At 38.8% G+C, this 72,089-nt stretch overlaps 1 protein-coding gene across 2 annotated transcripts; it reads left to right on the top strand.

Annotated features, from left to right (window-relative positions):
• Positions 1 to 30,060: 30,060 nt before the first annotated feature.
• On the top strand, positions 30,061 to 54,172 carry LOC127670576 (zinc finger protein 431-like). 2 transcript variants are annotated; one of them, XM_052165079.1, is made up of 4 exons: positions 30,061 to 30,191; positions 50,069 to 50,195; positions 50,347 to 50,407; positions 51,524 to 54,172. In XM_052165079.1, the coding sequence occupies exons 1-4, from the start codon at positions 30,189 to 30,191 to the stop codon at positions 52,737 to 52,739; spliced, it is 1,407 nt and encodes a 468-aa protein (XP_052021039.1). In that variant the 5' UTR covers positions 30,061 to 30,188; the 3' UTR covers positions 52,740 to 54,172. The 2 variants fall into 2 exon arrangements, with proteins under 2 accessions (XP_052021039.1, XP_052021043.1); XM_052165083.1 differs by lacking the exon at positions 50,347 to 50,407.
• Positions 54,173 to 72,089: the final 17,917 nt, after the last annotated feature.

Raw genomic sequence — 72,089 nt, 5'->3', positions numbered from 1 at the left:
TCTCCCTTGCTCTTTGGACAACAACTGAATTGTATTTAACTCAATCCCAGTACTAAAACATACATTTATCAGTTTTAGTTAGATAAATACACACACAAATATACAGATGCATATATATGTATATATATAAACACACGTATATGAAAGAGTAGAAATTGCAGTAGACGTTTTCATATACAAGATTTGTATCAGATTTCCATACCACCTTAAATTTAGCCCTTAAATTTAGCTATCACTCCACTTATTTTCTCTCTTGTCTCTCTTTTCTCTCTCCTTCCTGATTTGATATTCTTATTCCAATCCGACATTCATCTCTGCCTATTTACTTCCCTTTTTATTAGATATTTTCTTTATTTACATTTCAAATGTTGTCCCCTTTCCTTGCCCCCCCCCCCCCGGAAAACCCCCTAACCCATCTCTCCTCCCCCTACTCATCAATCCACCTACTCCTGCTTCCCTGTCCTCGCATTCCCTTACACTGGGGCATAGAGCCTTCTCAGGATCAAGGGCCTCTCCTCCCTTTGATGTCCAACAAGGGCATCCTCTGCTACATGTGCAGCTGGAGCCATGGGTCTCTCCATGTGTATACTCTTTCTCAAGTCCTTTGAATGTGAAGTTGCAAGATTCTGAGACTGAACTACAGGATCTGGTGTCTGTGCTGCTGAAGTTCTGTCTTGCTTTGGTTCAATCTTTTCTCACTATGTACCCATTCCTTTCTATTGGGTTGGAAGTAGGTATTCTGTGCCACTGTATGTTGGAAAGATATAAATTGTTTTCTGATTTTACAAGATGTGTCAGTCAAGAGATTGATTTGAGTGTCAGAAGAACCTTTGGACATTTGAACAGGGCAAAAGTTATTGCAGAATATGGGAATCACTGAAGTTAAGACTACAAGAATGTTCATCATGGAATGACTATGAATTTATTGTGACCAGAGTCAGAATGCAGTCATTTGAATGAAGAATCTCCCTATCTGTGATGATGTCTTTGGACACTCATTTGTCTTTCATAACTTTCTGTGGGGAGCTTATTGACGCTCCTGTAAGAAGAGCCCTTCTGTATGAAATTCCTCATTGACAAGAGGATTGGAGCGTGCATAGGTCCATTTCTTGTTCTTTGGTCTACTGTTTCGTGGTTGAAATTGATTAGTCAGCTTCTTTCTCATGCTGTCACCATTATAGACTTTATTCCTAAATCAAATACAATAGTGTAGAGGCAATTCCTATTTAGTTCTACCTGATGTTACTATTGTAATGTTTTTAAAGTTCTAATTCTGTTTTTGTTTTTGAAGACAGGGTTTTTCTGTGAAACCCTGGATGTCCTATAAGTAGGTATGTAGGCTAGAATGAACCTAAATTGAGAGATCCACCTATCTGGCTCTTTTGGGCTTGGATAATATATGGGTCAATATGCCTGACTTTATTGTTTTGTGGGCCTGGAATGTATGTTTTTGTACATGACAAGCATGTGTTGTTGTTTTGTGCTTCACCCACATCTCAGAAAATGAAATTTACTAGAGCATAATATTCTAATAGCCAGGATATCATGTATTTATGATATTAATACTGCCTGACCCTTCTGATTAATTTGATTAATTTAATTAATTGACCCTTCCTACATGTACTCTTTGTTTTGAAATTTTTGAATGACTATGAATGCATAGGGCCTGTGCCTGGTCCTCACAATAGTCAAAAGATGGTCTCAGAACTCATGAACTGTGAGTAATGAATAGTTCTGGGCTTCCATGGTAAGTACTGGCACGTGAGTCCTATCTAAGATTGGCAAGGGCTATTAAGCATTGAGCCATCTCTCCTGCACGACGTTGTTCATTTATGATCAACATTTACATTGCTAATGTTTTCATTTGTTCATTATAACTTTAAACATCTATTGCATTTAAGTAAGATCTTATTAATGTTACAGTTTAAACTTGTGGGAAGCCTTTAGAGATCCTCACTTCGGCCTGGAGGGCTGACCAGGCAAAGGTCCTGAGTAAAACAAAGAAGAGCCTCTCCCTGTGATTGCCAGTAGAAGGAAGTCCTGAGATAACTGCGGGATGCTCCAGACTATGCAAACGTCAGATGTCTCCACTGGAGGACCCTTATCTCTCCCTGCTGAAACTGCCAAGATTGCCCCTCTCTCCTTTGTTCTTGCCTTGAGAAGAGCTCTTCCTCTGAGAGCTTAAAACCCATGTACCCCGGAACATTAAATGAAGCCTCGACAATTGAACCCCCCTTTGCCTGGCTTCCTTCTTTCTCTCCTCCCCCCCTTTTGACCCTCATGTAGCACCTCTTCGGGACCCTGGAATAACTGGACCTGCTGGACAGGTCATAAACTGGAGAATTTCAGGATCCTGAAATATGAAGACAGAACTACAGTGAATGTTTAATTCTTTTTGTTGTTGTTGTTGCTTTTTGAGACAGGGTTTCTCTGTGTAGCTCTGGAACTCACTCTGTAGATGAGGCTGGCCTGGAACTCAGAAATCTACCTGCCTCTGCCTCCCAAGTGCTGGGATAAAAGATGTGTGCCACCACTGCCGAGCTCGAATGTTTAATTCTTTTTAGGAATTTCAAAGAAACCTCCTCCTTCTTTTTTTTTTTTTATGTTGTTGTGCACTTTTTTTATTTGAGGAATTTTTTTTTGTATTTTTGATTGATTTGATTGATTTTTGCAGCAGAAAGCGGGTCATGATAGGTAGCCCTGGCCTTCCTCAAACTTGTTTAATAGAGCAGGTTGGTCTACTAAGCATCAACATCAATTAAATACACCTGCCTCTATACCTCTACTTGGTGAGTATTGTGGTTAAAGGCATGAGCAAATACAGCTAGCTTACTCATAGATTTTTGTAGTTCATAATTGATTGTACTGATTTCTCACCGTGTTAATCAGTTTGCCACCCCCTTCCCTCTCTGTCTGTCTCTGTCTCTGTCTATCTGTCTCTTAATTGGCATTTCTTTTGCTAGGCAATAAGCTATTCAAAGGCCACAGCAAAGGCAGGTGAACTCATAGTTTGGATTTCTTCTAAAATGATTTCATGATTATAGTAGGATGTCTCTGTCATGGGCTAAGTGTGGGAAGCACCAGAATTATATGAATATATTGTCAATGAAGTATTCATTACAGTGCTATCACTATCATACTTTCAATTGGACACATGTATGGGATATTTTAGGATGCTTTGACCTATGACAATGTGCATGTACACTTCACTTGGGAGGAGTGGTCCTTGCTGGATCCATCTCAGACAAGACTTTACAAAGATGTGATGCTGGACACACACAGGAACCTCATTGGTATAGTTAAAACTGAATTTTCCTTTGAGTTGTAAAATAAGGGATTGGGGAAGAGCTGTTTCTCTGTTAATGATGATGCTCTGTAATCTTGAATGAGAATGAGGAAGAATAAGATGAACAAAACAGGCATGGTTCTAAGGTTCACTGTAGATACTGGCTAACTGACTAATTTCCAATGTATCATACATTTTCTGGTACTACATTTTAGGACACAACTGGGGAGACCATAATATTGAAGAATATTGTCAAAGTGATAGAAGACATATAAGGTAATTTTTTGTGAAACCTGATTCAAATGTACTTCTGAAGAAAATGTGATGTGTTCTCAAAGTTTTAAAGATCAACAACAGTTTATGTTGACTATTAAATTCTCACAATCCACATACCTCGATGCCAGGCAGCTGCTATGTTCTTGTAAGGCATTCCTCTATGACAGTATATCTTAACAGATATAACTATTTGAATCATGTCACCATTAGAGCTACACTGTAGAACTGCCATTTCATGTACTTTCATGGCACTCAAGATATTGCAAAGTGTCTACACACTGAATAGGTGCTATGTGTGTGTCCAAAATATACAAAGAACTCAAGATGTTAGATCCCAGAAAACCAAATAACCCTATTAAAAATGGGGGTACAGAGTTAAACAAATAATTCTCACTTGAAGAACTTCGGATGGTGGAGAAACATCTTAAAAATTGCTCAACTTCACTAGTCATCAGGGAAATGCGAATCAAAACAGCCTTGAGATTTCACCTTACACCAGTCAGAATGGCTAAGATTAAAAACTCAGGAGACAACAGGTGTTGGGGAGGATGTGGAGAAAGGAACACTCCTCCACTGCTGGTGGGGTTGCAAATTAGTACAACCACTCTGGAAATCAGTCTGGCTGTTCCTCAGAAAACTGGGAATGATACTTCTAACGGACCCCACTATACCACTCCTGGGCATATACCCAGAGGATTCCCCAGCATGTAATAAGGATACATGCTCCACTATGTTCATAGCAGCCTTATTTATAATAGCCAGAAGCTGGAAAGAACCCAGGTATCCCTCAACAGAAGAATGGATGCAAAAAATGTGGTATATCTACACAATGGAGTACTATTCAGCCATTAGAAACAACGAATTCATGAAATTCTTAGGCAAATGGATGGAGCTAGAGAACATCATACTAAGTGAGGTAACCCAGACTCAAAAGGTGAATCATGGTATGCACTCACTAATAAGTGGTTATTAACCTAGAAAACTGGAATACCGAAAACATAATCCACACATCAAATGAGGTACAAGAAGAAAGGAGGAGTGGCCCCTGGTTCTGGAAAGACTCAGTGAAACAGTATTCGGCAAAACCAGAATGGGGAAGTGGGAAGGGGTGGGTGGGAGGACAGGGGAAGAGAAGGGGACTTATGGGACTTTCGGGGAGTCGGGGGCTAGAAAAGGGGAAATCATTTGAAATGTAAATAAATTATATCGAATAAAAAAAAAGATAATTGCCTACAGCCATGACCTTGTAATTTTAGATTCTGTCAAGTTGACAGTGAATACTAATCATCAAATATATTTGAACTGACTTTTACACAGGGTAAGAGACATGGAGCTAATATTGTCATGTGTCAATGTTTCTGTCTAGCCTGGGATTTGTCCTTTACTTCATATCAGTGTCTTACCTGCTCTTGCTGATGTAGTACTTAGCCACTGTGACTTTTCCTTTGTTTACAGGATACAGGATATAGGGTACATAACTCACATTGTACGATGCCTCTCTTTAGACATGAGCACATCTTTGAAGCTTTTATTTACTTTCAACTATCATTAAATTACTGTCTTTTAAAATAAAAAAAAGAATAAATAAATCTTTATTTATTAAATAAATAAATAAATAAATAAATAAATAAAATGTTGAGTGTCCCAGTAAACCTAGAAAGATATTTAAAGAGAAATACACATGAACAGACATCAGTAAGATATAAACTTATTAAAAAACATAATAAATGCTTTTTATTTAAATTTAAATATAATTAAATTTAAATTTAGGCACCAGATGAACTAATATATTTGAATGAGTCTAATTTGATAGTGGCTGTTGGTTTGCTGTAAATTGTATTTATTATGTTCAGGTATGTCTGTTGTATCCCTGTCTTCTCTAAGACTTTAATGAATGGCTTTTGTTTTTGTCAAAGGATTTTCAGCATCTAATGAGATGATCATGCTTCTTTTCCTCCTTCTTCTTCTTCTTCTTCTTCTTCTTCTTCTTCTTCTTCTTCTTCTTCTTCTTCTTCTTCTTCTTCTTCTTCTTCTTCTTCTTCTTCTTTTACCAGCAACACTTTTTTAAATTCGATATATTCTTTATTTACCTTTCAAGTGATTTTCCTTTTCCTGGATCCTCCCTCCCTGAAAGTCCCATAAGCCCTCTTCCCTATCCCTGTTCCCCAATCCACCCCTTCCCACTTCCCTGTCCTGGTATTCCCCTACACTGCTGCACTGAGCCTTTCCAGGACCAGGGGCCACTCCTTCCTTCTTCCTGGGCATCATTTGATATGGGAATTGTGTCCTAGGTGTTCCAAGCTTCTAGGCTAATATCTATTTATCAGTGAGTACATACCATGAGTGTTCTTTTGAGACTGGGTTACCTCACTTAGGATGATGTTCTTCAGTTCCATCCATTTGTCTAAGAATTTCATGAATTCATTGTTTCTAATGGCTAAATAGTACCCCATTGTGTATATAAACCACATTTTCTGTATCCATTCCTCTGTTGAGTGACATCTGGATTCTTTCCAGTTTCTGGCTATTATAAATAGGGCTGCTGTGAACATAGTAGAGCATGTGTCCTTATTACATGCTGGGGAATCCTCTGGGTATATGCCTAGGAGTGGTATAGTGGGGTCCTTTGGAAGTATCATTCCCAGTTTTCTGAGGAACAGCTAAACTGATTTCCAGAGCAGTAATGCCAGCTTGCAACCCCAGCAGCAGTGGAGGAGTGTTCCTCTTTCTCCACATCCTCTCCAGTACCTGTTTTCTCCTGAATTTTTGATCTTAGCCATTCTGACTGGTGTGAGGTGAAATCTCAGGAATGTTTTGATTTGCATTTCCCTGATGACTAAGGATGTTGAACATTTTTTTAGGTGCTTCTTAGCCATTTGATATTCCTCAGGTGAAAATTCTTTGTTTAACTTTGTAGCCCATTTTTTAAGGGATATATTTGGCTCTCTGGAGTCTACCTTCTTGAGTTCTTTGTATATCTTGGATATAAGCCCTCTGTCAGATGTAATGTTGGTAAAGATCTTTCCCCAATTTGTTGGTTGCCATTTTGTCCTTTTGACAATGTCCTTTGCCTTACAGAAACTTTGTAGTTTTATGAGATCCCATTTGTCAATTCTTGATCTTAGACCATAAGCTATTGGTGTTCTGTTGAGGAAATTTTCCCTTGTGCCCAGGTTCTCAAGGGTATTCCCCAGTTTCTTTTCTATTAGTTTCAGTGTGTCTGGTTTTATGTAGAGGTTCTTGATCCACTTGGACTTGAGCTAAGTACAAGGAGATAAGAATGGATCAATTTGCATTGTTTTGCATGCTGACCTCCAGTTGAACCAGCACCATTTGTTGAAAAGGCTACCTTTTTTCCCACTGGATGGTTGTAGCTCATTTGTCACAGATCAAGTGACCATGGTTCTGTGAGTTCATTTCCAGGTCTTCAATTCTATTCCATTGATCTACTTGCGTGTCACTGTACCAATACCATGCAGTTTTTAACACAATTGCTCTGTATTACTGCTTGAGGTTGGGGATACTGATTCCCCCAGAAGTTCTATTACTGTTGAGGATAGTTTTAGCTACTCTGGGTTTTTTTGTTATTCCAGATGAATTTGAGAATTGCTCTTTCTAAGTCTATGAGGAATTGAATTGGGATTTTGATAGGGATTGCATTGAATCCACAGATTGCTTTTGGCAAGATGGCTATTTTTACTATATTAATCCTGCCAATCCAAGAGTATGGAAGATTTTTTCATCTTCTGAGGTCTTCTTTGATTTCTTTCTTCAAAGACTTGAAGTTCCTGTCATACAGATCTTTCACTTGTTTGGTTAGAGTCACACCAAGATACTTTATATTGTTTGTGCCTATTGTAAAGGGTGTCATTTCCCTAATTTCTTTCTCAGCCTGCTTATCCTTTGAGTATAGGAAGGATACTGGTTTTCTTGTGTTAATTTTATATCCAGCCACTTTGCTGAAGTTGTTTATCAGCTGTAGGAGTTCTCTGGTGGAGTTTTTTTGGGTTGCTTATGTATACTATTATATCATCTGCAAATAGTAATAGTTGACTTCTTCCTTTCCAATTTGTATCCCTTTGACCTTCTTTTGTTGTCTAATTGCTCTGGCTAGAACTTTAAATACTATATTGAATAAATAAGGAGAGAGAGGGCAGCCTTGTCTAGTCCCTGATTTTAGTAGGATTGCTTCAAGTTTCTCTGCATTTAGTTTTATGTTGGCTACTGGTTTGCTGTATATTGCTTTTATTATGTTTAGGTATGGGCCTTGAATTCCTGTTCTTTCCAAGACCTTTAACATGAAAGGATGCTGAATTTCATCAAATGCTTTTACAGCATCTAATGAAGTGACCATGTGGTTTTTTTCTTTGAGTTTGTTTATGTAATGGATTACATTGATTGATTTCCATATATTGAACCATCCCTGCATCCCTGGGATGAAGCCTACTTGATCATAGTGAGTGATTGTTTTGATGTTTTCTTGGATTCAGTTGGCAAGAATTTTATTGAGTATTTTTGCATTGATATTCATAAGGGAAATTGGTCTAAGGTTCTCTTTTTGTTGGATCTTTGTTTTGGTATCAGTGAAATTGTGGCTTCATAGAACAAGTTGGGTAATGTTCCTTCTGTTTCTATTTTGTGGAATAGTTTGAAGAGTATTGGCATTAGGTCTCCTTTGAATGTCTGATACAATTCAGCACTAAAACCACCTGGTCCTGTGCTTTTTTTGGTTGGGAGACTGGGAATGACCACTGCTATTTCTTTAGGGGTTATGGGACCATTTAGATGGTCTATCTGATCTTGATTAAATTTTGATAGTTGGTATCTCTCCAGGAAATTGTCCATTTCATCCAGACTTTCCAGTTTTGTTGAGTATATGCTTTTGTAGTAGGATATGATAACTTTTTGGATTTCCTCACTTTCTGTTGTTATTTCACACTTTTCATTTCTGATTTTGTTTATTTGTGTACTGTCTCTGTGCCCTCTGGTTAGTCTGACTTAAGGTTTATCTGTCTTGTTGATTTTCTCAAAGAACCAGATCCTGCTTTTGTTGATTCTTTGTATAGTTCTTTTTGTTTCAACTTGGTTGATTCCAGCCCTGTGTTTGGTGATTTCCTGCCTTCTACTCCTCTTGGGTTTATTAGCTTCTTTTTGTTCTAAAGCTTTCAGGTGTTCTGTTAAACTGCTCTTGTATGCTCTCTCCAGCTTCTTTTTGTAGGCACTCAGAACTATGAGTTTTCCTCTTAGCACTGCTTTCATTTTGTCCTATAAATCTGGGTAGGTTGTACCTTCCTTTTCATTAAATTCTAAAAAGTCTTTGATTTCTTTCTTTATTTCTTCCTTGACCAAGGTATCATTGAGTAAAGAATTGTTCAGCTTCCATGTGTATGTGGGCTTTTTGTTGTTTTTGTTGCTATTGAAGATGGCCCTTATTCCATCGTGATCTGATAGGAGGTATAGAATTAGTTCAATTGTCTTATATCTGTTGAGGTCTGTTTTGTGACCAATTTTATGGTCAGTTTTGGAGACGGTACCATGAGGTGCTGAGAAGAAAATATATCCTTTGATTTAGGATGAAATGTTCTATAGATATCTATTAAATCCATTTGGTCCAAAACTTCTGTTAGTTTCACTGTGACTCCATTTAGTTTGTGTTTGCCTGATCTGTCCATTGAGGAGAGTGGGGTGTTGAAGTCCCCCACAATTATTGTGTGGGGTGTGATGTGTGCTTTATGCTTTAGTAAGGTTTCCATTGTAAATGCAGGTGCCCTTGTATTTGGGGCATAGATATTCAAAATTGAGAGTTCTTCTTGGTAGATTTTTCCTTTGATGAGTATAAAGTGGCATTCTGTATCTTTTTTGATTAGTTTTGGTTGAAAGTCTATTTTATCTGATATTAGAATGGCTACTCCAACTTATTTCCTGGGACCATTTGCTTGGAGGACTGTTTTCCAGCCTTTTACTCTTAGGCAGTGTTTGTCTTTGACACTGAGATGCATTTTCTGTATGCAGCATAATGTTGGGTCTTGTTTATGAATCCAGTCTGTTAGTCTATGTCTTTTTATTGGGGGAATTGAGGCCATTGATATTAAGAGATATTAAGGAATAGTAATTGTTGCTTCCTGCTGTTTTTGTTGTAATTTTTATGTTTGTGTGGTTATCTTCTTTTGGGTTTGTTGAAAGAAGATTACTTTCACTACTACTACTATGTGTAGTTTCCCTCCATTTGTTGGTGTTTTCCATTCATTATCCTTTGAAGGGCTGGATTTGTGGAAAGATACTGTGTACATTTGTACAGGTGGAGTCCTGGTGTGGTGTGTCCCAAGTGATTCTCTACTCTGGTGAAACCTGCCCACCAATCTGTTGCACAGCCACAGAAGCAAAGATTGTGGCCAAGACCCACTCTCTTGCAGTTGTATTTGGGTATGTACCTCTGTGGCCCAGATCAGCTCTGGATGCAGGCTGTCTCTTCCTTGCTGGCTGCTGGGTGTATAGCTGGCTTCTTACACTGCTTGGAGATGGTGCACTGTGGCCAAGGGTGTTCCTGATCTGGAGGTGGAAACCGGAAGGTTCTTGCCAGAGGCCTCAGGACTGCAGGGCCAGTCTCACCTGTGCAGGCTGCCTCCTCCTCGCTGGCTGCTGGGTGTATAGCTGGCTTCTTGTGCTGTGCAGGCTGCCTCTTCCTTCCTGGCTGCTCGGTGTATACCTGGCTTCCTGCACTGCTTGGAGATGGTGCGCTGTGGCTGAGAGTATTCCAGATCAGGATCCAGAAACCGGAAGGCTCTTGCCAGAGGTCTCTGGACTAGATCCTCCAATCTGCAGGGCTGGACTTACCTGTGCAGGCTGCCTCTTTCTTGCTGGCTGCTGGGTGTAGAGCTGGCTTCCTGCACTGCTTCCTATCTGTCAATTTTTGATCTTAGCACATAAGCTATTAGTGTTCTGTTCAGGAAATTTGCCCCTGTGTCCATGCGCTCCATGTTCTTCCCCACTTTCTCTTTTATTAGATTTAGTGTATCTGGTTTTATGTGGAGGTCCTTGATTCACTTGGACTTGAGATTTCACAGGGAGATAAGAATGGATTAATTTGCATCCTTCTACATGTTGACTGGCAGTTGACCCACCACCATTTGTTGGAAATGCTGTATTTTTCCACTGGATAGTTCTTTTAAATATATTTATTTCATAACAATTCAAATTTCAAAGCATGTATGGAGTAGCAAACTAATGTCTGGGCTATAATGGTCTTCAGTATTACTAACAAAAAATTTCTAGAGACATTTAAAAGGACCCCATTTATTAATCCAATTAGAGACAAAAAATAAAGAAAAATCTTTGCTAGGATTTGTGCAGCAATGAAAAAGGATAATTCATGTAAATCTGGTTAATAGTTAATTTTTCATCAAGTAAGGCATGAATATAAATTTATAAAGTGTTTTTGTGACCATCTTTGCCTAGGGAACAATATGATCAGCAGTAACATATGCACTCAAAAGAAACAGCATAATAAGGACCAGCAACTCAGCAGTCACATCCTAGCTCTGAGATTTATCAATGCTTTTCCCTCAGTCACTGGTTTCTACAGCTGATTCACTGTTGGTAGAGAGTCTCTGTTTTTCATAGCTTCATGACTCAATCAACTCATTCAATTTTTATTCTTTAGGTTTAGCATTGTATCCACAGTGGATATTCTCGGTCCATCTTCCACAGATCAAGTCACTCTTTCAGGTTTCGACAATGGGATTTCAGTACCCCGAGGAAAAACACAAACATAATCTTAGATCCAGTGAATTCCTGAATCTGGACAGTTTCCATGATCTGCCATAACATCTCTCTCCAATGTACTGTGATTTTGGATTTGTTTAAGATGGACAAAAAATGTTTTTGTAGCAATAGGCTATCTTTGGCCTGGCTTTAAAAAATGTATAAAAACTAGAAGATTGAATATTATGAGAAGTCATACTACTCTTCTCCCTCTGCTGTATTTTTAGATAATTTTTAAGTCATCCATTAGATCTTTCCCCAAACAACTGATGCTGAGAGTTACATAAAACTGGCATGTGGCTCAATTAGAACATATTGTTAGTAACATTCTTGACAAAACTTGGTAGTATACTAAAGAGAATTGCCAGTTTTAATATTTTACTGAGAACTAAAATAGAAAAGTTTCTGTGTAAAAAGCTGATCATGTCCTTACCTGCTTCTCTTGATATGAGAACAGCAAAAATGAGCAAATATTAAGTAGGCACAATCTCCTGAATATATTTTAAACTCACCAAACAGGGGATGTGAGTAACATCACCTGGGAATATGATTTCCAGCAGCCCTCCAGGAGTCACATCATAAGTGAGTAAAGGCTGGATATTAACAAGTACACATGACTGGTATCTTTAGCTGTAAGGTAACCCTGCTATTTAGTTAGTGAAAAATGTCATTTCAATACTGAAGCATCTTGATGTAAGCATTTTTTGTGCTTCCTTTAGTTTATTAATTCCCAGGAAGCTGGCAGTGGTAAGGGCAATCTTCCTTTGTTATTTCTCTCAGAAAAAAATCTCCTGGAAGATTAGAGTGTAACCTTAGATAACCAAAATAAAGTATATTTTTCTGTGTCTGCAATTCCTGTTAAATCAATTGTATAAATTATGAATTGAGATTTCTGAAGAAGTAATCCATATAGATTCTAGTTGCTTCTCTGCTAGCACTGTGCATTGTGTACCAGAATACAAGTTTAGAAATTGAGGTTAACATTTTAGGGCAAAGTTAATCAAGAGTAATTCCATTTGTTGTACCAAAGTATCTGAGTGAGTAAAAATCAATAAGTTATATCTAGAAACCAGGTCAGTGTTACCATATTTCTTGACATTTACAAAGAATCCAGTTACTTGAATCACGCATGTGGTGTCACAGCATTTATTTGTCCATAAGCCCCAGGAGGCTTTGTAATATGTCACTGAACAAAGCTCTATATGTTTCATTTCTACTGCTAATACTGTAAAAGTTATAGGCATATTATTTTGCTGATTTCTGTCAGCTTAGTCTTGACGTATAGCTGAATAATTAGACCTCTCCAGTAAACATTCGTCCCCTCCCAATAACCCAAGATTTGCTCTGATCTTTCAATCAGAGGAAACAAAAGCATCTCAAGACATCCAGTCAAAGACATACAATCTAAAAGGAACATTCTAACCATATTGAGTATAAGTTTTCTTAAGATCCTTTAGACTCTTAAATGAAGATGTTATATTATTTCAACTTGTTGCCCCAGTTTACCACGATCACTAACCTTCCTAGAAAAGAAAAAAAAATCCCTTCATGTCTTCTCTCATCTTCTGAATTTGCTAGAGATCCTCTTGAATAGCAGACTTGTAGTGTAAGGAGTTGATTGTTTTATCTGGAGCTTACAAGTGTCCTTAATAACTTCAGTGAGAGATATAGTGAAGCAGCAAACGTGTCAGGAACTACACTTGATGGATAGTGGTTAGGAGTGCAGGAAATTGGAGGTGAAGGTGGAGGGTTATTATCAGTGAAAGTGGGAAGAAAACTATCAACTTAGACACATGTCACACACACACACACACACACACACACACACACATTCAAGTTTCAATTTTTCTTCTATTCCAAGTGTCAGTTGTGCTTTGTCCTGCTACGTTCACTGTTAATTTTAATTGTGCCATTATTATATATGCTTTTTCCTTGTAAAGGTGAAAAGAATCAATTGGATTTTTTATCTGTTCCCATTGCATCAAATTCTCCCTTAATTGTTTCCCCCCTTTTTTATAAAGACTTTTTATTATATGTAAGTACACTGTAGCTGTCTTCAGACACTCCAGGAGAGGGAATCAGATCTTGTTACTGATGGTTGTGCGCCACCATGTGGTTGCTAGGACTTGAATTCGGGACCTTCAGAAGAGCACTATGTGCTCTCAACCACTGAGCCATCTCTCCAGCCCCTTAATTGTTCTTCTTAAGGTCGGACAATGGGCATAATGGCAAGCAGGAGCTGAGTGGAAGTTATATATTGAAGGTGTATTGGACCATTTTGAACCCATCCTTTGAGCTACATGTGTGTGATCCTTCTGAGGTCTCCCAAATGGTGCTTTGGTAGGTTAGCTCACTGACAGATTTAGAAGGTGTAAATAAAGTGAAAGCAGGAGTTAAATTCATCGACCTGGGACTTACACTATTCCTGCTATTCCCTGACTCCCCCACACCCAGTCTCCACTGGGGTGCTGCACAGAGGATTCAGGAATGAAGGATTAGATCAGGGATCCACTGACCTGTGAAGAGGCAGGGGCCATTTTGGATTGACCAAACCATCCTGAGGGCAGGTATGGCTACCCCAGACTTTCAGGTTTTAATGAATCAGTTGATGGTGTTATGTATAAATTTCTGGAAAGTTTGATTTGGTTCCTATAAATAGGGAAGGGAACATTTGGAGTTTATAAGCATTACCTTGGAAAATGAACAGTTAAATGTAGCTTCAGGGGCTAAATGGCAGTCTCTATTTTCAGGACAGTTTTTCCAGAAAGGTCATTTGATCATTAAATAAATAGCCTTGCCCTGGCTATCAGCATACATGCAAAAATGGGTGACTGAGTTAGGGTGACGAAGCAGTGCATTATTAGGAGGCTATAGTTTAAACATGGGATAGAGATTTTCAGCATGCCTTAGGGAAATGGAAAGTTCTAGCATCTAATTTTTCTCTGTATCTCTCTCTGCCTTTTCATCTTCTGTCTTGTTCCATCTCCTTCCATGATTGCTACTCTCAAATGCAGAAAACCCTAGCCACGTTTAACCCTACATTGCTATTTGAATTGCCAGACTCTAAATGGATTAAATTAATACACACATACACTCTGTGGGACATTGAACCATGCCAGGAAGCTTGGTGAGCTTGGTAAGCTTGGAAGCTTGGTAAGGTAGAGAGGGTCTGAGACCCTGAACTTGTGTACGCACATGAGATGGGAGGCACCTCCCTATTCTCTGCCAGATTCCTGGCCTGGAACATGTGCCACGTGCTCAATATCAGTCACAAGGTCCAGAACAGAGTTCTTCATGCTAATGAGGTATCTAGAGTCCCTGAGGGTTTAGCCCATAAGTTCCCCTTTCCAGACATTCTTTCCTGCAAAAGGTATTTAATCTCTGGTCTACTCTGAGGAATTGAGATACATTCATTTTCCATGAAGAACAGTCAATAAACATTTGAATAAACATGGACTGTGTCTTCTAGTGAAACCACCATGGGGTGGATGGTGCAGCTTAAGTATCTCATAGAAGGCCTCTTGTTGCTTCCAGATAACTGCCCACTAAGTTAAGGACAATCCCTGATGAGCTAAGCCAGTGTTCTCCATTTTCCTGGACCAGGTTCATAGTAGTAATCCTCAGGCTACAGGCCCCCAACGGTCCCTGCCTCTTCACAGTTTAGTGGACCACTGATCCAATCCTCCATTCCTGAATCCTATGTGCAGCACCCCAGTGGACACTGGGTGCCCGGGAGTCAGGGGAGAGCAGATTCACCCCTGAGTCCCAATCACAGACTTCGTTTCCCCACCATCTGATGGGTGTCTCAGCACTTGCCTAAAGCCTAGCATCTGATAACAATTGTACAAGGAGATGTAAGAAGTGCTTGACTTCATCTCCTTGTACAACCATGTCCCACACCCTAGCAGCAGGGTGAAATGTGGACCCACAACACATTATTCATGTACATTCGTGCAAGTATTTATTTATTCCAGCAAAACTTACAATCATATCAGTACATGGCTGCAAGGAGTGAATTGCCATGGAAAGAAGATTTCTGTGTCTGCCTTTTTTTTTTTTACACCTTTCTTTTCTGTGAGAAAAGTGATGAAAGAACTAAAGTACTCTGTCCATGTGTGAAGCCCCACCCTCACATACCTTATACTACAGTGCATGATACTTTGATCTGGGTTGGCCTTTACTACACAGATAGGACTTTCCTCAACCTAATACACCCCAAATATCATATCCTCTCACGGCATTCCTTCATGGAATCTATGTCTACCATGTGCTTCCTGGCCTGTTTGGCTTGCTGATGTCTTGGCTCAAGCTTCCTTGTAACCATCAGTTTATGTCTTTCATGTTTTCAAACAGTATCTCTTTGAAAATGTTGCCATATTTTTACTGCCAGGTCATGCTGTAAAATGGCTTCTTGGGCCACAGTTTCCTCTTTATTGCCCCAGGGAAGTATGTCCTCATATTTCTGTAACAGGGATCTCTGTCATTTCTTGTGCAATAGGAATTGGTCTTTTGTTTATAAATCATACTCTCACAATTTCTAAAGACAAGGAAAATACAGTCGGAGTTTTATAGCAATGCAATAGATGTAACAGCTAGATAATTAATTAGTGTTCTTATTGTGCCAGCCTGATAACATAGATTTGATTCTCAGAACTCACAGAAAGGTAAAGGATATGAATGGTCAAAGCTTCAAATAACTTTATAGGCATGTTTCAATAGCTTAGCCTTCAACCAATGATCTTTGCTGGCCCTGAACATTCCTAGCCCCTTTCCCCTTCAAGCTATATAACTCTTGTACAGGGAGGTGGGTGGGGGGGTGGTTAGCACATATTAGCGACAGTGATATTATGGGAACATTTAGGTTGAAGTGAGGTTTCCCCAAGAGAAAGGGGGGGGTGCTAGGCTGAGGAAAAGAATATTTTGCAATTTCCTCATAGGTAAAGACACATGCGTTTTGAGAAGTGAGATGTTAAAGACAGTAGCTCCCAACGATGGCCAAGAGCAAGAAATCCAGAAGAAACATTGGGAGGAGTTAGGGTGGGTAGTTAGGGAAGGAGGTTGACTGCATACTGAAGGTATTGTTACCAGAAAAGGTTCGTTTAAACCCCTGAGTTTGGTTTTCTTGTTGAACAATATATTATTGTGAGTAAAATTGGTTTGGAGGTGGGGACAAGCTGTCATAAGATGTGTAAATCGACTGTATTAGGGTTCTCTAGAGTTACAGAATTTATGGAATGTCTATGAATATTGAGAGATATAATCAAGTTGATAACCAGGAATAGCCATTACATCGGGTAATTTCAGTCCCTAGGAGTGTGATGGGAAGAACAAGCTATAGCTCATCTTCTGCTATAGTAAAGTCTCTATCTTTTAGGGCCTTCCAATGAAGTTTCTGGCCTCCACCCAATGTTTGGTTATGCATATCTGCATCTATTTCATTCAGCTGCTGGGTGTAGCCTCTCAGATTATAGTTATGCTAGGTGTCTGTCTGGTGCATATCAGAGTATCATTAATAGTGTCACAGATTGGTACTTGTTGATGGGATATGCCTCAAGTTGAGTTGGTTACTGGTTGGCCAATCCAACAGTCTTTGTTCCACCTTTAACCCTGCATTTCTTTTAGACAGGAAAGTTTTGGTTGAAAGATTTGTGGGTGGGTTGGTGTCCTTATCCCTGCACTGGGGTTCTTCCCTTGCTATAGAAGGTGGCCTCTTGAGGTTCCATGTCTCCACTGTTGGGCAACTAGCTAATGTCACTAGCACTGACTTTTGGGAGCAACCCCCATCATTTGACTCTGGAATTTCCAAGAGATTATCCCCACCTGTTGCAGTTGCAGATTTCCATTCATTCGCCTAGCTCTCTAGCCTTCCTGTCTCTCTATACACCTGACCTGATTCCTCCATTCCCCTTCCCATCCAATCTCCCACCCAGTTTCCTTCATCCCTCTGCCTATTAAGACTTCTATTTCCCTCTCTAAGTGAGACTCAAGCATTTTCACGTGGGCATTCATTTTTGTGTAACTTCGTTGGGTATGTGAGATGTATCCTGGCTATCCTGTACTTTATGGCTTATATTCATTTATCAGTGAGTACAAATCATGGATATACTTTTGCATCTGGGTTGCCTCACTCAGGATGAAATTTTCTAGCTTCATCCATTTACCTGAAAAATTTATGATATCATTGTTTTGAATAGCTGAGTAGTATTCCATTATGTAAATGAACCACATTTTCTGTATCCATTCTTTGGTTGAGAGACATCTGGGTTGTTTCCAGTTTCTGGCTATTATAAATTTTTTATTGAAAGTTCAGGGTGAGATTTTTCTAGCATATTAGCAACCCAATAGACTGGTGGATTTTCCCTTTTATTGGTAAGGCTGATGGCTCCCAACAAGGAATTTAAAGGTGGCAGGGGCTTGTCTTCTTTACTACATTTGGATTTGTAATCATTTTTACAATGAAAGAATTTTTGCAGTGAGAACAGATAGATTTAGGAGGTTTAAGGGTACTTGTGTCCCCTTTGGGACAATTTCCCTTCCAATGTCTAGTTTCTCTACATTCAAAACACCTTGAATTGGACCATGTTGTGGCTGCGAAGGCTTGCACAAGTGAGGTGGCCAGATATAAGGCAGTCTACATATCATGGGTAGCTACTATTCATTTGTCATAATGTTCCTGTAAATGTCCCTGGCAAGCCTGCCTGTGTTCTGAGCTCATTGTTTCCCAGTTAAGATTGTTTAGAAGAAATGCTTTGGCTATGTGGTCTGTTACTGTTCTTTCTGCAATGGGTTGTAAGACTTTTAGGCTTAGTATTAAGTCTGGAAGAGTCTCAGTTGTTTTTTGTTTTAGAAGGGCCAGTGGAGATATCTCTCCAGATTGTGTAGACAAGGTAATTAGATGTACATACCAGGAATGTACATGAGAAGACCTGCTCAAGGCAGCCAGCAGGGAGTAAAGCCTGCTGAATCCCTGTGGAGAAGTTATGCTGGCCAAACATCTGGTCATAACTCTAGTTTAGTAATTGTGCAGGGCAGTTCTGTCCTTGTTGTAGTCCTAGCCTATCTGTTTATTATGTTTTTTTAAAATATATATCCTGCATCTGACAGTTATCTTTCAATAGGGCCTCCCCTTGTATAAACAGAGGCCTGGAGAGAGAAGATCAACAGATATCTCACCAGGCTTGGGGAGTTAAAAGGTTATCTAGTGAAATTTTGTAAAATAGATTTGGTTCAAGGAGCATGAATTACATCCACATGGCATTGTTCTTTCCATTCTGCTGCTGGGATAGAATAGAGACCAGTAGGTATTGTCTTGTTAAATGTAAATTAACAGGGAAGGTCCCTATGGGTGAACCTGGGGCCACAGGCCATTGAGGCTAAACCAGCTGTTAATAATCTCAGCGATTACAGAGCAGTTCAATGGCCATTATGGGTGGTGCCAAGGGTGGGGCAGGGTTTATAGAGGTGTGGGGGTAATTGTTTATAACATCTCTGAGGTTCTCGAGTTGTTCAATGTCCATAGGTTGTGGTGCATGGCACTTCTTAGTTGGGGAAGTTTTGTCTGTGTGTCTTTAGAAATTTTGGTCTTAAATTACCTCCCATTTAAAAAAAATTGACAAGGCCAGGTGCTGAGAGGAATGGTGCTCTGATGGCTAATAGGGGTCAAGTATGGGGAGAAGACAAGCCAAAAAGGGTTGAGTCCTAAGGGATTGGTTTTTTAGGCAAATAACATACCCCCAGATCCCAGCAGATCTTTTTGAATATATGTGTATCTTGTTCCACTAGTCCAGATTTGTTTACACAGACACAGCTTCCAGCAGTACCCAGCCAGCAGGATGTGATAGACACTTCCTTACCTGCCTTTAAAATGAAGGAATGTGACTTTTTGTATAATAAAGAGCTGGCATCTGGAGCTACTGCAGGAAATACAGGTGGACCTTCTAGGTAAAACAAGATACATACAGAGATGAAGGGAGACAAATGGAGATACATATTGATGGAGAAGGAGAAGGAAGGGAGACAGAATGGAGTAGGGGGTTAGGTAGAGGGAACCACGTGCAGAGAAGTCAGGTTAAGTTAGTAGTTAGCTGAGAGACTACCCCAGCAGAAGGGTAAAAGTTTTAAAATATATGGATGTCTCCATGTCTTAATTTACTCGTAAATGGGATTGCAAAATTCTCACACTATTTGATGTACCAACATCAGGCCTGAAATCCAGACTTAGCCCTGAGATTTAGATTAGGCATGAGATGCTACCTTAGGCACGAGATCAAGATTCTCCACAATTTTCACACATGGGAGCTGTTTGAGAGTCTCCAGGTACAGGATCACCCTAGGTACAGGAGTATGGAGCGGAATGGCAGAAGCTGGAATTCTCAGAGTTTATAATATATGCTCATAACAGAATATTCCCCAGGGAACAGAATTTTGAAAAGCTCTTAAAACTTTAAAATTTTTAAAAAGAAATAAATATCAAGTGTAGGAGTGGTAGAGAGAAATACGTAGAAATGTTTTGTAAAAGTGCAAAGTGAAGTCTCTAAAGGAAGAAGACAGTAAGATTTCAAAAAAGATATTTTCTGTGTTTAAAATAAAAGGAAAATACTATAGCAGAGGACATTTGTACATCATATAATTATGCTTTAATTATCTCACAGAATTAATTATAATATGCTTAGTAACGATTGTTATTTTTCTATGTCTTCTTTTAGAAAAATCAGCATAAAGAAGAACATAGAGAATCTCTTTGTCTTTCTTCCTTAAATTCACATAAAAAAGATTTAGATAAGGAGACAATTGTGAGGTGGAATGCTAGATTAAAATCAGTAGTATAAAAATTACAGGATAGTTTAAATTAAAATAAGTAACTTTCTCAAGAATGTCTAGACTGAAGACATTTGATTTAAAACCTGTAGTGTTTCCTTAATATGAGTTTGCAGGATAGCAGTACAAGCCTGCTAGAAAACCTACAATGAGTTTTCCAGCTACTGTAAGAGAATTACCTCCAAATAAAGGAAATGTGCAAGGTTATGAAAAATTTGGATGGGAGCTTCTAAAGGTGCTAGATTAAAAAAAAATTGGAGACACACTTGTAACCTATGGCATATACTCAGCTCATGGGAAACAGGTATTAAATAACTGTTTAAATTAATCAGGTTAAATAATATTGTATGTCTGGCCAGTTAACTCAGTAGACTTTCAAAGGATTTGGAAGATTTACTATGAGCTATAGTAGAGGATTGCTACCAAACACAGTGGCTGACCTGGTAGATAGAAGAGGCACCATCTATGGAGCTGTATAATAGGACTAGAGGTATTAATATTGTCAAGAATCAGATGCTAGGTATAGGTCAATATCCTACTGATGAATGCAGATTATGTTTAATGATGTTACCTTATAGTGATATCAAATAGTAGTCTTAAATTTTTGGGACAAGATTGAACAGTAAGGAATATGATCTGAATAATTTACCAAGATAACCCAGTGCTGAGATGAATCTTTTCATCTCAGGCCATATATGGCATATATAGTCATGGGGAAGAAATCAATTGCAAGAGTGGGAAACATAAACTATCATTCCTTCAATTTCAAGGACCAGATGTACAATAGAAGATATTCCTGAAAATGTATTGAAATTTCATCAAAAACAGTTACAGACTGTATAGGTTGTCTAGGGATAGGACACAGAAAATGTTGGCTCTCCAAATTAATATGGAGAGCCACTGCTGATAGAGTACCAACTTTCCCACCACTAAAATGGTTAACAAACTAGCCTGTTTGGTTAGAGGAGTAGCTCTTAAATAAAATGTTTATAGGTCTCAGAGCCACCGGTCTCAGAGTAGCTGGAGGTTCAACATATGGAAGAATCTACCAGGCCTCATAATTTTCCCGTATTTGTCATTAAAATGAAATTGGGAAAATGAAGGATGCTAACATATCTGACAATAATTAATAAAGTGATTCAGCCTATGGGTTCCTAACAACCTGGAATCCCTTTTGAATTACCTGTGGTAGTTTTATAAATAAAGTTAATTTTCAATCATGTCAAATACTCAACGCTTTCCTTATGCAAAACAATTCATTTGTAATCTAAAGGAAAACACAATCTGTGGTGCTCAACACCAGAGCTGCTTTTGGCGTCTGTCCCCAGGAGGTGAAGAGGCCCAGGCCACCTGGTTCTCAGGCTCTTGCATATCCAGGCACTACTGGAAGCCACAGAAGAAATGAGGACAGAGATAGGCAAAGGCCTTCTCTGTGACTCCCCCATGGTAGATCTCAATGAAAAGAGGCAGTTCATGATTTTAAGGTATTTATTGTCATGGCAGAAAGTGGATGTGTAAAACCATACAGCACTTCTCAGGGTGGGCCTCAGATTAAATACCTTTTGCAGGGAGGATTAAAAGGGAAGGAAAGTTTATTGGCTAAGCCCTACAGGCCTTTAGGTACCTCATTACAAAGGAGATCTCTGTCTTAAGACAGATGTGACCATAGGTCATGTCCTTTTCCTCATGTTGGGGGCTTGGGGTGTTGCCCTTATGTGACTGTTGGGCACAAATATATGGGAGCTGCAGCTAATGACAGGGGCCTGGTGCCCAGGAGCAAACAAAGCTCCTATCGTCCCTTCAGGGTTTCCGGGGTTTCTAGGCTTAGCTCAACCAGGAAACAGGCTACCTTTCACAGTCCTTCATGTCATGTTTCTTTTGAATAAAGCTGCTATGAAAATAGTTGAGCAAGTGTCCTTGTGAGATGTTGGAGCATCTCTTGGGTATATGCCCAGGAGTGGTATAGCTGGGTCTTGAGGTAGAACTAGTTCCAATTTTTTGAGAAACCACAGATTGATTTCCAGAGTGGTTGTTCATGTTTGCACTCCCACCAGCAATGGAGGGGTGTTACCCATGCTCATATCCTCACCAGCATGTGTTGTCCTTTGAGTTTTTGAATCTAGCCATTCTGATGGGTGTAAGATAGAATTCCAGAGTACTTTTGACTTGAATTGCCCTGATGAATAAGGACATTGAACATTTCTTTAAATGCTTCTCTGCCATTTGAGATTCTTCTCTTGAAAATTCTGTTTGGACATATGTCTTATTTTTTAATTGGGTTTATTTGCTGTCTGTCAGATATAGGATTGATGAAGTTCTTTTCCTAATCTGTAGATTTTCATTTTGTCCTATTGATGGTGTCCTTTGCCTTACAAATAGATGCTTTTCAGTTTCATAAAGTCTCATTTATGTAATTGTTGACCTTAGTGCTGTTCTGTTCAGGAAAATGTTCTTCTACCAATGCATTCAAGGCTATTTCTCAATTCCTCTTCTATTATTTTAGTGAACCTGCTCTTTTGTTTTGTTGATCTGCTTGGATTTGAGTTTTGTGCAGGATCATATCTATAGACCTATTTGCATTCTTCTACATGTAAACATACAGTTAGATCAGCACCATTTGTTAACGATGATTTCTTTTTGTCCATTGAATAGTTTTGGCTTCTTTGCCAAAAATCTAGTGTCTGTAAGTGTGTGAAATTATTTCTGGATCTTTCACTCTATTCCATTGATCATTCTATCTGTTTTTATGCCAATACTACGTGGTTTTTATTACTATTGCTATGTAGATATTTTCTAAGATCCATGACCTCAGACTTGGAAAGCAAGTACCAGTGTGATTTCTGTTTCATTGAGTGGGCTTTGAGTCCTGTTAGACTGATGTTGATGAACATGTGAAAGCATCTTAGTTCACTTTTATGGATATCTGGCTATGTTATAAATATTGTTGTGGTCCACTGGTGTTACAGCAGGATAGGATTATTGATTGCTTTTGTCTGTTTGCAAGGCATTTAGTATTTTCTGGTGCTATGGAAACAAGACCTCAGGAACAAGTCTTTCTTTTTAGATCAATTCAAATAATCCAAGTCCTTTGTCCCGTATATGTTTTGCCTTCAGCAACAGGCTCACATCAATGGAGGTTATTTTTAAGACTAACTATATTTATCTCTGGTTTTACAATTGTTTCATGCTAGGTAAGAAGTATTTGTTTTAGAATATTAGACCATATTGTGTTCATGCCTAAAACAGTGTTTTTAATATCAGGCCGAGGTCCTGAATTAGTCTACTATAGTGGTAAATTTGGTTTTTCAAGATGGACTTTCCCTGTATAACCCTGGATGTCCTAGAACTCACTCTATAGACCAGTTTGGCCTCAAATTTATAGGGATTCATCTAACTTCAACATCCTGAGGACTGTGATTAAAGGCTTGCTCCACCAATACCGGCTTCACCCTTTTGTATGTCACTTGCTTTAGTGTTAATTAATTAATAAAGAGTACTGCCTGCCAGGCCTCTGTACCACTCCATCCAAGTATCCAGTAAAATATGATTCTTAAACTTAAATATTTAACCAAATATCTTTATATATATAAAACTCCCAATTAATTACATAATGTCAATTTACAATGATAAAGTATTATCCCAATATTTCTAACCTCTCCAAATCACCAGAAATATGTCTGAAGTCATCTGCATATCTGCGTCTCCTCCTCTGCCCCTCTTTTCCGGTCAACCCAACCTCTCTCCACCCACCACTTCTCTTAGCTCCTCCTCCTCTCTCTCCTCTAGTCACTGGCCTCTCACTGTCTCAATGTGAATGGATAGGAAACATCTTGCAACAACTTGCAATACCCACAATTACTGCATTACTTCACAATAATGCAAGAACCTCCATAACAGTGGTTCAAAACCTATGAATCACAACTCAGTTGGGAGTCAAACCAGCAAATCACAAGGGTTGCCTAAGACCATCTGCAAATAATACATTTACCTTCTGATTCATAACAGTAGCAATTTATTGTCATGAAGTAACGACAAAATGAATTTTAACATTGGGGTAATTATGACATTAGAAACTTGTATTAAAGGGTCATAACATTGGAAACGTTGAGCGCCATTGGCCTAGAACGTATTGGCTATGCATAAAGAATATCCCTACAGTGAATCCTACCCTGAAAAGTATCCAAACTATATAAAGGTAGGAATTAATTGCAATTGTAGCCACAGTGAATTCATAATAATGAAGTCCAGAAAACAGATGATTTTAAAAATAATAAATTGTTGTGTCATGGTGTGTTTAAAAGTAGACTGCACATATAGCCTGTCTCAGACTGTGTATTCTGTCCCAAGCATTTAAAAATTTTTGAAAGACTTTAATATTACTATTATTGGATTGCTTTCCTGATAATATCCTGAAATGAAAGTTAAGTAGAAATTATTTAAACTCATGATAGGTATCAAAACATAATTATTTAATTCATATGAATGAAGTTATAAATTTAGCACTAAATACGTGATCTTTTTGATTTTTTGACATAGTTTTTATTGTGGGAGGACCTTATGCTCACATATAAGCAATATGATGATCAGGAATGTTAAACACACAGATGTATTCCTCCTAGAAACTGCCAGTAGAAGTACTTAATATCCTGGTGACAGTTTGCACTATCTGTGTGGCTGTAAGTCATACCAGATCCTCCTCTAGACCATTATATTGAGTTTTCAATACACAGAAACCATCTTTGTAGAAAGTTTCACATAATTAATGTATCAAACCCATCTTTATTGAAGATATTCCAGTATTTTATAGATAGTAATTACATTGAGTTAGTTATTACTAGGAAATATTTCACAAATTATGTTGTGCACTAATCAGCCTACAATAAACAGCTTAAGGCCAGACTCTGAAAGTTTAAACACAAATGATCTACTTAGTCATAAATTTAACCAAACTACTTTCTTGACTGTTGCAAAAGACTCTTCTTGCATTTCATTTTACTAAAATGAACTACACTAAAATTTTAATAGCATATCTTATTACAGGAGGTTTGAGAAGATGAAAGTGAAGAAAATAGAAAGTTTTTTAATCATAAAATGTCCTTTCTGTTCTCATTAAGAGGAAGAACAGCACATGTAAACACACTTTTAGATTTATTATCTCTCTGGATTAAAGTTTAACCCTAAGATATGTTTAGAAGGCACAACAGACACAGGGCTACAAAACAGAAATATGGACCTACAAGTGAAAGGAGACTCAAAGAGATCACTGTGGCAAATGTAAAAACAGTTGTATTGAAAAGAACCATGTGAGGCTGATAATATGCCAAATGCACGGATACCACTGTGATCTTCCCTTTCATAGTCTATTATTACGACCATTCAAGGTCACAAATTGAGTGATTGGGAAGCTGAAAAGTCTGTCAACATATTAATAAGCCACAGAGCCAGGGCCAAGATGATGAAGATAGTTGCTTCAATGGTTCTTTAGTTTTAAAATGAATTCTAATATCTAGATACTTAAAGAAGGGATTATTTGAAAAGGCTTTGAAATCTTAAATACTTTTATATTAACTTCGAGATTACTTGAATGCAAAATTATAAACATTCACATAGATTGTGATTTTGCTAATATTAAATATTATATTAGCTTCATTTCTATAGTTAATAATGTGTTGAAATTAGTAATGTGATATATGTGGGGATTTTACATTCTTCAGGGATGTGTTCTTTAATACTATATGTTAATATAATTTTTCAGTTTTTACTGATATTTTTAATGTCAGGATAATGAAGCACAATGGGCACAGGTTAAAGCATTTATAATCAGATAATTGATACAAAGATCTTAATATAAAATATGTACTATAAAATATACATATAAAATATATAATATAAATTAAATGATTGTACTTTATCTTAATACAATAGAAACACAATAAAGAGATTTTATACTTCTTATAAAAATTTTGGAGGTTAAAAATCACTGGCTTAAAAGTATATTTAACCGGGCTGGAGAGATGGCTCAGCACTTAAAAGCACTGAGGGTTCTTCCAGAGGTCATAAGGTCAATTCTCTACAACCACATAGTGGCTCACAACCATCTGTAATTGGATCTGATGCCTTCTTCTGGTATGTCAAGGACAGTGTGATTATATACATAAAGTAAATAAATAAACCTTTTGAAAAAAGTATGTTTAACTTTATTCTTGCTGAAATTATTAAACTGTAGGTTTTTTTTAAAACTTTTTTTTTAAGATTTATTTATTTATCATATGTTAGTACACTGTAGCTGTCTTCAGACACTCCAGAAGAGGGCGTGTCAGATTTTATTATGGATGGTTGTGAGCCACCATGTGGTTGCTGGGATTTGAACTCAGGACATTTGGAAGAGCAGTCAGTGCTCTTAAAAACTGAGCCACCTCTCCATCCCAGGTTTTTTTTTTTTTTTAAATAAACTAAGTCATAAGCCTTATCACACAGTCAAGATGGTGACCTCTAATAACAATCCCAGAGGCCTTCAGCAATTAGTGACCATGAGGTGAGACTGCTATCCAAATTCCCAGCCTGCTGACCTCTTTTATCAAACTCTGCAGTGGAGACCTCCACTCTGTCCCCCTCTGTAGTTCATTTCCCAGGTGTCAACTTCATCTGTGTCACTAGAGGACTGCTGCTGTCAGGGCCCATTCAGTAAGATCTGCAAGTCCCAAACAACTTCCTTCTGGGTCTCCATCAGATCTGCCCTCTGCCCTGTTCTCTCTGTTCTCCAATCCAATTCCACAGAACTCACAGAAAGAGCTAATGTTAAACATTTTCTAAAACAAGACATCCTGAAAATTTGGGACACTGTGAAAACACAAAATCTGAGAATAATCAAAGGCCCAGAAAATAACTTCAATGAAAGCACACAAGAAATTTCTATAACCTTAAGAGATGCCTATAAATGTACAAGAAGCTTACAGAACACCAAATAGAGTAGAACAAAAAGAAAATCCTCTCATCACATAATGATCAAAACATTAAATGTATAGAATAAAGAAAGAGTATTAAAAGCCACAAGAGATAAAAACCAAGTAACCTATAAAGACAGACCTATTAGGATTACACCAGACTTCTTAACAGAGACTTTAAAAGCTAGAGGGCCTGGGCAGATGTGTTAGTCTCTAAGAGATCACAACACCAGTCAGGATACTATACTCAGCAAAACTTTGTTACTATAGATAGAGAAAACAAGGTAGTCTATGACAAGACCAAATTTAAACAATATCTTTCCACTAATCCAGCCTTAGAGGGGAAACTAGAAATATAACTTCAATATAAGGAGGAAACTCCACCCAAGAAAACACACAAAAAATCATAATTTTACATCAGCAAAACCAAAAGAAGAAACTCTCCCTCCCCTCCTTCTCTGTCTCTCTCTCTCTCTCTCTCTCTCTCTCTCTCTCTCTCTCTCTCTCTCTCTCTTACACACACACATATTACTATCACTATCATCAACATAAAAATAACAGGAATTTACAACCATTGGTCATTGATATCTCTCAGCATTGATGGTCTCAATTTCCCAATAAAAAGACACAGGCTAACAGAATGTATGAGTAAACGGGATCCATCATTCTGTTGCATAGAAGAAACACACCTCAGCCATAAAGATAAACATTCCCTCAGATGAAAGGACTAGAAAAAGGTTTTCCTAGCAAATGTACCCAAGAAACAAGCTGGAGTATCCATTTTAATATCTAATAAAATGGACTTTCAAACCAAAGTAATCAAAAGAGATGGGGAAAGGACACTTCATAATCATTAAAGGAAAAATCCACCAAAATAACACCTCAGTTGTGCACGTCTATACTTCAAATGCAAGGGCATCCACATTCATAAAAAGAAATATTACTAAAGATTAAATCAAACATCGAAACCAACACATTAATTCTGGGAGACCAACACCCCACTCTGACAAATAGGTAGATCAATCAGATAGAAATTAAACAGAGAAATAAGGAAACGAAAGAGGTAATGAATCAAATGGATCTAACAGATATCTGGAGAATATTTCACCCAAACACAAAAGATTATACCTTCTTCTCAGAACCTCACTGAACCTTCCCTAAAACTGGCAATACTTTGTAGAGGAGCCAGGTCCAGCTCTATGCAGTTGGAAATAGGCCTCTGGATATTTCAAAGCTATCCATTGAACTCCAAGTGTTATTTGTGAATTGTCTACCCTGAAACCCTCCTTACCCATACTTGGTGTTCTAAAATGTTAAGTTTTTATTGACCCAGCTTTCCTGCCAGCTAGACACAGGTAGGAGAAGGCAGAAGAAGGGACTGTGCCTACGGTAGAGTCTGTAGCTCCTAGATACAACCCCAAGTCAGAGCATCAAATTCAGAGGCTCAACTTCGCAGCCAGCTAGAAGCAGGTGGGTGCAGAACTAGGCTGACCTGGAGTTCCCCAAGCGACTAGACTATGCCTTGCCCCAAGCGGCCTTAAGTCAGAAAATACTAAGACAGATCAGATACATAAGACAACGCTATTTAAAATTGGCCTTTTCCGCTTCTAGATCCATAAGTTCTTATATTGCGTGTCACTGTAATTTAGTCGCCCCTAAATAGTAACACACAAGGAAGGATCACACAAGTGCACAAGTCACAAAACAGGAGACAACAAGACTGAATTGGCATCGCAAAGAGGTTTCATCAGTCTAGGAGACTTTAACCGATGAGGCAGTGTTTCAACGCCCTCCTTGTTTAATCCCTGGACTGCCTGGTATCTCCTGTGAATTGTTTGTTGGACAGCCTAGGTGTTGGAATCCTGCTGAAGTTGCCAAGTGCTGGGTCACTGAAGTTTCTGCCTCCCAGCGTCACTAGAGGGCGTTTCCTCCATGGCAAATAACTGATCAGAAAATAACTGATGGCCTTGGATGAACTTCCAATTACGCAGAAATTTCTCCAAAATAACTGATAGGCATCTCCCAGTTGCCCGATCGGGGTGTACAAACTCCATCAAATTCTCCCTGTTCATCAGACAGGAATCCGTTAACCAGAATCCAGGAACCAACAGCAAGCTTACTGTTTTTCTCCGAGTCTGCCATTCACCCTGGAAGTCTGCAGAGGGAATGCATTTACGGAGACTTTGGCCGGGACAGCCCACCTCTCGATTATTCGGAATAAAAAGCGAATTTGAGGCAGTTATCGCCTTATGCACCTCCATACGTTAATCCTGAGTTTTACTGGAAAACTCAACCATTTCAGTCCAAATTTAAAGCAACTGTTTATTAAATTCTAAGTACTGACCAAGAGATGGACCTGGGTCAGAAATAAACACAGAATTTCCCAGCTGGAATAGCTTCCGATCACGTGTTGCAATGGTTTATACCAAAAATCGATTTGGCCACCGCACTTTCTCACCAGGGCTTGTTACTTACAAAGAACTACAATTCCCAGCATCCCTAGAAGTTACCTGGTCCCTGGGCAGGTGACGCTTTCAGGTCAAATTTGGGAATTATGATTGCAAGTTTGATTTCCATTACATATCCACCTTCATTTCCAGAGAAAGAAGGGGAAATGCCTAATCAGTAAAGTAAAGGTAGTTCAAGCAAGCTCCAGATTCCACAACTTAGGGAGCGCAGGGTCACTGTTTACAAAGGGGAGGAGCTGGCTGCTGAGCGGCAGGAGCTGAGGTGGTGGGTTCTCCCCGGTGCTGGATGGGAAGACAGACAGGTACACGACACGCACAAGAGCTACTGAAATGCAAATCTCTGTGCATCTGGAAAAGGCCTGGTACTGTACTGGAAGACCGGGCCAGCAAACCTTATGCAATGTCCCATCCGCACACTCTAAGCCAAGGGAGGTGCTCATGTAACTCAAGACTTAAGGACCAATCAGAGCCTTGAGGCGGACCTGCCAGTCAGGAGAGGAGGCGGGATCTTCCGGGTGCGCCTTGCGGCAGCTTCAGCTCTGTAACGGAGCCGGCTTGAAAAGTTCTGTTTGTTTTTCTCTGAGCGCTGCTGCTGGATGCTGTGAGGGAAGCTCTGGCAAGTTCCTCATTCGCGACATGGTGAGTGCATAGTCACTGCCCACAGAGGGAAGGAGCAGACTGTTGTGCAGCGGGAGCTGGTATGGTGGGTCGTCCCTGGGTCTGGGTAGTAAGCTGTGGCCAAATCTGGCCACCTGTTACTTCCCTTTTTGTCATAGTTATTCCCAGAACCCAGTGGTGGGCTGTGAATAACTTCATTATGAGGGCGGCATCTGCTCAGAGCATCTGGCACAGAGACTTGTGTGTGGAAACATCCTTAGCAGGATGTCAAACTCAGAGAGGCCTAGTTTCTCTTTACTTCTAAAAGTTAACTCCCCTATCATTTAACATTTAGCTGTAAGATCCATTTGGAGTTAGTTTTGTAGAGCTTGTAAAAGGCGTCTCATGTTGGGTAGTACTCCAGTATTAACTGCGGTGTAGAAGAGAAGAACTGATATGTTCAAGGATTTACCGATGCTTAGACACCAAGTAGAGTTTAGCTGAGGGAGGAATACCTCGGAAACACCCCACAGATAAGTAGTAAGCTAACCAGACCTGTTAGGATGCTGGGATAGATACATTGTTCACCAGGATTGTCCAGAGATTTTGTTCCAGTGCACCGGAAAGGCTGCTTCTCTGATTTACAGCCAACCACTGGGGCCATCCTCATATCAAAGAACTGCCTTCTAACCAGCTGCTCAAGGGTCACAATCGACATTAAAGCCTGTTTTACCATAACGTGCTAGTTTTCTTCTTGAGTAAAAGCATAGTTCTGCCACAACGGCAGGAGAACACCGGGTGACAACTCTTTGAAAAGAAAAAAAACACTGTTGGGTCCAGGACTGACTTGATGAAGCAAGGCTTTCCATGAGGCCCTCATGTACAGAGACTGGCATAGCTCTTTCTCAAACTCAGGATCATGTATGGCAGGGCCAGGTAGGCCCTGATGTATTGAGAGTAAAATAGAACTTCTTTTTCTTTGTTTGCTCTTTATTACTACTACTACTACTACTACTACTACTACTACTACTACTACTAATTTACATTTCAGATGCCATCCGCCATCTTGGTCTCTCTTTCACAAACTCTATACCCCATTCCCCTCCCCTTTGGCTATAAGAGGGTGCTACCCCCCCCCCCCACTCCCACCTCACCCCTCTAGAATCCCCCTAGGCTGGGACAAAAAGCCTCCACAGGACCAAGCTCCACCCCTGTCATTGATGTCAAATAACGCAGTTCTCTAGTATATATGTTGCAGAAGCCATGGACCCACTCATGTATACTCTTTGGTTGGTGGCTTAGTCTCTGGGAGTTCTGAGGTATCTGGTTAGTTGATAGTTGATATTGTTGTTCTTTCTATTAAACTGCACCCGAGGATCCCAATGGAAGAGTTAGAGGAAAGTCTGAAGGAGCTGAAGAGGATTGCAAATCCATAGGAAGAGCTCCCTTTTTAGAGCAAGGAAGATGCTTGAGAGAGGTAGTAATGATCTGAGGCCAAAGCTCTGGGGAGGGGTTACTTCAGATCCTGAGGACCTACCTCTTCTCACCATGTGGGGCTGTGGTTATTAGTCTCAAGGCCTCTGTAGGCCTTGAGTAATGCCTTTGAGATACCCTGCATTCCTTTGTACAGAATTATGTTATTAGGGTCTTCCTGAGTTTGTCCCATTATATGGTAGTTTCTGCTGACTTCACAGAAGTTTCCCATTTCTTTCCATTTTCCCTCGGTAAGTAGTATGCAAGATGCTATTCTTCAGAAGAAGCTTACTTGGCATAAGACATAGCTTGCACAAGACCCCCACCCCAGCTTTTGTCTTTTTTACTTTCTACTTTTTCTATCTTTCTCATTCTCTGGGATCTTCCACTTAGGACCCAGTCATTGACTGTTTGCTGGCACTGTACTTAAGAAATAATTCTGTGTTGCAGGCTATTTGTTCTTACTGTGAACCCTGAGATTGTGTTATTCACTGGAGAAACCTATATTTACTTATACTGTGCCTCAACTTCAGCACACGCCTTTAATCCAAGAGCTCTCTGCTTGAATTTTGTAAACAGGATTTAATAAAGTCACCCATAGGTTAAGAGTCAGAGCAAGTAGCCAGATGACAGAAGTGCAAATAGGATTAATAAGAAAAAACCATAAAGAGTAAGAAGGAGTCACGGAGATGGATAGAGATGCACAGGAATTAGAAGGGAGGCACATTAGAAGGTTGGTTTTTTGTTTTTGTTTTTTGTGTGTGGTGGTGTGAGAGACAGGCATTATTGGTGGGACATCTGCTGAGGAGAAAGGTCAGTTGGGTGATTTTTCTGCCTCTCTGATTAGCAGACTTTCATCCCAGCATCTGGCTGCTGGGACTTTATTGGCAAAATAGAACAGTTGAGATATATATAAAAAAAATGATGGGACTATCTCTGCTGTGTATATCTCTAGTCTGTGCAGGGAGTGGACAGACTTGCAGTCTCTTGTCCATATTTAAATTGTTCAAAACATAACATGACGTGGGGAAAGAATCTAAAAGAGACTTAAGTTTGACAGCATATAGGAAATAGGAAATCTGTTCTTAGTGGTCTCCTATTTGAGCATCACCTACAGCTGAATGCATGCTGTCATTAAAGAGATGTTTCTTTATTTTTTTTAATGATTTATTTATTTCATGTATGTGAGTACACTGTTGCTCTCTTCAGACACACCAGAAGAAGGCATCAGATCCTCATTAGAGATGGTTGTTTGCCACTATGTCGTTGCTGAGAATTGAACTCAGGACTTCTGGAAGAACAGTCAATGCTCTTAACCACTGAGCCATCTCTCCAGCCCAACAAATGTTTATTAATTATTTTATAAATAATTGTGTGTGCAATTGATTTCTCCTTGGGAAGGCATATTCTAGAATAGCTACATCTTCTGACTCCTCCCTGTCCTCACATTGCTCCGGGTCATGTCCACTCTGGGAAACAGCTCTTGGGTGGGTTTACTGACCTTATAGAAGATCAGTGAAGTTGTCATGGAAACGGAGACAGAGGGGACAGGGAAGAAAAAGGGAAAAAGTCAGTGCACACACAAGGATGGAGAAAATGTCGAAGATGGCAGAGAAAGAAGATATTCGGGCAGGAGAAGTTCATCTTAGAGGATGGTGTGTGGCAGCCATGCCCTGTAACAGATAGAGTGAGGGATGCTGGGAGAACCTAGATGCCAGGTCCCTTTTGGTATGTTAAACAGGCACCTCAGCTGCTATCCAGGGGCTGAAACCTAATAAATCATACTGCAGGAAAAAGTAAAAGTGAGGTTAAGAAACACAGTCTTTTTTTTTTAATTTTAACAATAAAGATAAATTATAGTTTATCAAAAACGTCTTAGACAAATGACACATCTATCTCTATTCTATGATGAAATTACCTGCCTTACAGGGAAACACTTTTACTTTTGCTTTGGTAAAACATTTTTACCAAATGTTTAAACATTTTTATATCATTTATAAACATTTTTAACATATATCATATATATATGTATATCATTTATAAACATTTTAAACATTTTTTATATCATTTTGTATACATAAAATGTAATGTGTTATATACTTACTGAAGCTCTAATGTGTAACATTACATGTGTATTTGTATTATTTGAATAGTTATTCAAACATTACCTTTCCTTAAAGAGAAGGAAGGATACTCTTTTGGTAATGAATGTGCAGGAACTTCTGTAATTCCACAATCCAAACTAGTGGAAGATAATGAAAAAATACCTGGTTTTGTTTCTTGCATGATATATGTTTCACATTGCTGAGAGCAAAACTTCTGATTTCCCAGAACTGGACAGGGCCCATGAATGAATTTGTTATGAATTTCTGTGTGATGATCACCCTTTACACAAAGGGGATGAAAATTATATCTATCAAAACCATCCTTTCCCTTCTTTGACTATTTTGCTTTTCTTTGTTCATTATTGCTTCTCTTTTTTGTCTTTTTTTTTCTTTTTTTTTTTACTTGCTTGATTTTATTCTTTTTTTGATTTTTTTATTCAATATAATTTATTTACATTTCAAATGATTTCCCCTTTCTAGCCCCCCACTCCCCGAAAGTCCCGTAAGCCCCCTTCTCTTCCCCTGTCCTCCCACCCACCCCTTCCCACTTCCCCGTTCTGGTTTTGCCGAATATTGTTTCACTGAGTCTTTCCAGAACCAGGGGCCAATCCTCCTTTCTTCTTGTACCTCATTTGATGTGTGGATTATGTTTTGGGTATTCCAGTTTTCTAGGTTAATAACCACTTATTAGTGAGTGCATACCATGATTCACCTTTTGAGTCTGGGTTACCTCACTTAGTATCATGTTCTCTAGCTCCATCCATTTGCCTAAGAATTTCATGAATTCATTGTTTCTAATGGCTGAATAGTACTCCATTGTGTAGATATACCACATTTTTTGCATCCATTCTTCTGTTGAGGGATACCTGGGTTCTTTCCAGCATCTGGCAATTATAAATAGAGCTGCTATGACATAGTAGAGCATGTATCCTTATTACAAGGTGGGGAATCCTCTGGGTATATGCCCAGGAGTGGTATAGCAGGATCTTCTGGAAATGAGGTGGCCAGTTTTCGGAGGAACCGTCAGACTGATTTCCAGAGTGGTTGTACCAATTTGCAACCCTACCAGCAGTGGAGGAGTGTTCCTCTTTCTCCACATCCTCACCAACACCTGCTGTCTCCTGAATTTTTAATCTTAGCCATTCTGACTGGTGTAAGATGAAATCTTAGGGTTGTTTTGATTTGCATTTCCCTAATGATTAATGAAGTTGAGCATTTTTTAAGATGCTTCTCCGCCATCCGAATTACTTCAGGTGAGAATTCCTTGTTTAATTCTGTACCCCATTTTTTAATAGGGTTGTTCGGTTTTCTGGAGTCTAACTTCTTGAGTTCTTTATATATATTGGATATTAGCCTTCTATCTGATGTAGGATGGGTGAAAATCTTTTCCCAATTTGTTGGTTGCCTATTTGTCCTCTTGATGGTGTCCTTTGCCTTACAGAAACTTTGTAATTTTATGAGGTCCCATTTGTCAATTCTTGCTCTTAGAGCATACACTATTGGTGTTCTGTTCAGAAACTTTCTCCCTGTACCGATGTCCTCAAGGGTCTTCCCCAGTTTCTTTTCTATTAGCTTCAGAGTGTCTGGCTTTATGTGGAGGTCCTTGATCCATTTGGAATTGAGCTTAGTACAAGGAGACAAGGATGGATCAATTCGCATTCTTCTGCATGCTGACCTCCAGTTGAACCAGCACCATTTGTTGAAAAGGCTATCTTTTTTCCATTGGACGTTTTCAGCCTCTTTGTCGAGGATCAAGTGGCCATAGGTGTGTGGGTTCATTTCTGGATCTTCAATCCTGTTCCATTGATCCTCCTGCCTGTCACTGTACCAATACCATGCAGTTTTTAACACTATTGCTCTGTAGTATTGCTTGAGGTCAGGGATACTGATTCCCCCAAATTTTCTTTTGTTGCTGAGAATAGTTTTAGCTATCTTGGGTTTTTTGTTGTTCCAGACGAATTTGATAATTGCTCTTTCTAACTCTGTGAAGAATTGAGTTGGGATTTTGATGGGTATTGCATTGAATCTGTATATTGCTTTTGGCAAAATGGCCATTTTAAATGTATTGATTCTACCGATCCATGAGCATGGGAGGTTTTCCCATTTTTTGAGGTCTTCTTCCATTTTTTTCTTCAGAGTCTTGAAGTTCTTGTCATAAAGGTCTTTCACATGTTTGGTAAGAGTCACCCCAAGATACTTTATACTGTTTGTGGCTATTGTGAAGGGGGTCATTTCCCTAATTTCTTTCTCAGCCTGCTTATCCTTTGAGTATAGGAAGGCCACTGATTTGCTTGAGTTGATTTTATAACCTGCCACTTTGCTGAAGTTGTTTATCAGCTGTAGGAGCTCTCTAGTGGAGTTTTTTGGGTCACTTAGGTAGACTATAATGTCATCTGCAAATAATGATAGTTTGACTTCTTCCTTTCCAATTTGTATCCCTTTGACCTCCTTATGTTGTCGAATTGCCCGAGCTAGTACCTCAAGTACAATATTGAAAAGATAAGGAGAAAGGGGGCAGCCTTGTCTGGTCCCTGATTTCAGTGGGATTGCTTCAAGTTTCTCTCCATTTAGTTTGATGCTGGCTACCGGTTTGCTGTATATTGCTTTTACTATGTTTAGGTATGGGCCTTGAATTCCTGTTCTCTCCAAGACTTTAAGCATGAAAGGATGCTGAATTTTGTCAAATGCTTTTTCAGCATCCAATGAAATGACCATGTGGTTTTGTTCTTTGAGTTTGTTTATGTAGTGGATTGTATTGATGGATTTCCGTGTATTGAACCAACCCTGCATTCCGGGGATAAAGCCTACTTGATCATGGTGGACGATCGTTTTTATGTGTTCTTGGATTCGGTTGGCAAGAATTTTATTGAGTATTTTTGCATCGATGTTCATAAGGGAAATTGGTCTTAAGTTCTCTTTCTTTGTTGGATCTCTGTGTGGCTTTGGTATCAGCGTAATTGTGGCTTCATAGAAGGAATTGGGTAGTGCTCCTTCTGTTTCTATTTTGTGGAATAGTTTAAGAGTATTGGTGTTAACTCTTCTTTGAAGGTCTGATAGAATTCTGCACTGAAACCATCTGGTCCTTTGCTTTTTTTGGTTGGAAGACTTTCTATGACTCCTTCTATTTCATTAGGCATTATGGGACTGTTTAGATGGTCTAGTTGGTCCTGATTTAATTTTGGTATTTGGTATCTGTCAAGGAAATTGTCCATTTCCTCCAGATTCTCCAGTTGTGTTGAGTACAGTCTCTTGTAGTAGGATGTGATGATTTTTTGGATTTCCTCAGTTTCCGTTGTTATATCTCCCTTTTCATTTCTAAGTTTGTTAATTTGGATACTTTCTCTGTGCCTTTTGGTCAGTCTGGCTAAGGGTTTATCTATCTTGTTGATTTTCTCAAAGAACCAGCTCCTGGTTTTGTTGATTTTTTGTATGGTTCTCTTTGTTTCTACTTGATTGATTTCGGCCCTGAGTTTGATGATTTCCTGCCTTCTACTCCTCCTGGGTGAAATAGCTTCTTTTTGTTCCAGGGCTTTCAGGTGTGTCATTAAGCTGGTAATGTATGCTCTCTCCATTTTCTTTTTGGAGGCACTCAGGGCTATGAGTTTTCCTCTTAGCACTGCTTTCATTGTGTCCCATAGATTTGGGTATGTTGTGTCTTCATTTTCATTGTGTTCTAAAAAGTCTTTAATTTCTTTCTTTATTTCTTCCTTGACCAAGGTATCATTGAGTAGAGCATTGTTCAGTTTCCACGTGTATGTGGGTTTTCTGTTGTTTCTGTTGCTATTGAAGACCACTTTTACTCCATAGTGATCAGATAGGAGGCATGGGATTAGTTCGATCTTCTTATATTTGTTGAGGTCTGTCTTGTGACCAATTATATGGTCGATTTTGGAGAAGGTGCCATGAGGTGCTGAGAAAAAGGTATATTCTTTTGTTTTAGGATAGAATGTTCTATATATATCTGTTAAATCTAATTGGTCCAAAGCTTCAATTAGTTTCTTTGTATTTTCATCTACATATATTGAATTAATTTTAAAATTGAAATGTATTCTTCTCTCAGGAACCTTTCCTGTTTTCTTCTTCCTCAGATCTACTCCTCCAATTCTGTTTCCTTTTCAGAATAGGGCAGGCCTCCAAGAGAGCACAAGGAAACAAGAGCAAACAAGACACAAAAAGATGAGGGAATAGACCTCATATGGACACCGCACAAGGCAACCCAGTAGGAGGAAAAGAGTTTTAGATGCATGTGAGACAGACAGAGCTGTACCTGCTCGCACTGTTAGAAGTAACAGAAAAACACCAAGGTAACAGCTATAGCACAGCGGCAGATGACCTGGTACAAGTCTATACACACCCCATACTTACCATTTAAGTCTTTGTGAGATTTATCGCCATTGAGGTAGAATAAGGCATGAATTCTTTCTCATGGAGTTGGCCTCAAGTTAAATCAAACATTGGGTTGACACTCAAATACTATGCCTCTGCACATCTTGCATGCAGGACAGATTTTAGGTAGAGGGTTTTTAAGCTGGGTTGGTATACAGGTTTTTATTTCTGTGGCCTGTAGGGTTTCTTCTCACCCTAGAGAGACTAGAATATAAGGGTGAAGGCTCCAAGCCTTCTCAAGCAAGCTACTGCTCAGTCTCTACATCCAGTGAGCTGTATGTAAGGTGTCCTCAGCAACAGGGTCCTGATGTCAGGTTTCAGAGAGTAACCTTCAGTCCTAGCATCAGCCAGGGTTCTTTAGGGATCTTTCTGGGACTTCCTTGGCCAAAAACTCAACCAAATGTAGCGTAGTCCCACCACTACAAAGGATGGCCAGATCAGACTCAAAATGTTACTTTACTAGGAGTCATCACATAGACTCCTAAGCTAGGTTGTTTTGAATATGATGGCTGTCACTACTCTGTTATTCCTACTGATTCATGAACATGAGAGATTTTTATATCTTCTGATAATTCTTCAATTTATTTCTTGAAAGACTTGTACTTTTTAATCATATGAGTCTTTCACTTGCTTTTTTAGAGTTACTTTAACCTATTTTATATTATTTGAGGTATTATGAAGGATGTTCTTTACCTGATTTCTTTCTCACTTCATTTTTTGATTTATTTTATTTGTTATTTATTTACCATCATAAATTCCAGGACAGTACCAGTACATTCAATTTCTACCCTAACCCTCAAATCCTTACTAAATCCAGTTGTTCCTTCCTGTATTGTACTCTCTCCATGTCCCCAACTGATCTCTTTCATTCCTGCCCCCATTCACCCCCAGTCCACCCACAGAGTCTATTCTGTTTACCCCTTTTGAGAGAGTTCCATGATCCCCCCTGGAGCTCCCCTCTTTACCTGTCCTCTCTGGGTCTGTGTATTATAGCACAATTATCATCTACTTAATAAGTAACATCTATTTAAAAGGGAAAGTATACCATGTTTGTATTTCTGGGTCTTTGTTACCTCACTTAGGTGATTTTTCTTTTCTAGTTGCCATCTATTTTCTTTTAAATTTCATCATGTCAAATTTCATAGCATTATTGTGTAAATGTACCACATTTTCTTTATCTATTCTTCATCTTAGAGAAATGTAGCTTGTTCCCAGTTTCTGTCCTATAAGAATAAAGCTGTTATGAACATAGTTAAGCCATTGTCCTTTTGGTAATGTCCATAGAGTAGATTTTGAGTATATGGCCAAGAGTTGTATGGGTGGATTTTTAAGTAGACTAATTTCCACTTTTCTGAGGGAACACAATATTGATTTCCATATTGGCTGTATCAGTGTGCCCCCTCACCAGCAATGGAGGAGTGTTCCCCTTTCTCCACATCCTTGCCAGCATGAACTCTCACTTGTGTTATTGATCTTAGCCATTCTGGTATGTGTGAGATGAAATTTCAAAGTAGTTTTCATTTACATTTCCATGGTGCTTTATTATGTTAGACATTTCTGTAACTACTTCTCAGCCATTTAAGATTCCCTTTCCCTGCTCATATCTATATGTCATTTTTATATTGAACCTTTTCTTCATTTTTTTAAAAATTTTATTTAATATTTTTTTTTACACTCGGGATTTTATCCCCCCTCCCTGTCTACCCTCTGACTGTTGCCCATCCCATACCTCCTCCCCATATCCCTGTCTCCATTAGGATGTCCCCATCCCTACTGCCCACCCCACCAGACCTCTAAAATCCGTGGGACCTCCAGTCTCTTGAGAGTTAGGTGCATCTTTTCTGACTAAACCCAGACCTGGCAGTCCTTTGCTGTATATGTGATGGGGGCTTCATATCAGCTGGTATAGGCTGCCTGGTTGGTGGTCCAGTGTCTGAGAGATCTTAGGGATCCAGATGAATTGAGACTGCTGGTCCTCTTACAGTGTCACCCACCTCCTCAGCTTCTTCCAGCTATTCACTAATTCAACCACAGGGGTCAGCAGTTTCTGTCCATAAGCTGGGTGTAAATATCTGCATCTGACTCTTTCAGCTGCTTGTTGGGTTTTTTGGAGGGCAGTCATGATAGGTCCCTTTTTGTGAGGAATCCATAGCCTAAGTAATAGTGTCAGGCCATGTGGCCTCCACTTGGTCTGGATACCATTTTGGGCCTATTACTGGGTCTCCTTTTCCTCACGCTCTTCTCCATTTTTGTCCCTGCAGTTCTTTCAGACAGGAACAATTATGGGTCAGTTTTGACTGTGGGATATTAACCCTACCCCTTACTTGATGCCCCGTCTTTCCTCTGGAGGTGGGCTCTACAAGTTTCAATTCCCCACTGTAGGGTATATCATCTAAGGTCCCTCCCTTTGAGTCCTGAGAGTCTCTCGCGTCCCTGGTCTCTGGTATATTCTGGAGGGTCCCCCCACCTCCTACCTCCTAAAGTTGCCTGCTTCTATTCTTTCTGATGGCCCTCGAGTCAGTCGTTTTACCCCCACCCAGTACCTGATCATGCTCCCCACTCCACTTTCCCATCCAAGTCCCTTCTTCCCTCGCACCTCGTGATTACTTTCTTTTCACTCCCAAGTGGGACTGAGGAGTTCTCACTTGGGCCCTTTAGCTTGTTGACCATTTTGAGTTCTGTGGACTGTATCTTGGGTATTTCTATAGGATTTTTTAAAAATTTGGCTAATATTCACTTATTAGTGAGTACATACCATGCATATTATTTTGGGTCTGTTACCTCACTCAGGATATTTTCTAGTTCTATCCATTTGCCTGCAAAACTAAGGATGTCCTCATTCTTAATAGCTGAGTAGTAGTCCATTGTGTAAATGAGCTACATTTTCTGTATCCTTTTTTTCTGTCATAGGACATCTGAGGTTTTTCCATCATCTGGCTATCGCAAACAATGCTTCTATTAACACAGTGGAAAATGTGCCCCTGTGTCCTGGTAGGACATCTTTTGGGCATATACCCACGAGTGGTATAGCTAGGTCTTCAGGTAGATCTATTTCCAATTTTTGGACGAACCTCCAGTTAGATTTCTAGAGTAGTGTTTGTGAGGCGGTGGGCTGTGGGTTGTGATAAGCAGCCTGGTTTCCGACTGAGCTAGGTTGGAAACCCCGGGGTCCCAGCAGGGGCTAACCCTGCAAAGAACAGTAGGCATTTTACCATGTTCCTGGACACCAGGCTCCTGATACAAGGCCGTAGCTCTCCATAATTCTGTGGCCATCAGTCACTTAGGGACATGCCCCAAACCCATTCACATATAGATAACTTGAGGTCATGTAGCCTCAAGACAGATCTCCATTTTAACGAGGTACCTAAAGGTCTGAAGGGCATAGCCAATAAACTTCCCTTCTCAGACTCTCCTCCCTGCAAAAGGTATTTAACCTCAGGCCCACCCTGAGAAAATAGGCTGCAGTTTGCTCATCTCCACTTTCTGCCATGACCATCAATGCCTTAAAACCACGGACTTCCTCTTTTCATCAGGATCCGCCATGGGGAGTAATGGAGCAGGCTGCTAATTTCTCACTCTGGCCTCTCAGTGCTCCCAGCCATGGCCTTCACCAAGCCAAGCCTGGAGCACTCCCCTGTTTTCCCCTTCGGCCATGTGCTAGATACACCCCACAGGCTCTACTCTGTTTTCAGCTCTTCTGAAGCTCCCAACAGCACCTGGATGCCCCAGAGTCTGAGAACCTGACATCTTCGTCCTTCATACAGGTCTGGGTGTTGAAGTTTCCCACTAATATTTGTGGGGTTCAAAGTGCGTTTTGAGCTTTGGTAAAGTTTCCTTTATGAATGTGGTTGCCCTTGCATTTGGGGCAGAGATATTCAGAACTGAGGGTTTTTCTTGGTGGATTTTCCTCTTTGATGAATATGAAGTGTCCTTCCCCATCACGCTTGATTACTTTTGGTTGGAAATCTATTTTATTGGATATTAGGATGGCAGCTCCAGCTTGTTTCTTGGGACCATTTTCTTGGAAGAACTTTTTCCAGCCTTTTACTCTGAGGTAGTGTCTGTCTTTGTTAAACAGGTATGTTTCTTGTATGCAGCAAAATTCTAGATCCTGGTTGCAAGTCTAGTCTGTTAGTCTATGTCTTTCTATTGGGGAATTGAGTCCATTGATGTTAAGAGATATTAAAGACAGATGATTGTTAGTTCCTGTTATGTTTGTTTTTGTAGGTGAAATTGTTAATATCTTGTTTTTTTCTTTTTCTTTTTTCTTTCATGTAGGTACCCTCCTTGTGTTGGACTTTTCCTTCTATAATCATCTGGATTTGTAGATAGATACTTTTTGAATTTGGTTTTGTTTTAGAATATTTTGCTTTCTCCATCTATATTGGTTGAGAGTTTTTCAAGGTATAGTAGCCTGGACTGGCATTTGTGTTCTCTTAGAGCCTGCATGACCTCTGACCAGGCTCTTCTGGCTTTTAGTGTCTCTGTGGAGGAGTCAGATATAATTCTGATAGGTCTACCTTTGTATGTTACATGGCCCTTTTCCCTTGCAGCTTTTATTCTTTCTTTCTTCTGTGCAGTTAGTGTTTTGATTATTATGTGATGAGAGGATTTTCTTTTCTGGTACTATTTATTTGGTGTTCTATGGGCTTCTTGTACATTTATGGACATTTTCTTTAGGTTGGGAAATTTTTCTTCTATGATTTAGTTGAAGATGTTTTCAGGTCCTTTGACCTGGGATTCTTTGTTTTCCTATATTCTAGTTACTCTTAGATATGGTCTTTTAATTGTGTCTTGGATTTCCTGGATATTTTGAGTTAGGACTTTTTAAGTTTTGAACATGTAGTTTTTTGAGGGTTTTTTTTTTTTTATTTTCATGTTTTATATATTATACCCATGTCTGTTGTGATATTGGTCAAACTATTTCCTGATGCCTTTGGCTGTCTCCCTGTTTAATTGATGTCTTAAAGTTTCATGAGGACCTATTTATTAAATTTTTATTTTAGTGCTTGCACTATTGGTGTTCTTTCTGTTCAGAAGGTTGTTTCCTGTGCCATGTGTTCAAGGTTGTTCCCTACTTTCTCTTCTATCAATTTTATTGTATCTGGTCTTATTTTGAGGTCTTTGATCCACTTGGACTTGAGTTTTGTGCATGGTGTTGAATATCGATTGATTTACGTTCATCTATATGCAGGGATATGGTTTAACCAGTACCACTTGTTGACAGTGCTGTTCTTTTTTTCTATTATCTGTTTGTGGATTTCTTATGTGGGTGGAATTACGCATCTGAATCTAAAGATTGATTCCATCGTGCAGTGTGTCTGTTTTCATACCAATTTCATGCAATTCTTTTATTTCTCAGCATTGTTTTAGCTTCATTTTTTTAGTTTTTATAATTTTATACAAGGTACGGATTATTCTTTCAAAGTCTGTAAACAATTTTGTTTGAAGTTTGATGGGACTATGTTGAACCTTTCTATTCTTTTAGATAGGATGCCATTATTACTCTGCTAATCCTACTGATCCATGAACATCAGAGGTTTTTTTACATCTTATAATTTTTCAATTTATTTCATGAAAGACTTGTAGTTTTTTTTTTTTTAATCATACAAAACTTTCACTTGCTTTTTAAGAGTTACTTCAATATATCTTACATTATTTGAGGGTATTGTGTTCTTTGCCTGATTTCTTTGTCACTCCATTTGTTAATTTGTTTTTACTTTAGTTTTTATTTATTTACATTCCTGTTCTTCTCCCACTTGTTCCCCCTCCCACAGTTCCTCATCTATTCCTCCACCCCTTTCCTCTAAGAGGGTGCTCTCCAACCACCAGGCCTACTTCTTCCCTGGGGCCTCAAGTTTCTCAAGGATTAAGTACATCTTCTTAAACTGAGATGTGAATAGGCAGGTTTCTGCTATGTTTGTGCCAGGGGTCTAGGTCTGACCCATTTATGCTCCTGGTTGGTGGCTCAGTGTCAGGGAGTTCTCTGGGGACTGGGTTAGTTGAGACTGCTGGTCTTCCTATAGGGTCATTCTTCCCTTCAGTTTCTTTAATCCTTCCCTAATTCAGCCATAGCGGTCCCTGGCTTCAGTCTAATGGTTGGGTGTAAGGATCTACTTCTGTCTCAGTCAGCTGCTGGTAGGGCCTCTCAGAGGTCAGCCATGTTATGCTCCCATCTGTCAGCATATATAGCATTAGTAATAGGATCAGGCCTTGGTGCTCCACTGCCATGATATGGTTCTATGCTCTACAAAACTGGAACATCTAGATGAAATGGATGAATTTATAGACAGATACCATGTACCAAAGTTAAATCAAGATCAAGTAAATTATGTAAAGAGTAACATAACCGCTAAATAAATAGAAATAGTCATTAAAAATCTTCCAACAACAAAAAAGTTCAGAATTCTATGAGACCTTCAAAGAAGAGCTAATACCAACACTTTTCAAAATATTCTACAAAATAGAATCAGAAAGAACACTACTTTATGCATTCTATGAAGCCACAGTTGCTCTGATACCTGTATAATACAAAGACCCAACAAAGAAAGGGAATTTCCATCCGCTTTCACTTGTGAATATCAATGCAAAATTACTCAATAAAATTCTCACAAACTGAATCCAAGAACACATCAAAACTGTCATTCACCATGATCAAGTGTGCTTCATCCCAGGAATGCAGGGATGGTTCAATATATGAAAAATCCATCAATGTAATATATTACACTATATAAACAAACTGAAGGAAAAAAGCCACATTATCATCTCATTAGATGCAGAAAAATCCTTCAACAAATTACAACTGCTGGTAGTTCATGTTCAAAGACTTAGAGAGACTAGGGAATCATGGCGCATACCTAAACATAATAAAAGCAATATATAGCAAGCCAATAGCCAACATCATAGTAATGTTCTGTGGTATCTACTGGAGGCATGTGTAGGGGGAGAGGAAGCTGCTTACTAGGGGAAACTCTAAATATTAGATCTCATGTGACAGGGAGTGGCAGAGGTCTGTAGGTATCCTCCTTGGTCCTATACCCAGTGTATTAATACTGAGGCATCAGATTCTCAGACCTTATTTGTTTACTGTGCATATAGTCAGAATTTTGTTGTTAATATGTGAAGGACTTATTGGATAGAATTCTCTATGTGGGCTGAGCAGGTAATTCAGCAAATATTCTTCTTGGGTTTGACTTGAGTTCCTTAAACACACTCAGCCAAAGATGGGAAGCTCATAAACACCTCCTACTCTTGCTCCAGTAGATCTGACCCTTTCTTTTCTAGTGTGTAACCTGTATATACAATGGAAGACATTCTTTCTCTCATGCACAAATATAAGGATAGAAATTGGGATAGACTTGCTTTCAAAAGTGCATACGTATGGCTTTTAAAACAGTGTAAAACAGACTACTTAGATATATAATACAAACACATTCCATAGAAATCTGCTTGTTGAATGTACTTTTTAAAAGTTTGCATTTCCTCACATAGGTGAGGCCTTATATCCAATTATCAGTCATAGGGAATAAAAAGGTTTATAAGGGATCCTAACAGACAACCTTTTCTTTATCATAAGATAAGGACATACTTTTAATAGTCAAAACTATTTCTGTGATACTGAGCCATTTCATGTTGTAGTTGAGTCTCCGTAATTGGGTTAGCCCTCCACTCCCAATCCATTTTCTGTTATTGATAAGGGAAAGAAGCAGAGTGCACAGGGTGAGTGCTGGCCAGTGAATTCTTTGATTTTTATCTTTTGACTATACTCATGCACTTCTTTTAAGGACTATGTTGCAGGGCAGTGGTAGTGCATGCCTGTAATCCCAGCACTTGGGAGCCAGAGGCAGGCATATTTCTGAGTTCAAGGCCAGCCTGGTCTACAGAGTGAGTTCCAGGGCAGCCATGACTATACAGAAAAGCCTGTCTTGTAAAAAACAAAACAAAACAAAACAAACAAAAAGTACAATGTTATATTTATAGGATTGTCTTTGTGTCTCCTTTTATCAGTGATATCATCTATGTTGTGTGATTTAATTAATTATAGCATAATGATATTTTTGTTTAGACTTTCACAGTTTTTTTCTTCTGTATTATATTATGAGATCTTTCAGTTTTTGTTAGTTTGGGGACTTTCTGAGACAAAGAATTTAAGTTTCTCTCCTTGAACTTAAAAGCTCACCTCTCCTCATTTCTTGATAAATCTGTGTTTTCCAGATTATAGTTTGCTGTAATCATCAATGTTTAGGCTTTTACTACTTACATGATTGATGCAGTTAACATATTTTGGGGTTTTGAAAGCTTTTTCATATATTATTGTGTCATCATAGCTTTAGTTCTCAATATTTCAGAATGTCAGTCATCAGACGGGCCACTCAGATGAGCACACATCCCCACCAGAATGGTTGGTTGCTATGCCTGTGAGAGATTGTATTAATTGATGATTGATGTGGGAAGTCTCTTCCACTGAGGGGCAATATCCCTACACAAGTGTCCTGGTAAGCGAGGCAGCTGAACATAAGGCAGCAACCAAGCAAGGGAACAAGCCAGTAAACAATGTTCTTTTATGGTTTTTATGTTCATTTTCTAGCTTGTGTTCTTAACCTCATCTCCCAAAATGATAGACTGTGGTCTGACAGAACCATCCAAAATCCACTTATTACTTGAGATGGTTTTGGTTAGAGGATTTAATTGCAGCAGCAAAGAAGCAAAGTAGAATAAAAAATGTGATTTTGCTACTGGACATAACCTGTGAATGTTCTTATTTGGAGGAATGTGGAAAATATCAGGACTTGAGCTGGAAAAAGGCATGTAAAGCAGTACCTAGAACTTATTCAGGTGTTCTTTTAGGACCTAGAAGATTGCAGTGTTGAGAGTAATACAGAGGAAGTCAAGGTCATAAGATTTCAATCGAAAATAGACTCCAAAATAACTTTACCTGGAAGTTATTTGTGTGATATTTTGGTCCAAAATCTTTTTATTCTGCCCATGCCCTGAAAAATTGAGTATGTCAGAATTAGAAAATAATAATATGATTTATTAGAAGAAACCCTGACTTCTCCCTTGTTCTCTTGCTTTCTCTTGCTCCTGCTTTCCCTTCCCACCCACTCTCCTCATTCCCTTCTCCACTCTTTTTCCATGTGCTCTCTCCACGTGCTCATGGCTGGTCTCTATTCCTCTACTCTCTCTCTCTCTCTCTCTCTCTCTCTCTCTCTCTCTCTCTCTCTCTCTCTCTGCCTGTCTCTCCCTCTACTACCCTCTTAACTCTCCTCCTCATTGTGTGAATAAATTCTGATCTATACAAGAAGAAGAAGAAGAGGAAGAAGAGGAAGAAGAGAAGGAGGAGGAGGAGGGGAGGAGGAAGAGGAGGAGGAGGAAGAAGAAGAAGAAGAAAAAGAAGAAGAAAAAGAAGACGAAGAAGAAGACGAAGACGAAGACGAAGATGAAGAAGAAGAAACCAACAACAACCCTGACACTGTTGGATTGTTATTACTAGTGACTCTTACTGGACTACAATGAAGAAAAGCAATAAGTGGGGCAAAAATGAATGCACAATGTTTTCTGTAGAGAAAAACAGCACTGTGTAGTTTCAAATGGCAGGCAAGTGCTGAAACAGGCAGGAATTTTTAAGGAGGATATCACCATTAACAGAAGGCCTTTGTTTTGTACTGGAAGTCTATGAAGATACCCCAAGAGTATGATTCCCTCCTGCTAATTAAGCCTTCTATTTTGGAAAGAGTAAGCAAAGTGATTCCTGGTCAGCAGAAGGAATTTCGTATTATAAAACCTGCCGCAGTTATAGACCATCCAAATTTAGAAGTCAAATGTGGCAATATCACCCATGTGGTACTAGTTATGCAAACAATAAAGATATAAACTTTAACTTCATGGATTTTTTTATTCCTATATAGTTTCAGTTCAACACTGTTCCAGCCATCTATTTGGCAAAGTCAGAGCTCCAGTGAGGAAACAGAGTTCATGAATTTTGAGACCACAGATATTGAGACTCCTAAACTATGAGAAAACTAACATGGAGAGATATAGTGGAAGTAACCAAAATGAAAGATGTATGGGAAGTCACAGAGACAAGGTTGTCCAAGTTCATTGAACTGAAGCTTCATGTATCTGAGCCAAAGATGCAGGATTTGGGGTTTGCCCTGCTTAATTTCTTGCCTTGGTCCAATCACCCCTTCCTATTTATACATTCTTCTCTACTGGAATGGGAAGGAGTATTCTGAGCTATTTTATGTTGGAAAGATGTATCTTGTTTTCTGATTTTTACAAGATGTGGCAATCGAGAGATTGTTTTGAGTGTCAGAAAAGACTTTGGACATTTGAACAGTATATGGGCTATTGTAGATTATTGAGATCATCAAAATTAGACTAAATGCATTTTCACCATGGGATATGCTTCTTTGTAGAAGCAACCATTCTGGATTCCTTATTGGGGATGGAATTTAAGTGTCCATAGTATCAACCCATTTCCTGTACTTTGTGTCTATTGTGTGCTTGAATCTGATCAGTCAGGTTCCATCTTTTATAGTCATGCCTTCACCACTATAGACTTTGTCCCTAATTCATCTAACATACAGTAGAGGAAATTGCTATTCCATGCTAGCCTATTTTGCTAGACTGATGTTTTTATATTTTTAATTTTGTTGCTTTTGTTTTTGAGGATAAAGTTTCTCTGTGTAGCCCTTGCTGATCTTAAAGTAGCTACGTAGACCTGGCAAGCCTCAAACTTAGAGATCTATCTGCCTCTGCCTCGAAGGTACTGGGATTAAATGTAGAACAACATGCCTGGCACTTTTTATTTTTATATTGTCTGATGGACCTGGAATGTAGGTTTTTATACACATCAAGAATATGCTGCTCTACTGATCTTCATCCATATCTTGAATTTTGAAATTTGGCAGAGTATATTCTTTTGCTTAGGATAGCATGCATTCGTGACATTAATACATAAGCCTACTGAGTCATTAGATTGTAAGTTTGTACTAGTCTTTATACCTGGGTTTTATTTTTGAATAAGTATGAGTATTTTGCCTATGTGCATGAATATGGATCTCATGTGTGTTAGGACCTCAGAGTACTTTGTCTCAGAAGACCTGGTCTATGAATAACAAATAGTTGTGAGCCCAGATGTAAGCACTGGCAATTGAGCCCAATTATTAACATGGCCAGCAAGAGCTCTTCATTAGAGATCAGTCTCTTCTGCACTCTGTTTCTTATATATGATTAATATTTACATTTTTTATATTGTCATTCATTCATTTGTTACTGTTTAAAAATTTGGTCCATTTTTGTAAGATCCTATTTATGATACAGTTCAAACTGGGGCAACTTGGGTGTCTGGAATATGAATACAGAACTGGAGTGAATGTACAGTTTCCTGGAGGAACTTCAGTAAAAAAAAAAAAAAAAAAAAAAAAAAAAAAAAAAAAAAAAAAAAAAAAAAAACCTCTTGAGTCTTTCTATCTTTTTTATTTGTTTGATTGATTTTGTAGAGGAAACCTCTGGCTCTCTTGGAACTTGTTTTATAGACCACCTTGGTATCCCACTCATTGAAATACCCTGTTTCTACATTCTTTGTGCTAGGATTAAAGGCATAAGCCAATATACCTAGCTTGACTATCATTTTTGTTTTGTACTTAGTAATTGTTCATACCATTTCTCTGATGTCTGCTCAGTACTTTTCATCTGTTTGCTTGTCTCTCTTTACTAATTGGGATTTTTTCTTGCAAGGCAATATCCTATTCAAAGAGCTCAGAAATGACAAGAGGTGAACCTCCTCATTTAGTTTTCTTCTAAATTGGCTTAGTGATCACATTAGAACTTTTTCATCAGGAAATGAATCTAGAGAACACCAAAAGTATGTGAATGTATTGCCAATGAAGTAAACAGTTACAGTGTTTTTTCATAAAGCTTTTTATTTTACACATGTATGGAATATTTTAGAATGGAATGACCTATGATGATGTGCATGTAAACTTCACTGGAGAAGAGTGGGCTTTGCTGGATCCTTCCCAGAAGAAGCTCTACAAGGATGTGATGCTGGAAACCTACAGAAACCTCACTGCTATAGGTAAGACAGTAAAATTTCTTTGGCACTTTAAAATAATGAAAAAGAATTAGGTGAATAATCTAAGCATGGTTCTAAGGCTCACTGAAAATAGCAACTTGAATTTTGCCTATTTCCAATAATATATCATACATTTTCTGGTACTCTATTTTAGGTTACAGTTGGGAAAACTGTAATATTGAAGAACACTTTCAACATTCTAGAAGACATGGAAGGTAATTTTCAGGTGCAAGCTGATAGGATTATGCCTCTTAAGAAAACTTTAAAGAAAAGTAATAGTAGAAAGCAAAACAAAACTGATTTTAAGTGTATTAATGATTATTAATTTTCACAAAGCCATGTACCCCAATGTCAGGTATTTGATTTGTGCTTGCAATTTATTCTTCTAAGAAAGAAGACAGGGAAATTATACCTTAACAGATATCCCCATTTGAGTCAGCCACTTAGGGCTATGTTGTAGAATTGCCAATCAGTTTAATCCCATACAATTTAAATGTTATGAAAGGTATGCACATTGAATAGGTGTTAAGTATTTGTGCGAAGCCTCTAATAAGTAACTATTCCATAATAAAACTGGTGTTACTTATGTACTTATAGTATTGTTAAATTTAGTAAACTGGACAGTTTATGAGAGTCAAGAAGGTTGTTGTGGAGAAACCTTAATGTCTGTACCACATGTCTGTAAAGAACAAAAAATCAAATTATGTGAATGCAATTTGAAAACCTTTCACTTGATATTTTTCTTTCAATGGGTATATGGTGCAATGGATCCAAACCACGTGAGCACAGGGATATTAACAGAAGCAGTGTATCTTTCTTCCAGTAGACTTAGAAGATATATAGTAGTCCCCCACTTTGAATAGATTTTCTGAATGTGGTAAAAGTTAACAATTACTTTATTTTCCAACTTCATTCAGAGTACAACCTCAAACTCACACTGTAGAAAATCCCTGTATGCTAGGAATGTGGAAATTCTTCTGTATATCCTGGTTCATTTTGCATATGTTGCATGAATCACACTATAGGGAAATTTATGAAAGTAATTGGTGTGGTAAAGCTGAGTTCTTTCAGTTCTCTTCAAATATGAAAAAACTCTCATATAGAAAAAGGATGTTATAAATGGAAGCCATGTGATAAAAGCTTTTACCATCACAGGTGTCTTCGAAGACACAAAACTAACCCATAATGAATGGGAACACCATGATGTAAACAATGTGTTAAAACCTTAAGATCTGATTCCTCTTTCCCATTAGAACAGATTGTAAAACTCATTCATAGAGATTAAAAAGATTTATCAGTGTGATGAATGCATGTTTTGATTATCTTTCCAGGCATGAAAGAAGTCCTACTGGAGAAAAACCTTCTGTGTATACTCAATGTGATAAAGCATTTGCACATCACAGTAATCCTCAAAAACGTCACCCAATTCATACTGCAGAGAAACCTTATAAAGGCATTCAACGTGGTAAAGCCTTTGGACATCACAATCATTTTCCAAGACATGAAAGAATTCATGCTGGAGAGAAACCTTATGAATGTAATCAGTGTGGTAAAGCCTTTGCCCATCGTAGTTATCTCCGAAAGCATAGAAGAATTCATAGTGGAGAGAAACCCCATGAATGTAATCAATGTGGTAAAGCCTTTGCATGTCACAGTAATCTCCGAATACATAAAAGAACACATACTGGAGAGAAACCCTATGAATGTAACCAATGTGGTCAAGCCTTTGCATGTCAAGGTAACCTCCGATTACATGAAAGAACACATACTGGAGAGAAACCTTATGAATGTAATCAGTGTGGTCAAGCCTTTGCATCTCACAGTCATCTCCAAATACATAAAAGAACACATACCGGAGAGAAGCCCTACAAATGTAATCAGTGTGATAAAGCCTTTTCACAAGGCAGTTCCCTACAAATACATAAAAGAACACATACTAGAGAGAAACCCTATGAATGTAATCAATGTGGTAAAGCCTATATATGTCATAGTAGTCTCCGAATACATAAAAGAACACATACTGGAGAGAAGCCCTATGAATGTAATCAATGTGGTAAAGCCTTTGCAAGTCACAGTACTCTCCGAATACATAAAAGGACACACACTGCAGAGAAACCCTATGAGTGTAATCAATGTGGTAAAGCCTTTACACGGCATAATAGTCTCCAAATACATAAAAGAACACATACTGGAGAGAAACCCTACAAATGTGATCAATGTGATAAAGCCTTTTCACAACAAGGTCATCTCAGAATACATAAAAGAACACATACTGGAGAGAAACCTTATGAATGTAAACAGTGTCATAAAACCTTTGCGCGTCAAAGTCATCTTCAGATTCATGAAAGAATTCATACTGGAGAGAAACCTTACAGATGTAATCAATGTGATAGAGCCTTTGCACAGTATGGTAGTCTTCAAGTACATAAAAGTACACATACTGCTGAGAAACCCTATATGTGTAATGAATGTGGAAAAGCTTTTTCACAACACAGTTATCTCCGAATACATAAAAGAACACATACTAGAGAGAAACCCTGTAAATAAGCAATGTGGTAAAGCCTTTGTGTGTAGCAGAAGTCTTTAAAATCAAGAGCAAAATAATAATGCAGAGAAAAGACACACACACACAAATACAGTTAGGGTGGTAAAGTTGCACTTCATGACATTATTATACAAGAGTAAAACCTTTCATGTTATCAATCTGTTAAAGCCTTTGCACATCACAGTAGTTTTAAGTGCTGAAAAAAAAACCCGACTCTGAATGGAATCTACAACTATAAAGGATTTAATCAGATATTTAGCCAATAAATTTATATTAAGTTACAGAAAATTATTTATTGCGGGGAATAAATCTTACAAGTTTCAACAATGTATTCAAGAATTATTATGTCCCTCTATTATGTCCTGATGATCTGGAAGAAATGTAAGATTGATTGCATCAGAAGTATCTGAAGCCTTGGCACCTTAAAGAAGTTTCAGAGTCCAAATCTCTATAAAATGAAGAAGAGTGAAAAGAAAGATCAGGAGAGAAAGTGACAAGTCTTAAAAAGTAGCTAAGCATTTGACCAATGTCACAAGACAGTTTATCTCAAATGTGATAAAAAAAAATCAAGGCAGCAGTGAGAGCCCTCAAGGAAACATGTAACTTGTTTGTCTGCTGGAGTCTATGTCTCCCATAAGGAGAGAAAGCTGTTTGCAGGCATGAAGACCGACTTGTATGAACAGCATGGTGGTATTCTGCTTCTCTGAAGCCTGTAAACTTCTGTTAGGAGGATGTCAGGAAATCCTGAGCCTTAAACAGAAGTCATTCTAAGACTGCGGCAATCATGTCTTTGCAAAGAGCTGTAAGAGGTATGGAAGAAATATCAAGGAGAGAGTTTTGGATTTGAAAACCAAAGGATCAAAAATCTAGAGTGCAATGCTCAGGGTGTACCTGAGGACAAGCTGGCTCCTACTCTACCCGCTGCATCCACTTAGCTGTGGTGGCTCAACCCCTCCAGGTCTTCCACTTTCCTTATTCTTGGCAACTTACAATGTAGCTGCCAATAAGAGCACTGTGCCCTTTCCCTGGCAGTCCCCACCCATTCATTAATTCCTGTAACCTGCATCCCTGGGAAGACAGGATATTCTAAAGAATATTTCTCCCTTTTGCTAACATTTAGTGAAGCCATGGACTGCATGAAATTCAAATTTCCTGGGTAATCACATTCTCGGTAAAACTGAGTTTTCAAGAGCAGAATGCTTCTCCTGAAGAAACATTTGTATATTGTAGGAGATAGAGGATCTAAGAATGCAGTAGGTTTGAGGGACAGCTGGAAAATTGTTAGAGTGCTTGGATGGATTACTTACTTGGCATATCTCTTTTTCCTTCCACCTAAATATGTTTCTACCCCAAGGATTGAATGGTTGCTTCTATCTTTGTCATTGTTCCTATTTAGTCACACTCAATACATACCATGTTTCTAATTTTCATGATATATTTGTTTTTTTCCCCTGTCTTTTCTTTTGTTTGAAATTCTTTTTTTTTTTTTTTTCAAAGAATAGGTTCGCCATGCATCTCTGGCTGGCCTGGAAGTAACTATACAGATTTGGGTCTTCTAGAATGTCAGAGAGGTTTCCCCACCTTGTCTGTTGAAGGCATTTCAAAACCAGATAATTAGGCTCTCTTAGTTGGCTTATTTGGGATTAGTGACTGAGCCTAATTCCTTAGTGTGGCCAGGAAGATACAGGCCAAGCTAAGGAACTGAAGAAGGCTCCCATCAAATACAGTTCTTCTGCATTAAACTCTACTATCTCCAAGTTATAAAAAATATTGTTTTTCTTTATCATTGTTATAACTGTTATAAACTCTTATGACTCATGAAGGGACTAGTGAATTCTTTCTTTATTCTAAAGATGGTTCAACTCAAGCTCACAGAAATGAGTGTTTTTTTCAACTGTAGTAAAGTAGCTGCTTATCTTACTAATCCTGTAATTCTATTGACTCATTAGATGAAGTTGAAGCCACTAAAGACAGGCATTGTGACACAGGCCTTTAATCACAGAGCTCAGAAAGTGGAGGCAGACATTTCATGATTTCAATGTCATTTCAGGATTTCAGTGTCATTCAAGTAGAGAGTTATCAGTGGAGTTAGGCCCAAGGAACCAAGAGATTGTCATTGGCTCAGGCTAATGTCAATATTTTTTTTCCCTGTTCCAGACTAGTTCAGTGTCTAATGAGTTTTTACTGTTACTTTATTTATATAGTGTATTATATTTTTTTATGTTGGTCCATTTCCTCAACACTCAGATGAAGTCTTCACAGTAATCATTAGTAATATTCTTGATGTGTTTTTTATTCAGTTTATAAGTATTTTATTGAGTATTTTTGCATTTGTGTTCCTGAGGGAAATTGGTTTGTAATACTTTTTTTGTTGAGTTTTTATGTATGTTGAATATGGGGTTGAACTGAATTGGGTATTCTTTCTGTTTCTATTTTGTACAATACTGTGAGCTGTAATCACATTAAGTCTTCTTTGGAAGTCAGATTGAATTCTTTACTAAAATCATCCAGCAATTGAGAGTCTTGTAATGATTTCTATATTGCTAGGTGTTACAGGTCTATTTAAATTATTTATCTGATCTTGTTTAACTTTAGTAAGTGGTACATATTGAGAAAATTACTCATATCCTTTAGAATCTCCAATTTGGAGGGGCGCAGGTTTTTAAAGTATATCCTTACGATTCTCTGGATTTCCTCAGTAGCTGTTATGTCCCCATTAATTTCCGATATTATTAATCTGCATGTTCTTTCTGTTTTACTTAGTTTAGATCAGAGTTTCCTATTTTGCTGATTTTTCTCAAAGAATGAACTATGTGTTTCACTGATTGTTGTTGTCTCTCTTTTTAGCTTTGGCCCTCAATTTGATAGTTGTGTGCTATCTATTTCTTTAAGGTTTGCTTGCTTCTTTATGTTCTAGAGCTTTCAGGTATTCTGTTAAGTTCCTAGTATGACATATCTCCCCTGCCCCTTTTTTAATGTATGCACTTAATGCTATGAACTGTCATCTTATCACAACTTTCATTGTATCCCATAAGTTTGGATATCGTGTATATTCATTTTTATTGAATTCTAGAAGTGCTTATTTTCTTTATCACTGTCTGACATATTTTTAATTCAGTACAATGATCTTCAGTTTCCATGAGGTTGTTAGTGATCTCTTATTTATTTAGTTGATGATGTGCAGCTTTAATCCATGGTAGTCTGATAACATGCAGCATGGTATTTCAATTTTCTATTGCCTGTTGAGACTTGTACTGTGTTTGAGTATTCCATTAATTTTGGAGAAAGTTCCATGAGTTACTGAGAAGTAGGTTAATTCTTTTGTGTTTGGGTGTAACGTGCTGTAAATATCAGTTAGGTCCATTAGGCTTTATAACTTCAGTTAATTTGAGTTGTTTTCTGTTTAGTTTTTGCCTACAGCTCCTGTCCATTGGCAAAAATGAGATATAAAAGTCTCCCACTATAAATGTATGAGGGTTAGTGTGTGATTTAAGCTGCAAAGGTGTTTCTTTTACAATGGCCACTACTCTTATTTTGTGGACTTGGCTTAGATTTTATGACTTGAAATGTTATCTTGGTAAATTTTTTATTGTTTTTTTTATTCGATATATTTTTTATTTACATTTAAAATGATTTCCCCTTTTCTGGCCCCCCCACTCCCAGAAAGTCACATAAGCTCCTTTTCCTCCCCCTGTTCTCCCACCCACCCCTTCCCAATTCCCTGTTCTGGTTTTGCCTTATACTGCTACACCGAGTCTTTCCAGAACCAGGGGCCACTCCTCCGTTCTTCTTGTACCTCATTTGATGTGTGGATTATGTTTTGGGTATTCCAGTTTTCCAGGCAAATATCCAATTATTAGTGAGTGCATACCATGATTGATCTTTTGAGACTGGGTTACCTCACTTAGTATGATGTTCTCCAGCTCCATCCATTGGCCTAAGAATCTCATGAATTCATTGTTTCTAATGGCTGTACAGTACGCCATTGTGCATATATACCACATTTTTTGCCTCCATTCTTCTGTTGAGGGATGCCTGGGTTCTTTCCAGCTTCTGGCTATTATAAATAGGGCTGCTATGAACATAGTGGAGCATATATACTTATTACATGCTGGGGCATCCTCTGGGTATATGCCCAGGAGTGGTATAGCAGGATCTTTCGGAAGTGAGGTGCCCAGTTTTCTGAGGAACTGCCAGATCCAGGTTGGTTTTGCTCAGTTGCATCATTTGTTTGTTTGTGTTTTCCTGTAATTCTTTAAGAGATTTTTGTGTTTCCTCTTTCATGACTTCTGCCTGTTCACTCCAGTTCTCTTGCATTTCTTTAAGTTTTTTTTCTGTTTCTTCTTTATTGGCTTCTATCTCTTGAGCCTTATTCTCCTGAATTTCTTTAAGTACTTTTTGTGTTTCCATTATATGGGTTTCTAGCTTATTCAAGTTCCCCTGTATTTCTTTAAGAGATTCATTTATGTCCTTTTTGTGTTCTTTTAGCAGCATCATGAACAGTGATTTTAAATCCAAATCTTGTTTTTCTGGTGTGTTGGCATAACCAGGAGTTGCTGATGTTGGAGAGTTTGGTTCAGACGCTGCCATATTGCCTAGATTTCTGTTAGTAGAGTTCCTGTGTTTGCCCTTTGCCATCTTGTTATCTCTGGGGTTAGTTGGTCTTGTCTCTGGCTGGTGTTTGTGCCTCCTGTGAGCCTGTAGGGCTATTTCTGCAACACTGGATGGTTGGGTTTCCCTTGTTACAGATTGCTGATATGCTGTCCTCCTCTTGGGTGCCCTTGGAGCCCTAGTGTGCCTTGCCCCATATTGTCTGTGTGAACCAGACAGTGCCCGTTTGCTCCTTCAGGGAGTGCTGATGGTGTATGCTGCGGGACCTTTTCTGAGTGCTGGTCACTCTGCTGGGCAGCTGATCTCCCAACCGGGTTGGTGCACACAAGGCTAGTCTTGCTGCTGAGGCCCAGAGTCTAGGCAAAAGCCTGGCAGTCTAAGGCCCAAACAAAGTTCCCCTCGGGCTATGACTGTTAATTGGTTCTGTTAGGTGGCCAGGCTGGTGGACTGTGCATGCGCTTGCTGAGAGTGCTTGGAGAGTCTGCTAGGCTAACAACCCCCTTCCGGATTGGCACACAGAAGGCCCACCGAGCAGCCCAGGGCCTGTGGTCAGTCCAAGGCCTGTCCAGCTTAGACCCCTGCTATGTTAGCCTTGGGCTATGACTCTTAGCTGACTTTGCCTGCTAGAACTCTCTGATGTCCCATAGTCAAAATGGCGGCATGCTCTCGAGCTGGGCAAACAACCTCCAGGCCGGGTTGGCACACCAATGCCCCCCCCCAATAGCCCAGGGCCTGGGTGCAGGCCAACACCCTTCGGGCTTAGACCCCGGTGATGTTGGCCTCCGGTTATATTTGCGTACCTCAGTCTGTCTGATTTCTCTGGCGCCCGAGGTCCAAGATGGCGGAGAGTCTTGTAACTGACTGGTGGGAGGCAGAGTTCTGATGTAGCTTCTGTGGGGTGAAAGGTGGTGTAAATCTGCCACTGATTGCAGCCTGGCTGGCCAGCGAAGATCAGTGGTAGTGGGTGCAAGGCCTGCCTGGACCCTGTCACCTTGGTGCCACTGCTGATGGCTCTTCCACTGGACCAGCTGCTGAAATTCTCTCTTCCATTTCTATTCTGTGGGTAAACCTTATTATTGTAGGTCTTCTTTACAGTCCTAAATTGTTCATTTCCAGGATTTTCTTAGTCTGTGTTTTCTTGCTTCTATTTCCAGTTTAAGGTATTGAACTGTTTTACTTGTTTTCTTCAACTGTTTTTCTTGGCTTTATTTAAGGGATCTATTTGTTTCCTCCAATTATTTTTTAGTCTTTTCCTGGCTGTATTCAATGGATTTGTTGATTTTCTTTAATTGTTTGATTGTGTTTCCCTAGATTTCTTTAAGGGATTCATTCATTACCTCTATAAGGACCTGCATTATCTTCATATAGTGTGTTTTTCTTGTACTTTCAGCTATGTTGTAATATTCAGGACCTGCTGTGATAGGATGGTTTGGTTCTTCTGTTGCTAATCTGTTTCCCTTGCTTTACTAATTATATTCAAATGCTCTTATCCAGGTATCTGGGTTTGCGGTGATTATAGGCCTAGGTTCTGATTTCTGGGTTGGGTTGTTTGAATGAAGTTTTCTTTCTGGGTTTCTGTTTGTTCTCTGTATTTTTGGTGTGTGTTGGTTGAATGTTGCCTATTTTACTGCCCTGCTTGGCTGGTCTGTTCAAGTGAAAATGATTGCTGGTTTTGGAGGATTGAGGAAGAGAAGACCAGGAAAATATGGTCTTTGTTATCCATACAAGGCATAGATGAATGGGTTGGTAAAATTGCCTCTGCTATTCTACTCCAGTGCTAAGGACAACTGTGAAGATTGTAACTGGGGTAACTGATAGCACTGATGGATTTGTGGACAGCTTACATCACTGGTCTTCTGACAAGTACAGCATGTGCTTGAACAGAGGCTGTCTGCCCAAGGTGAGGCCTAGTACACAGAAATGAGGTTTGACAGGAAGGGCAAGTAGGGATGGTATTTCTTGTCTACAAAGGCATAAACAGGGCAAGAGGAAGCTTCCTCTGGTATTCTGTTCTAGTGCTAAGAGCAACTGTGACTTGTAACTGATAGTGGGATAAGGCTTTATACAGACTACTTAGTCTTCCGGTAGGCATGACCTGTGGTTAAGTAGGGGGTGACTGACTATAGTTTGTAGCTAGGACACAGAGATCAGCAGGAAGGGATGTGTATTAGTCAGGGTCCTCTAGAATCACAAAACTTAGGGAATGTCTCTCTATATTTAAGAAATTTATTGTGATGATTTAATAGTTTGTAGTCCAACTATGCCCAAAATTGTCAGTCATGATTGGGAAGTCCAAGAGTCTAGTAGGTGTTCAATACCTCAGAGGTTACTTGTTTCAGATGGTTTTCTGTAGAGCTAGATTCCAACAGATGTACTGGCAAGTAAATGCAAGCTGGCAAAGAGTACTGTGTGGGAGGGGCAGGTCACTGAGTAAATTTTCTTCTCAAAGTTGACCTGAATTCAGATACCAACACTCAAGTGAGGAGGCTCATAAACACCTGCTATGTCAGATCCAGATATCCTGACAACTTCTTCTGTGCTGTGTTACCTGTACACACATGGAAAGCATTCTGCCTCATACACAGAAATACATACATAAATTGAGGGTAGACTGTTTTCTTTTTTTTTTTTGAAAAACTTTTTTTATTCGATATATTTTTTATTTACATTTCAAATGATTTCCCCTTTCCTAGCCCCCCCTCCCCGAAAGTCCCGTAAGCCCCCTTCTCTCCCCCTGTCCTCCCACCCACCCCTTCCCACTTCCCCGTTCTGGTTTTGCTGAATACTGCTTCACTGAGTCTTTCCAGAACAAGGGGCCACTCTTCCTTTCTTCTTGTACCTCATTTGATGTGTAGATTATGTTTTGGGTATTCCAGGTTTCTAGGTTAATATCCACTTATTAGTGAGTGCATACCATGATTCACCTTTTGAGTCTGGGTTACCTCACTTAGTATGATGTTCTCTAGCTCCATCCATTTGCCTAAGAAGTTCATGAATTCATTGTTTCTAATGGCTGAATACTAAGTACTCCATTGTGTAGATATACCACATTTTTTGCATCCACTCTTCTGTTGAGGGATACCTGGGTTCTTTCCAGCATCTGGCAATTATAAATAGGGCTGCTATGAACATAGAGCATGTATCCTTATTACATGGTGGGGGAATTCTCTGGGTATATGCCCAGGAGTGGTATAGCAGGATCTTCTGGAAGTGAGGTGCCCAGTCTTCGGAGGAAACGCCAGACTGATTTCCAGAGTGGTTGTACCAATTTGCAACCCCACCAGCAGTGGAGGAATGTTCCTCTTTCTCCACACCCTCTCCAACACCTGCTGTCTCCTGAATTTTTAATCTTAGCCATTCTGACTGGTGTAAGGTGAAATCTCAGGCTTGTTTTGATTTGCATTTCCCTAATGACTAATGAAGTTGAGCATTTTTTAAGCTGCTTCTCCGCCATCCGAAGTTCTTCAGGTGAGAATTCTTTGTTTAACTCTGTACCCCATTTTTTAATAGGGTTGTTTGGTTTTCTGGAGTCTAACTTCTTGAGTTCTTTATATATATTGGATATTAGCCCTCTATCTGATGTAGGATTGGTGAAGATCTTTTCCCAATTTGTTGGTTGGTGATTTGTCCTCTTGATGGTGTCCTTTGCCTTACAGAATCTCTGTAATTTTATGAGGTCCCATTTGTCAATTCTTGCTCTTAGAGCATACGCTATTGGTGTTCTGTTCAGAAACTTTCTCCCTGTACCGATGTCCTCAAGGGTCTTCCCCAGTTTCTTTTCTATTAGCTTCAGAGTGTCTGGCTTTATGTGGAGGTCCTTGATCCATTTGGATTTGAGCTTAGTACAAGGAGACAAGGATGGATCAATTTGCATTTTTCTGCATGCTGACCTCCAGTTGAACCAGCACCATTTGTTGAAAAGGCTATCTTTTTTACATTGGATGTTTTCAGCCTCTTTGTTGAGGATCAAGTGGCCATAGGTGTGTGGGTTCATTTCTGGATCTTCAGTCCTGTTCCATTGATCCTCCTGCCTGTCACTGTACCAATACCATGCAGTTTTTAATACTATTGCTCTGTAGTATTGCTTGAGGTCAGGGATACTGATTCCCCCAGACTTTCTTTTGTTGCTGAGAATAGTTTTAGCTATCCTGGGTTTTTTGTTATTCCAGATGAATTTGACAATTTCTCAATCTAACTCTGTGAAGAATTGAGTTGGTATTTTGATGGGTATTGCATTGAATCTGTAGATATCTTTTGGCAAAATGGCCATTTCAACTATATTGATTCTACAGATCCATGAGCATGGGAGGTTTTCCCATTTTTTGAGGTCTTCTTCTATTTCCTTCTTTAGAGTCTTGAAGTTCTTGTCATACAGATCTTTCACATGTTTGGTAAGAGTCACCCCAAGATACTTTATACTGTTTGTGGCTATTGTGAAGGGGGTCATTTCCCTAATTTCTTTCTCAGCCTGCTTATCCTTTGAGTATAGGAAGGCTACTGATTTGCTTGAGTTGATTTTATAACCTGCTACTTTGCTGAAATTGTTTATCAGCTGTAGGAGTTCTCTAGTGGAGTTTTTTGGGTCATGTAGGTAGACTATCATGTCATCTGCAAATAATGATTGTTTGACTTCTTCCTTTCCAATTTGTATCCCTTTGACCTCCTTATGTTGTCGAATTGCCTGAGCTAGTACCTCAAGTACAATATTGAAAAGATAAGGAGAAAGGGGGCAGCCCTGTCTAATCCCTGATTTGAGTGGGATTGCTTCAAGTTTCTCTCCATTTAGTTTGATGCTGGCTACCGGTCTGCTGTATATTGCTTTTACTATGTTTAGGTATGGGCCTTGAATTCCTGTTCTTTCCAAGACTTTAAGCATGAAAGGATGCTGAATTTTGTCAAATGCTTTTTCAGCATCCAATGAAATGACCATGTGTTTTTTTTCTTTGAGTTTGTTTATGTAGTGGATTGCATTGATGGATTTCTGTATATTGAACCAGCCCTGCATTCCCGGGATGAAGCCTACTTGATCATGGTGGATGATCGTTTTGATGTCTTCTTGGATTCGGTTGGCAAGAATTTTATTGAGTATTTTTGCATCGATGTTCATAAGGGAAATTGGTCTGAAGTTCTCTTTCTTTGTTGGATCTTTGTGTGGTTTTGGTATCAGCGTAATTGTGGATTTGTAGAAGGAATTGGGTAGTGTTCCTTCTGTTTCTATTTTGTGGAATAATTTGAAGAGTATTGGTGTTAACTCTTCTTTGAAGGTCTGATAGAATTCTGCACTGAAACCATCTGGTCCTGTGCTTTTTTTGGTTGGAAGACTTTCTATGACTCCTTCTATTTCTTTAGGCATTATGGGACTGTTTAGATGATCTATTTGGTCCTGATTTAATTTTGGTATTTGGTATCTGTCAAGGAAATTGTCCATTTCTTCCAGATTCTCCAGTTGTGTTGAGTACAGGCTCTTGTAGTAGGATCTGATGATTTTTTGGATTTCCTCAGTTTCCGTTGTAATAATCTCCCTTTTCAGCTCTAAGTTTGTTAATTTGGATACTTTCTCTGTGCCCTTTGGTCAGTCTGGCTAAGGGTTTATCTATCTTGTTGATTTTCTCGAAGACCCAGCTCCTGGTTTTGTTGATTCTTTGTATGGTTCTCTTTGTTTCTACTTGATTGATTTTGGCCCTAAGTTTGATGATTTCCTGCCTGGTTGAAATAGCTTCTTTTTGTTCCAGGGCTTTCAGGTGTGTCATTAAGCTGGTAATGTATGCTCTCTCCATTTTCTTTTTGGAGGCACTCAGGGCTATGAGTTTTCCTCTTATCACTGCTTTCATTGTGTCCCATAATTTTGGGTATGTTGTGTCTTCATTTTCATTGTGTTCTAAAAAGTCTTTAATTTCTTTCTTTATTTCTTCCTTGACCAAGGTATCATTGAGTAGAATATTGTTCAATTTCCACGTGTATGTGGGTTTTCTGTTGTTTTTGTTGCTATTGAAGACCACTTTTACACCATAGTCATCTGATAGGAGGCATGGGATTAGTTCGATCTTCTTATATTTGTTGAGGTCTGTCTTGTGACCAATTATATGGTCGATTTTGGAGAAGGTACCATGAGGTGCTGAGAAAAAGGTATATGCTTTTGCTTTAGGATAGGATGTTCTATATATATCTGTTAAATCTAATTGGTCCAAAGCTTCAATTAGTTTCATTATGTCCCTGTTTAGTTTCTGTTTTCCTGATCGATCCATTGAGGAAAGTGCAGTGTTGAAGTCACCCACAATTATTGTGTCATGTGCTATGTGTGCTTTGAGCTTTAATAAAGTTTCTTTTACGAAAGATGGTGCTCTTGCATTTGGAGCATAGATGTTCAGGATTGAGAGTTCTTCTTGTTGTATTTTTCCTTTGACCAGCAAGAAGTGTCCCTCAGAGTCTCTTTTGATGACTTTGGGTTGAAAGTCAATTTTGTCTGATATTAAAATGGCTACTCCAGCTTGTTTCCTGAGACCATTTGCTTGTAAAATTGTCTTCCAGCCTTTTACTCTAAGGTAGTGTTTGTCTTTGACCCTTAGGTGTGTTTCCTGTAAGCAGCAAAATGTAGGGTCCTGTTTACGTATCCAGTCAGTTAGTCTATGTCTTTTTATTGGGGCCTTGAGTCCATTGATGTTAAGAGATATTAAGGAATAGTGATTGTTACTTCCTGTCATTTTTGATGTTATTTTTTAAATTTGATTGGTTAACTTCTTTTGGGTTTGGTGAAAGGTTACTATCTTGCTTTTTCTAGCGTGAAATTTCCCTCCTTGTATTGGTGTTTTCCTCCTATTATCGTTTGTAGGGCTGGGTTTGTGGATAGATATTGGGTAAACTTGGTTTTGTCATGGAATATCTTAGTTTCTCCATCTATGGTGATTGAGAGTTATGCTGGATATAGTAGTTTTGGCTGGCATTTGTGTTCTCTTAAGAGTCTGCATGAGATCAGCCAAGGATCTTCTGGCCTTAATAATCTCAGGTGAAAATTCTGCTGTGATTCTGATAGGTCTTTCTTTATATGTTACTTGGCCTTTTTCTCTTACTGACTTTAATATTCTTTCTTTGTTTATTACATTTGGTGTTTTGATTATTATGTGACGGGAAGTATTTCTGTTCTGGTCTAGTCTGTTTGGAGTTCTGTAGGCTTCTTGTATATTCATGGGCATCTCTCTCTTTAGGTTAGGGAAGTTTTCTTCCATAATTTTATTGAAGATATTTGCTGGCCCTTTAAGTTGTAAATCTTCACTCTCATCTATGCCTATAATCCTTAGGTTTGGTCTTCTCATTGTGTCCTGGATTTCCTGGATATTTTGGGTTACAAGTTTTTTGCATTTTGCATTTTCTTTAACTGTTGAGTCCATGGTTTCTATGGTATCTTCAGCATCTGAGATTCTTTCTTCTATCTCTTGTATTCTGTTGTTGATATTTGCATCTCTGTCCACTGATTTCTTCCCAAGGCTTTCTATCTCCAAAGTTGTCTCCCTTTGAGTTTTCTTAGTTGTTTCTACTTCTGATTTTAGATCCTGGATGGTTTTGCTTAGCTCCTTCACTTGCTTGTTTGTGCTTTCCTGTAATTCTTTAAGAGATTTTTGTGTTTCCTCTTTCATGACCTCAGCCTGCTGACCAAAGTTCTCCTGTATTTCTTTAAGTGTTTTTTGGGTTTCCTCCTTATTGGCTTTTGTATTCTCCTGGATTTCTTTCAATGATTTTTGTGTTTCCCTTGCAAGGGCTTCTAACTTTTGATCCATTTTCTCCTGAATTTCTTAAAGTATGTCCTTCATGTGTTCCTGTCCCAGCATCATGACCAGTGATTTTAAATCCAAATCTTCTTTTACTGGTGTGATGTGGTATCCAGGACATGCTGGTAAAGGCGAATTGGGTTCAGATGTTGCCATATTGCCTTGATTTCTGTTAGTGACGTTCCTGTGTTTGCCTTTTGCCATCTAGTTCTCACTGGTGTTAGTTGGTCTTGTCAATGCTGGACTCACCAGTGCAAGCTGCCCCTTCCCAGGTGGCCTCTGTTGCACAGCTTACCTCCTGCACTGCCTGGAGACAGGGTGCTGTTGCCCAGGCTGTTCAGATCCCAAAGCAGATACCTGAAGGCTCCTGCTGGGGCCCGCTGGATTCACCAGAGCACACCCACTTCTCCCAGCTGGCAGCCCGGAAGCTCTTCTTGCCTTTTTCAGGACCTGGAGATGTGGTTTTGCTGCCCAGGCTGATCTGGATCCGGAACTTCTGAGGGCTACCACCAGAGGCCTCAGGACTGAAGCCTAAGCTCTGTGCCACAGAAAGGAGCAGTGCTGTGAGCTCCCAGACTGCCTCTGGGTGCACACCAGGTCTCCTGCACTTCCTGGAGACCGAGTGCTGTGGCCCAGGCTGTTCAGATCCCGAAGCAGACACCAGAAGGCTCCTGCTGGGGCCCGCTGGATTCACCGGAGCACACCGACTTCTCCCCGCTGGCCGCCGGGAAGCCCCACTTGCCTCTTTCAGGACCTGGAGATGTGGTGTTGCCGCCCAGGCTGATCTGGATCCGGAAGCGGAGAGGTCTGAGGGCTACCACCAGAGGCCTCAGGACTCTAGACTCTTTTCAAAAGAGCAAAAGTAGCTGTTTACATGGATAAACTTTTCTTGCACTTAGTTTTTAAAAGTATGCATTGCCTCACTCTGGTGCAGACTTACAGCCAATCATCATCAATCATTGGAAACAAAATGGTTTTTATAAGATGCTAACTGACATCCTTTTCTTTATCATCAGAAAATGAAATCTTTTTAGTAGTCCCTGCCAGGACAGGGAAGCAGGAGTGGGTGGCAGAGTGAGCCAGGGGAGGAGGGTTCGGAGGGGTTTTTTTGAAGGGCAATGAGGAAAGGGGATAACATTTGAATTATAAATAAAGAAAATATCTAATAAAAAAGAAAACAAATAAATAAATTACAATAGTTGGAAGATTTATGCAAAATGAGGTTTATCACAACAGCAGAGATGCAAATTAGGGCAAAAATGTTGCTCAAAAGTGATTTTTGTTGCTGGACAGAAGCCATGAATTTGTGTTTTTGATGAATGTTGAAGATATCAGGACCTTAGGAAGCAAAGTTATTCACAGAGCTTACTTGGCCTTTTTTTGTATGCCCTGGATGATTGGAATATTGATAGTAATGGAGAGAGAGGAATTCAATGTCAAAGGATTTCAGCAAAAAATAGACATAAGACGAATCATCTGAGAGAGGAACCCTATGAAGATATTTGACATGGTAAGATCTTGCACATTTCTGTAGTCATTATCATCATGGAAGTATTCATACTCCAGAGAAACCATGTGAACAGAAGAATTGTGGTAAAGGTTTTGTACATCACAGTTATCTCTTAATGTAGACAAGAACAGATATTAGAGAGAAATCCTCCAAGTATGATAAAAGTGCTAAAGCCTTTTCACAGTATCCCTGAATACATTAAAGAAATCATACTGGTGAGAAAGACTATGAATATAATCAGTGTGGTAAACCCATTGCATAACATGGTCATCTTTGAATAAAATAACACATCTAGACAGAAACCCTATTAATATAAGCAATTCATACTGGAGAGAAAAATATTCTGGGGAAAAACCCTATGAATGTAATCAATGTACTAAAATAGTTGTGTATGGCAGAAGTCTTTGAATATATAAAAGAACACATACAGGGGGGAAACCCTATGAAAGTAAGCAATGTGGTAAAGCCTTTGAATATAGTAGTAGTTTTTTATGATAAATGGAAATCATTAAGCAGGGAAACCCTATAAATGTAGTTAAATATGTTAAACTTTTACATTTCAGTATAGTCTTTACAAAAGAGTAAAACATTTAGTGTGTTACCAATCTGTTACAGCCTTTGCATATCACAGTAGTGTTTGAGCATGTGAAAGAACTCATAATGAAGGGAATCTGATTATAAAGAATTTGGTAAGATCATTACGTTAAGTTATACAGACACAATGGAGTACTATTCAGCCATTAGAAACAATGAATTCATGAAATTCTTAGGCAAATGGATGGAGCTAGAGAACATCATACTAAGTGAGGTAACCCAGACTCAAAAGGTGAATCATGGTATGCACTCACTAATAAGTGGATATTAACCTAGAAACCTGGAATACCCAAAACATAATCCACACATCTAATGAGGTACAAGAAGAATGGAGGAGTGGCCCCTTGTTCTGAAAAGACTAAGTGAAGCAGTATAGAGCAAAATCAGAACAGGGAAGTGGGAAGGGTTGGGTGGGAAAACAGGGGGAGGGAAGGGGACTGATGGGACTTTAGGGGAGTGGGGGTCCAGAAAAGGGGAAATCATTTGAAATGTAAATAAATATATCAATAAATTATAAAAAGTTATACAAGATTCTTCTGGAGAAAATCTGAAAAGTGTCAACCATCTATTCAAGTACAATGTTCCCTTTTATTTTAAGTGCATCTGCAAACTCATCTAGACAAAAATCACTATGGATTTAAATGATAAGCTAAAAATTCCTTTAGCTTTCACACTTCTTTTTAATTAAAAAAAAACTCATTCTGGTATAAAGGTTTGTGGGTGTGTATTAACGTCTTTACTGTTTCTGGAATAAAACATAGTGTCTAAGTCAATTTATAAAACAGTTGAATTTTCCTTATGGTTCAGTACCACCAAAGTATCATCAAATCAGTAGTGAGATATGGCAGCTAAACGAGGAAGCTCAGAGCCCACATCTTCAACCTGCAGCATGTAGCAAGGAGTGGGAACTAGAGATACCATGTAGATATTAATTCTCCAGTCCACCTCTATTGACATATTTCCTCCACCAGGGCAGTATTTGTTAAGTCTTCCCAAACAATACAGTCAACTCAGAAGGATTGAACTTTTGTTACAGCAAACATAGTGAATCAAACTATGATAAAGAAAAACTGTAGGTAAGCCTCAACGTTGTTGTTACAGGAATGAATGCTTACACAAGAAAAACACATGTGAGTAAAAATTTATTTGTTTACAGCCTTCTGTGCATGGCCCAGCAGGAGAGAGTGATCTCCCAGCAGCGATCCACCCACACTTCTAGGTGTGGAGGTTAGATTTCAACTTTCTCTTCAATATCTGTCCTGAGGGAAATGCCTAGGAGAGCACAGGGCATACAATCAGTGGAGTAGCTGGGACAGGAACCTTCTTATTGCCATATGCACCAGGGAACAAGGCAGCTCCACAGACATCTGTGCACAGATCCCACCAGAAGACAGTTGGTCTTCCAAGAGTACTGACATGGGCTTACATGCCCACAGAAAGGACAAGCTCCAGTCAGAGACAGCAAGACCAACTAACTCCAGAGATAACCAGATGGCGAAAAGCAAGCACAAGAACCCTACCAACAGAAACCAAGGCTACTTGGCAACATTAGAACCCAGTCCTCCCACCACAGCAAGGTCCTGGATACTGCAATGCACCAAAAGAGTAAGAGTTAGATTTAAAATCGCATCTCATGATGATGATAGAGGACTTTAAGAAGAACATAAATAACTCCCTTAAAGAAATACAGGAGAACACAAAGAAACAGGTAGAAGACCTTAAAGAATTACAGGAAAAACAACCAAACAAGTGACAGAACTGAACAAAACCATTAAGAATCTAAAAATGGAAGTTGAAACAATAAAGAAATCACAAAGGGAGACAACACTGGAGATAGAAAACCCAGGAAAGAAGTCAGGAGTCATAGATGCAAGCATCAACAGCAGAATACAAGAGATAGAAGAGAGAATCTCAGGTGCAGAAGATTCCATAGAAAACTTTGACACAACCATCAAAGAAAATGCAAAATGCAAAAAGCTCCTGACCCAAAACATCTAGAAAATCCAGCACACAATGAAAAGACCAAAGACCAAACCTAAGGATAATAGGAATAGAATAGAGCAAAAACGCCCAACTTAAGGGGCCAGTAAATATCTTCAACAAAGGTATAGAAGAAACCTTACCTAAGCTAAAGAAAGAGATGTAAATGAATAAACAAGAAGCCCACAGAACTCAAAATAGATTGGACCAGAAAAGAAATTCCTCTAGTCACATAGCAATTAAAACACCAAAATGCACAAAACAAAGAATACTAAAAGCACTAAGGGAAAGGTCAAATAACATATAAAGGCAGACCTACCAGAATTACACCAGACTTCTCAACAGAGACTATGAAAGCTAGAAGATCCTGGGCAGATGTCACACAGACCCTAAGGGAACACAAATGCCACCTCAGGTTACTATACCAAGCAAAACTCTCAATTACCATAGATGGAAAACCAAAATATAACATGACAAAACCAAACTTACATGATTTCCACAAATCCAGCCCTTCAAAGGATAATAAATGGAAAACCCCAATACAAGGAGGAACACTATACCCTAGAAAAAGCAAGAAAGTAATCTTCCATTAACAAACCAATAAGAAGGGTGCCACATAAGCATAACTCCACCTTTAACAACAATAATACCAGGAAGCAGGAATCACTTTTCCTTAATATCTTTTAATATCAATGGACTTGATTTCCGAACAAAAGACATAGCCTAAGAGACTGGATATTTAAACAGGACCTAACATTGCAGCATAAAAGAAATCCACCTCAGTGACAAAGACAGACACTACCTGAAAGTAAAAGGCTGGAAAAGAATTTTCCATATAAAGTGTCCCAAGAAACAGGCTGGAGTGGCCATTCTAATATCGAATAAAACTGAGTTTCAACTTAAAGTTATCAAAAAAGATAAGGAATACTTCATACTCATCAAATAAAAAAGATATACAGAAGAAATCTCAATCTTGAATATCTACTCTCCAAATGCAAGAGCACCCGCATTCATAAAACAAAATGAAACAAAACAAAACAAAACAAAACAAAATTTTACTAAAGCTTGACGTGCACATTACATCTCATACACTAACAGTGGGAGACTTCAACACCCCACTCTCCTCAATGGACAGATCGTCAAAATAGAAACCAGAGAAACAGTAAAACTAACAAGTTATGAACCAAATGGATTTAACATATGTATAGAACATTTTATCCTAAAACAAAAGAATATACCTTCTCAGCACCTCATTGTACCTTCTACAAAATTGACTATATGTGACCATATTTTGCCTATTGGTCAAAAAACAGCCTCAACAGATACAAAATAATTGAAACTATCCCATGCATCCTATCAGATCATCATGGACTAAGACTGATCTTCAGTAACATCCAAAACAATAGCAAGCTCACATATACATGGAAGCTGAACAACACTCTCCCTAATGATAACTTTGTCAAAGAAGAAATAAAAGAAGTGAAGACTTTTTAGATTTTAATGAAAATGAGGCCACATCATACCCAAACCTATCAGACGCAATAAAAGCAGGCCTAAGAGGAAAACTAATAGCTCTGAGTGCCTGCAAAAAGAAACTGGAGAGATCATACACTAGCAGCTTAACAGCACATCTGAAAGCTCTGGAACAAAAAGAAGCAAATACACCCAAGAGGAGTAGACAGCAGGAAATAATCAAACACAGGGCTGAAATCAACCAAGTAGAGACAAAAAGAACTATACAAAAAATCAGCAAAACCAGGAACTGGTTATTTGAGAAAATCAACAAGATAGATAAACTCTTAGCCAGACTAATCAGGGGGCACAGACACAGTATGCAAATTAACAAAATTAGAAATGCAAAGGGAAACATAACAACAGAAAGTGGGGAAATCTAAAAAATCATTAGATCCTACTACAAAGACTTTATTCAAAAAACTGGAAAACCTCGATGAAGTGGACAATATTCAGCAAACCAGTAGCCAATAGCAAACTAAATGGAGAGAAACTTGAAGCAATCCCACTGAAATCATGGACTAGACAAGGCTGTCCACTCTCTCTCTGTACCTGTTCAATATAGTACTCAAAGTCCTAACCAGAGCAATTAGACAACAAAAAGAGGTCAAAGGGATACAAATTGGAAAGGAAGAAGTCAAAATATTATTTGCAGATGATATAATAGTATACACAAATGACCACTAAAATTCTACCAGAGAACTAAACCTGATAAACAACTTCAGCAAATTGGCTGGATATAAAATTAACTCAAATCAGTGGCCTTCCTCTACTCAAAGGATAAACACGCTGAGAAAGAAATTAGAGAGACAAGTCCATTTACAATAGTCACAAATAATAGAATATAACTTGGTGTGATTCTAACTAAAGAAGTGAAAGAGCTGTATTATAAGAACTTCAACTCTCTGAAGAATGAAATCGAAGAAGACCTCAGAAAATGGAAAGATCTTCCATGCTCATGGACTGGCAGGATTAATATAGTAAAACTGGCCATTTTCCAAAACCAATATACAGATTCAATGTAGTCCCCATCAAAATTGCAAGTCATATCTTCATAGAGTTAGAAAGAGCAATTTGCAAATTCATCTGGAATAGCAAAAAACCCAGGATCACTAAAACTATGCTCAACAATAAAAGAACTTCCGGGGTAATCACCATCCTTGACCTAAAGCTGTACTACAGAGCAATCCTGATAAAAACTGGATGGTATTGGTATAATAACAGGCAGGTAGATCAATGGAATGGAACTGAAGGACCAAAAATGAACCCACACTCTTATGGTCATTTGACCTTTAACAAAGTAGCTAAAACCATCCAGTGGAAAAAAGAATAAGTTTTCAAAAATGGTACTGGTTCAACTGGCAGTTAGCATGCAGAAAAAT

The sequence above is a fragment of the Apodemus sylvaticus genome, chromosome 1 (genome assembly GCF_947179515.1).
Source record: "Apodemus sylvaticus chromosome 1, mApoSyl1.1, whole genome shotgun sequence".
Taxonomy (NCBI): Eukaryota; Metazoa; Chordata; class Mammalia; order Rodentia; family Muridae; genus Apodemus; species Apodemus sylvaticus.
This window is presented reverse-complemented; position numbering and strand designations above follow the sequence as displayed.

Bases quoted from the DNA above. Each gene is read 5' to 3' on its own strand.
- LOC127670576 (XM_052165079.1), top strand. The intron at 50,196-50,346 runs GTAAGACAGTAA...ACTCTATTTTAG, and splicing joins CAGAAACCTCACTGCTATAG to GTTACAGTTGGGAAAACTGT. The intron at 50,408-51,523 runs GTAATTTTCAGG...TTATCTTTCCAG, and splicing joins CATTCTAGAAGACATGGAAG to GCATGAAAGAAGTCCTACTG.